Source organism: Alligator mississippiensis, chromosome 12, assembly GCF_030867095.1.
Source record: "Alligator mississippiensis isolate rAllMis1 chromosome 12, rAllMis1, whole genome shotgun sequence".
Taxonomy (NCBI): domain Eukaryota; kingdom Metazoa; phylum Chordata; order Crocodylia; family Alligatoridae; genus Alligator; species Alligator mississippiensis.
Window position 1 is genome coordinate 19,760,782 of NC_081835.1, and position 69,679 is coordinate 19,830,460.

Below are 69,679 nucleotides of genomic sequence, written 5' to 3' on the forward strand. Positions count from 1 at the left end.
TGCCATGGCAGCAGCTGAAGTGTGACTTGCCAGCTCACTGCAGAGGAGGCCATGAAGGGATGAGGACCACTACCCAGCAGGGTCTGGATGGCTGCTGTAGGAACGAAGGGCCCTGGCGATCTCTGCCAGACCCTGGAGCCCTCCCTGCCCATTCTCCTGGCTCCTAGTACTGACAACACCCCAGCATTTCCAGGTTCATGGTAGCGTCCTCTGAAGCTGCAGTGAGACCTGGGGAAAGGGAAGAACAATTTCAGAATCCCCACATTCTTCTGCAGGCGCCTCTGGTGTTACGATCCCACCAGCGGGTTCAGGAAGAGCAAGAGCTTTTGAGGCCAGGGAGCTGGTGAGAAGCTAAAGCAGAGAGGGGCCTCTCGCTCCCGCCCACCTCTTCCCTTACCAGCCCAGCTTCTGCTTCTGCTATCGGCAGGTTCCCCCTGGCTGCGGCCAGCTCGCTTCTGTGTTATCTGCCAAGCCCTAGATCCAGGTATGTCTCTAATTCCACAGAGTGACAGGGATGCCCTTTGTGGAAGGCGAGATGAGAGCAGGCGTGCGGCTGCACAGCCTCGGCCCAGGTGACAGGAGAAGCGAGCCCTGCGCTCTGTTGAAAAACAAGACGGAGGAGAGAGAGAGAAAAAAGTGACAGCACTGGAGGGAGCCCAGAGGGGGGGACAGAGAAGGCTTCCACACAAAGGGCCAGCCTGTCTTCACACCTGCTCGGACATGCGGGGAGCACGGAGGCTGATGGGGCGGGGGGAGCAGGCAATGACAGATAGAAGCAGAGGGAAATAATTCTCACTGAAAGAAGCATGTCATTGGAAGATACCTCAGCGAGACACTTCAAATAAAGGGAAGCAGCCGTGGTGACAGGATACATTCTTTGCCTCATACGCGCTGCAGGGCCATGAGTGCCAGAGACTTCGGGGGGAAGAAAGGCTACTTGAGTCGCATCAAAGACAACCACCACCGAAGCGCAATTGAAGCCTGCAACCGTAGCCAGCCTGAAAGCCGGCTTTGCGCAGGACGCTTTGTTCTCTGATCGGCCCCTCCGCTTTGTGAGCTCCCTTCCAGCATCAGCTGGGCGCGGTGTGTTGGGAGTTGTGGTGTCTTCTCAGAGGGAATCCAGTAGCAGGTGACATGAGCTCGGGGTGGAGAAGGGGGCTCTATTCTTAGGCCCCCTACTCCATAACAGACAGTCTGGCGTGGCTGCTTGGCCTGTCCCCTCATGCAAGTATGGGGTAAACCATTGCCTTTCACCCGCAACACCCCCTGGTTTCACGAGGGAGAAGTGGCTGTTGACACCCGCTGGCCCTATGTCACCTTTGGCATTGCTGGGTGTCACTCAGCTGAGCTCAGGTCTTACACAACAGCAGGTTTGCTAGCACAGCTGCTGTCAGCTTAATGCAGAGATGTAACAGAGGCTTCATCTAAGCTCCAGTAAAGAGCATCCCTCTTCCCATCTTCGTGGAAACTGAATTGCAACCCCCTGCCATTTGCCAGGGCTTTCAAGGAGATTAAAGGAGGCATGAGCCTGAGAACCATCTTGCTGTAACTCCCTCAGCTCCATGGGCTGGTTATCAGGGACCACTTGTGTTTCAGCAAGCCTTCCCCCACTGTCCTAAAGCCCATCAGCTCCCCTAACTCCATCCCTTCTGCCTGGCCTGTGGATGTTCTTGTATGAAACCCAGCATCCCAGACATTCATGTCTGTCCTTCATGTCCATGATGTGGCTTCCAAGATTGGCATTCTACAGAACCAGCAAGGGCTAAATACAGCCTGACAGCCAGACTCGCCCTGAAATTCAGAGGGGTTTTGAAGCATGTTGCTAATGAGGATGGGGGGTTCACATACTACCTGCTCTTCCCGGCTGCCTGACAAGTGAAATAATAGCTCAACATATTGTGCTGGACCAATGGCTTTCTTCCTGCAGCCCTGCTGATGGAACTGGTGGCATGTGAAGTATTTGACAAGCGTGATGCTGCAGCTTGGGTATCTTTTGTGGCATTTCTTGCTTGGTTTTCAGGAAGAAGAGAAGACTCTTGGTAGCCTCCCTATAACTGGCACCCTGACTCCCTCAAAATGCTTCACAGGACCCAGGGCATAGATTATGGCAATGCAGGGTGAAGCCTATACAGCACTAGGAAATGAGAACCTCTCAAGGGGGAATTGGGGAACATGTGGCATCATGACATCCCTGGGGAGCTTTCCAGTATCTTCTGGGGAATCCCAGACAGAAGTCCCAACCTTGTGTATGGTGAATGTTGCTCTTGGTATCTTACCGGGCTCACATCACAGACTTGTCCCTTCCTCAGGCCCATCTCATGTCCAAGCTTCACCTGTCTTGCACAGAGTTATTTCAGTTGTGGGGCTGTAGGTAAGAACAGCACATCACCCACATGTTCTCCTTAATGATGGGCTGTCCTTGGGGCCTCCCCAGCAAAACCTGCCTGAACCTTGGGGAGAAGTGTATGCTGAGCCGGACACCCACCTGCAATTTTGTAGCCTGACCTCTCTCTCGTTCTACTCCTAGTGAGACCCTTCTCCTGAATGCTGGTGTTTGCTTAGTACTTACAAAGAGAGGTTAGTCATCAAAGGCAAGAGGAACCTACAGGACCATGCAGTGCTCTGGGAGATGAAGCTGCTAATTTAGGGCACTATGTGTGAGTGTAGAAGCTTAACTTCAAAAACCTGTTTGTTGTAGCACCTGAGCCACAATATTTTTTCTTTCCAGATAACCACCAGCAGATTGGCTGAAGCCTTGTTTATGGTGGGAGAGAGTGGTATGCCTCACAGGAAGCATGTGAAGCATGGACAGTAGGACCAAACAAACCATTAAGTGAGTATTCAAATTCCCCCTTTAAAATCATTTGCTTTTAGCTTGAATCCCCACATTGAGAATCATAGAAAATTAGGCTTGGAAGGGACCTCAGGAGGTCATCTAGTTCAACCCCCCTGCTCAGATGTCCCACTGCCACTGTAAATAGGTTGAGAACCTACTTTGTCCAGCCTGACGTGTCTGTGTGACCATCACTAGTGTATCTCCTGGGTGAGGATGATGGGCAGAAAGCAGCCTGGGCAGCTGCATGCCTGTCCCTGGGCCTGGGAAAAAAAGGCAACACAGCTAATACATTAGCCAACTGTGCCCCCATGTGGCATACAGGAGTACAGGCACCAGGGCCTAAACATCCAAGTCCATCTCTATAGCCTTGTGAAAAATCCACTTCTGCCAGGTTGCCTGCAGTTAATCCTGTTCATTTGTATGTAAACTCTGTCTTTGTTGTTTCCCTTTCTCTGATCTCCTTTTGTCCTTAGGCTGTGAGCTCCTCAGGCCAGTGCCTGCTCATCATGGGCACTAACTTAAATATTTAATAACAGTCATTAATAATGTTGGCATCTGCCCAAGGAATCCTTGCCATTTTGCCCAATGCTACAGCAGCCTCTTTGTGAGTAATCCATGCAGGCATTCTGGTGTGGACTTTAATGTCTGTTACATCACACAGGAAGGGCTTGGTAAGTCCCAGCTCTTTCTGCCATATGGTGCAAGTTTCTCAAGCCTACTGCTAAGACTAGGTGTTCCGGCCCTAGAACACCATGCAAATTGACTTACAAACCACAACGCTTCTTTTCTCCAAATAATAACTTTGGAAAAGGAGAACTGTCTTCTCAGGGGTTTTTTAAGCCTTTCTGGGGTCATGTTTCCAGGCTCTTCTCTACAACACTGAGGGGTAGAAACCTCCCTAAACTCTAAAAGCTCTTCTTTGTTGGTGTGGCTCCTGGAGCCAGGTCTTTAAGAAAAACACCACATACCATCATGAGAGCTGACTCTTCTTTTGACAGTGCTTGTTTAATGGGAGCCTCACTGCATAGCAGGACAGAGGTCTTTGTTATTTGGGGGGGAAGCTATTGTCCCTCATTTCAGTCATTCCTAGGGATCCTTTTCCCCAGCTTTCTTTCCCCACCCCAGCCCCTTACCCCACCCAGCTGATTGACTTGGACTCTTTTTCCAGCGCTGGTCCTTAGTGGGCCACAGGACTGTTTGTTGAGCAAGTGAGAGGCTCAACCCTTCCTTGGGTTGTGCTCTATTCCTGTAGCACTCCTAACCTTCACTGGCCTGGGGACAGAGGAGGAGATGAAGTCTGAGCCCCTACATGTCTGTGCCTATAGCTCCAGCTCCTGGAGTGAGGGTGTTGCAGCAGAACCTCAACTTTGTATTGTTTTTTTTCTTTTTAGGTAGACTTGGGGCCTTCCTTGTTACAAAAAGCTTGGACAGGAACCCGGCGGCAGTGAGGCAGGGAGGTTTGCTTGAAAGAGCCTGAAACAGTAGATGAGAGAGACTCACCTGCCCCACTCAGCTCGATGGGGTGCTACCCTCAGACCTGCTGCTCTGGAGGCCTCATCAGCACTGCACAACAGAGGACACTGGGTATGGCAGGAAGAGAGCAGTGCCCACTGACCTGAGCAGGAGACTCCATCTGCTGGGGTGAGTACCACTCCCTGGGCTGGTGCTCCCAGGGAGGGAAGAAAGCCCCATGCCTCTTTGAGGGGATGAGCCCCCTTCAATCCCCACTCCAGGCTGGGAATGGAGAGGCAGGACCAGAGTGGGGTAATGGGGCCACAGAGGCCCCATGGCAGTGTACTTCATGCCTCCACTCTGGGTCTCAGCTGGCTGGGTTTCCCTTCATGCTACCTATGCAGCATTTCTACCTCCTGCCAACCTGTAAAAAACTCTCTCTCCCCCAGGACCTGGGTTTATTTCTGCACAGCCCTTCTAGGCCAGGGAGTAAGACAGTCATCTCAGAAGCCCAGACAGAGGTGGTCCACAAGGCTGCAGGGTGGTCTGGCCCAGAGGAGGAGGAAACCAGGAAAGCAAAGAGATGTTGTCACCTTTGTGCAGCCTTCCCAGTGTCTATAGGAGGGGAGAGGAGACACAGGGGTTTCAAAGCAAGGCTTTGTGATGCTCGGAGATGTTGGCCCTGCTCAGGCAGCCAGTGCATCCAAATTCTCTAAAACAAAGCATGTCGCTTTCTCTTCTCCCAGCTGGAAAGGGCTGGGCCCTGCCTATGTTTCCTGTTTGTGTTACACCCTGCAGACTCCCTGCCGAGCTTTCTCCTTTGGGGTGGGTGGGGGAGCAGAAACCTCCCAGGTCTCTCTGAAGTTGAAGGATTAGTAACTTCCCTATCTCTTCCACTGTGAGTCAGGGTGGCACCATGGGATCTCCCCATCCTTGCAGCCCTGTCCTGGACAAGCTTGCTGCAGGGCTGCCCTCTGCACTGGATGTGCTAGGTGGAGTCAATCTTTGCTTTCTCCAAGCCACTGTCTTCTCTCCCTATAGATCAGGGCTGGCTTTCTTTCTCATCTATGTCGCCTTCTGTCTGTGTTCCAAGGCAGCTTTCGTCTGGGCTCTGCTGAGGCTTTACCTAGGGATAAGAGGACCGGAGGAAAAAGACAGGGGAATAAGAGCTACCACATGCAGCAGCAATGGCATTGCCAGTTTCCTTGGGAGTCAGCACGTACTTCATCTGTGCGCCTGCAATGACACCTCATATCCCATGCCTGGCAGTCACACGTGGCACCAAAGTGATGCCAACAGTGGGGAAGGTATTTACTGTGTTATCCAACTGAGAAACTGTTCTGATTATGCAAGGCCTGTGTAGCACCAGGAGGACCTGAAAATCTCATCACAGAGTTTGTTCCTTGCAGATTTTCAGCCCAGAATGATGTGAAGTGCCTGAACCTTTTGGATCTAAACCATCCATCTCAGACCAGACTAGGTTTTTGCCTTTTCTGCTTTGCTGCCTCAGGGCTGGGCTCAAGTCCAGCTGGCAAGGCCTCTGCCTGCTGGCTGGGTTGTAAATTAGGCTGCCATGCTGGGTGCTGCCTTTGCTCAGAGGAAGTCTCTGTTGTGCATGAGAACCACTAGTACCTCTCTTAGAGTGAATGGGTGGTTGCTTATGGGGCAGCTTGACTACTTGCTCCATGGACCTGGTAATGGACACAAAATTTTTCACCTCTGATCCCAGGGTCTGATACTGTGAGCATTTCACCTGGGGAGTCTGCAGGGGAAGACCCACAGCCAGTGGGCTCTGCTGGACTCCTGAGGGCTTTGCATCATCCCTAGCGCTGTTGTAGGTGAACAGCTCCACTCAATAGTGACCAAAAGTCACTGTTGTCTGACAGCTCCGTGGTGGTATCAGAACATCCGGACATAACAGTGACAAGGTGAACAAGCATCCCATCCCACAGTAGTAAGCTGACAATCCCTAGAGTACTCCCCTGCCTCTCCACTGAACCCTATGAAAGAGGATGAATGGGCCCAAATGCAGGTCACACCCCCAGCCTCGGGGGGCCTGAGGCCACTTGTCTGCTGGCCCACTGGGGCTTCTTGTCTGGGTCTCCTGGGTCAGGGCAACATGTGCCCTCCTGAATACTGCCTATCCACTCACTCCTGCCTGGGCATATCAGGGACCAGCAAAAAGGCAGAGTAGGTAGCTCCAGAGGACCCCTTCCCCTCTTGCCCTGAATGCAGACAAGTCTTTGCCTAATTGTCTTGTTGGGTGCAAGCAGGTAGGCTTTATTTTGGAGGGAAACCATATAGATTTAGGTTCTCTGGGCTTCAGTTCCCCACCTATAAGATGGAGAGAGGAGCTCAGGGGGCTAGAGAGTGTTGTGAGAATAAGCACATGATGGTGTGCAAAGTGGTTGGCTACCAGAATAACAGGGGCCACACGTGTGTACCTGGCCGGCGTGACCAGAGCATTCCAGCAGCAGTCCATGATTGCTCCAACCTCTTACTCTGGCCCATGGTTCAGTGAACTTGGCTTCCATCAGACTGTGCAAAGTGAATTCCAAGGCTGGGGGAGGCCCTGCTGAGAGTGCCCTGCAGGTCCCCAGTCCTGAGAGTTTGTAGACGTGCTGTGGCCCATCTCCCTGGGGCTGCCAGATCTTTTAGATCCAACCTCACATTTATGTGAGAGGTCCTGACAGGTCTTGGCCATTCCTTGGCTTTCTGAGGAGAGCCAGGGTCACTTGCACAATTGCCACAGCTGAAGTGAATGACCACTCAGTTAATGGCTCAGAGCTGCAAGGGCCATGGTGAATGAGCTTCCTCATGCCAGGGCAAGCTGGCAACTGACTCCACACACAGTACAAGTCTGCCCTGATGCTGTTCCAGTGCCACCTGCTCTGGAAAAAGCCCACAAGTGCCCCTGATGGCACAGGGGCTTTGAGGTTGGGTTGGCACAGAGACATTAGAGTTGGGTTGGCACAAGAGCATTGGGGGTTGCAAGCTCTCTCTCTGAGCACAGAGTGGCATTCCCTGCTCTGGTTTCTCCTGGTGCCAAAGCGGGGCTGGAAGAGGGAGAAACTTCAGACTCAGAAGGGGAGCAGCCAGGTGTCATGTCTGCCTGATGCTCTAGGCACACACTGCGGCAGCTTTGCCACCTCATGGCTGGGCTTGAGTCCAGCTGGCGCGGCTTCTGCCTACTGGCGGGGCTGTAAATTAGGCTGCCACACTCAGGCTTGCCTTGACGTGGGAGGACAATAGAGGAAGTGCTGAGGGCTTTCCACTCAAGATACAAATCTCCCATTCGTGAGCCAAAAGGGAGACCCAGATTAGGAGGGTGTTTGCAGCCCGTGTCCTGAGGGAACCTGGCTACATTGGGGAGGGAGAGGCAGGCAGACAGAGACTGCATCTGAGGGAAGGGTGGCATTCACCCTTGTGTGGCCCTGCTAGGCCTGTGGCAGGGGTGGAGGAGATGCAGCTTACACTGCCCAGATCCAGGGCTGGTTTGGCCCCAGCCACAGGCTCAGGGAGACCCCAAAGCTGCTCTCTTTGTATGACCACTGAATAGTGAGGTTGTGTCTCCCCTAAGCCTGACCCATCTGAAACATCCACTGCACTGGAGGCTTTTGCAGGGGGCAGGGAGCTAGTACATATTGGTATCTCCAGGGCTGTGGGGGCTCACCACTTTGTGCTGCTGTGGCCTGTGTAGTCTTCTGAAGAGGAGATGGCATTGAGACCCCTCTCGGCTGGACTGAGCAGGGACTCTGGGGGTTCAGTCAGTGCCCTATGGGTGCCCAGGTCATTCAGATGTAACTTAGATACTTGCCAGTGTCTGCACATGGAGCTTCTGGTCACTAGACAGCACAGCAGGGGTGGGCTCTGACACATGGGTCTATGTCCCTGTGAAGCTCAGGCTTTCCTATGGGTCTTGCATCTCCTGTTGAAGTGCCAGCCTGGGCACTAACAAACTGTCCAGGGGTTGGGGTGGCAGAGAGTCCTTCAGAGCATAGTGGAGGGGGCCTGAGGGCTCTGTATTGCCCTGACCTGGAGCTCTTTTTTTTTTCACAAATATATATAATGCCAAATATATATTTGGGGGTCGGACTCGATGTTCTATTGAGGTCCCTTCTGACCCTAGCATCTATGAATCTATGAATAACTCCACTTCCAACACTCTGCCAAGTGGCCCCTGTGGCAGCTCAAAGCACGTGGCAGCTCGGCAGTTCAAAGCACACTAAAAACCCATTACACAGTTCGCATGTTCACTGAATCGCACACCCGCGCACCCATCTCCATACCTGTACCCCCCACCCACTGCCTTCTTCAGAGGGTCTACTCCTGAATAAGTCTATGCCAGACCCCTCTCCACCAGATGAGGTCTGCCTTTGCTTTCCCGTTGTCCTCTTCTATCTTCCTGTAGTACCAGTATGTTTCTCTTAGTCCCATTTTAATATCGTCCTCAACTGTGGGGTCTGAGTGTCTGTTTATAAGCAAGTTCCTGGCTTTCCACAGGGCAGACCTGAAGCAGGATATGGCCTGGTGCCCATAGAGAACCGCTTCCCTGCTCAGGTTTCTGAAACCTGTCACCACCAGGAGTGCACGGACTTTCTTCCACACCTCTCTGGCATATGGGCAGTCCCAGAAGAGGTGGTCCATTGTTTCTGCCTGCCAGTAGCAGGTCTGTCTTGGGCAGTTTGGACCTCTCTGCCCTGTGCTGTTTTTCCATGCCCGCATGGGGAGTGCCTGGTGGGCTGCCTGCCAGGTCAGGTCTATTTGCAGAGCAGTTGCTGCAGCAGTGGCAAGTGCACACAACCTCCAACGGGAGCCCATGGACCATGGATTCCCCATGGTTTTACAAGATCCTGAAGCACTTTCAAGAGAAATACAAATTGCATGGCACTACCCTAGCAACCCTGGTAAACCACCACAAGATATGGGAGGTGGTAAGGGCAAGAGACACCATGTCGTCCATAGACTTACTACCTGGCAACAGCTGCCAGGCCGTGTGGGAGCAAATCTTCTGCAAGGACCTACATAAGAAGCACAGAGCTCTGACCTGGAGCTCTTTGCAGGGAGGGTGGTGACAGACAGCTCCCGAGGCTCGCTGCGGATGTGACAGCAGGGGGATGAGGGCTCCCATTCCTGCCCCAAAGGTGAGCCAAACTGAGACAGGGAGGATATCAAAGCAGGGCTGCTTGGCCTGCCCTATGGGGATTAAGTGATTAAAGACCTTTCTTGTTGCTTCTCCAGGTTCCAGCAGAGGATGTTTGGCCGGATTAGCCTGGCAAAGCCTCCCCCCTTAATTTAGGAGAGACAGCGGCACCTCAGAGAGAAGACACCTCACAGATGAAAGACAGGACACATCCCAGGGGAAGGACTGTCTCTCCTCAACCTTGCTGCTACTTCCCAGTGCCTGCACACATGCCAGGAGCCCTGGATCCCCCACTACAGGTATTGCTGCTTTGCGAGTCAGCTCCCAGGCTTCAGTCAGAGCCAGGATCTGCTTCCCAAGATCTGTCCTTAGTTCCACACAGGTGACAGCTCTGTGAGCAGAGGCTGGATGAGCCCATGGCTGGCTGGTTGCAGACATGGCTGATAGTTACATAAGCAAGGCCCTGCCTTACTCAGCATGGTCTCTGCCCACATGTTCCACCCAGGAAGTAGGGAGGTTGACCCTGTGGCTAAAGCAATGACCTGGATTCAGTTTCTGGCTCTGCCACAGTTTCCTTGTGAGACCTCGGGCAAGTCACTTGACCTTTGTGTGACTCCTAACTCTGGCCCCACCAGTCTCTCTGGACTGTAAGAGGGAGCCTTGCACTACATCTGTACAGATCCCTGCACAAAGGAGTCCTGAGCCTCACTAGAGTGGAAACGTGGCCACTGTCCAGCCTAAGTCTACCCTAATGCACATAATCCGCTGACTCTGCAGTTTGGCACTAACAAGCTCCTATCCATGCTGGGGCAGACACAACTGCAGGGCTGGAAGGGAGAATCTGCTTTATTTCATCCACTGGGCCGCCAGCAGGGCTCCCGCTGTGGAGTCTTTCTCCCTAACCATGGCATTGTGAGCAGGGGGAGCCCAACTGGAGCGTCAGATCTGGAGGGAGGCTGGGGTTCTGCTTGTGATGCCCAAAGGGAAGCTGTAGGCAGAGCCTGTTTAGTCTGGCACAGTCCTTTGAGCAGACTGTGATGCCCTCCCCTCCTGTTTACTCCCCTCCTGCTCTTCCCTCCCCCCCCCCCCCCAAGTGACTCTGCTGCAATATAAATCAGGGCTTAGACCAGTGGCCATGGTGACCTCAAACAGCATAACTGCACCACAAGTGACTGCCAAGGCCATGTCCGAGCTATGTACAAATAACTAGGTGGTAGAGCTGCCCTAGAAAGAGTGTTTAGATCCCTCAACCATAATCCTTCCTTGGGTCAAGTTCAGCAGCTGTTTTCTTCCTCCAAACTCTTCCTTCCTCCCCAGTCTCCAACCTGTCCTGTTCTACTTGGCCACATGGAGAAGGAAACATGGCCACTGTGCAGCCTGAGGCACTCCCACACTTTCTCACTGCCTTTGGTGCCTGGCACCCAGGAGATGCTTCTAGCATCCCTGGCCTCATCCATGGGGCACTAGCGCAGTGTGCTTGGTTTCACCTTTCCTGGGGGACGCTTCCACCTCATTGTGCTGCTACCTACCCCAGCAGTCTCGGCCCTGTCAATGCATCTTCTTCCTGGGCTGCCAACATCACAGTCCCTGCACAGGCTTCACCAGGCTTGTCATGCTATAGAGGGTGAGTGGTTGCCAAGTTTGCAGGCGTAGTCAAGAGGATGCACATGCATAACAGGCCACTGGATGGTGCTCTCACCCCATGCACAACACCAGCTGCATGGACTATCTCTGGGCTGTAACTAAAGTACTGCAAAAGAGAGGTGGTTCCAGCCAGTACTGCCAATTGTGACAAGGCTACAGTGGCAGGTGTGGGGAGATGATCCCAGGTACAGAGTCAGCAATGCTGTAGTAACAGGCTGCTGAGGGTGCAAACATCTGGTGAGTCAGGATACTATAAAGGGAACCATTTCCCTAACTGGCTCAATTCCTTTCCCTGTCTATCAGGCAAGACTGCATGCAGCAAATAGCTTACAGGTGAGGGCTGGCTCACACACAAGCTTCACTGGGTTTAGTTAAATCATTTTAGTTAAACTTATGCAGATGTGGGGGAAAGAGAGGCTCTTTTATATCTGTTTGAAAGCAGTTGTCTCGAGTAAGTCTGTGTCTGTAAATTTAAGGAAGGACTCGAGTGTCATAAGCCTGGTTAAACCAATGGAAGAGCTTCCACATACAGCTGTAGAGGCTTAACTGCTTAGGTGCCAGTTACATGTGAAGTTGAACAAGTCCACTTGCATGGGTAGAACAGGCTTTGAAGGGTGTGTCTGCATGGTGACTGCAGTGCAGTGTAGGCATGCCTGAGCTGGCTTTGAACTAGCTAGCTTGGGTGCTGGTGGCTGGCTAGCCTTGGCAAGACAGAGCTGAGCATGAACTGCAAACTCCCCTAAGCAGCAGGGGAAATATGTGGCCAGTTAATCAACACTGAGCTCCAAAGCTGCAGCTAGATTGCTGCTGGTCTGAAGCCAGCTGGGGTATGTCCAAATGACACCACAGTCACTACCAGGATTTCAATGATGACCTGTCTGAGCTGGAGGATGGTGGCAGAGCTGGTCTCTCTGTGCCCAGGGGCCATGCAGCACACAAGCCACCTGGGATCCCATGTGTGGCAACTCAAGCTGAGGCCTGGAGTAGTTCAACATGCCTCACATCTGTCATTTCAGCCCTGGCAGCAGCCTCCCAGCAGGGCTAGGAGTCCTTCTGCAGGGGTCAGTTTGGTTGGGCAGGAGAGCTTGTTTGTTGGGCTCCAGTGAGGAGTTAGCATCCGTTAAGCACTAGTGCCCAGGCCCCAGCCCTCCCCACACGGTTGTGATGTGTTTGTGAAACACACTGCGCTTGCGGTTGACCAGAGCTCTGAAATAAGTGAGGCCGGAATTCATGCACTGTGCTGTATCCTGATGTGGTCAGGAGCCCAGGCCTGGCTGGGGGAGGGCGGGGGGCCAAGGGAGGCTGCTGGTGGCAGCAGAGGCTGTGAGGTGCCTGCCAGGAGCCTGTGCAGGGCCTTGCGATGTCACTGCCACCGGGCGTGCGGGGGCCCTCCAGGGTTCCGGAAAGCCTGACCCGACACGACCGGAACCACGATAAAAATGAACCTGACCAGGACACCAGAATGGGGGAGATTAATGTCTGAATTGTCAACAAGCCACTGGAAAAAAAAGGCACAAGAGGAAGCAAGGGGCTGGGAGAATCCAACAGATACCACCAGTGGGGGGGGGGGGGGGGATGGGGAGGAAAATGCTGCTTCTGCCCACATGTTCTGTGCTGCCTGGCCCTGCTGCTGCTTTACCTCTGCAGCACCCCATGGTCCCACTCAATAAGGCCCCAGGGAATCTGGACTTCCCAGAACAGGTAGCTGGGAGGTCCATGGTTCTCCCTAGTAGTGGTTGAGCTGTTAAACCCGCAGCATGCTTATAGGCTCGGCAGTGTTACGCTCACTAGCACCATGGCTAAAAGAGACTTGGGGATAATGATTGACCACAAGATGAACATGAGCCACCGATGCGATGTCGCAGCTGGTAAAGCAAACCAGACTCTGGCTTGCATCCACAGATGCTTCTCAAGTAAATCTCAGGATGTCATCCTCCTGCTGTACTCAGCCTTGGTGAGGAGGCAGCTGGAGTACTGCATCCAATTCTGGGCTCCACAATTCAAGAAGGATGTTGAGAAGCTTGAGAGTCCAGAGGACAGCCACGCACATGATCAGAGGGCAAGAGAATAGGCCTGATGAAGAGAGGCTGAGAGCCATGGGACTCTTCAGCCTGGAAAAGTGCAGGCTCAGGGGGGACCTGGTGGCTTCCTATAAGTACATCAGGGGTGTGCATCAGGATCTGGGGAAACATCTGTTCATCAGAGCACCCTGAGGGATAACAAGGACCAATGGTCATAAACTCCTCCAAGACCATTTTAGGCTGGACATAAGGAAAAATGTCTTTACTGTCTGAGCCCCGAAGGCCTAGAATAGACTCCCCCCAGAAGTGGTATAGACACCTACTCTGGGCTCATTCAAGAAACGTTTGGATGTTTATCTTGCTTGGGGTCCTTGACCCTAGCTGATTTCCTGCCCCTGGGGCAGGGGGCTGGACTTGATGATCTTCAAGGTCCCTTCCAGCCCTAATGTCTATGAATCTATGAACCACCTCCAGCATCCCTGGGCTGCTACTGCTGTTTATCCCTAAGGATCCAAGCATGCATGTTGGAAGTGCCCATCGCCTGCCATCTTGTGGCAGTGTGCCCTGAGGGGATCCCTGCTGATTCTCCAGAGTCCAAATCCAAACTTTCCAGGTGTCCTGAGAGCAGAGGCCCAGCCACATACCTTGCCCAGGCTCCAGCCACAGACCAAGAGCCCTAGCTGCCCAGGATTCATTTAGCACTGTCAGGATGAGAGATGCTACCAGCACCATGCGCTGCTATGATTGTTATCAGCCCCTCCTGCACCCTCCAACTGGACACATGTGCTGCCTTCTAGCTCTCCTATTCCCAGGGTGTTACTGCAGCTCCTTTCTGCTGCTTCTCAATCAGCCTCTGGACATGCAATTTTTAGAAGCACCCCTCAGCAGTTTCCCTTTGTCTGCTCTATGTTGACTCTGAAGTGGATCCACAGCAGCTGCTCCATCCCCAGCCTTCACTTCATGATGGTATCATTTCTCTCCTCCCTTCTCCCTAGGGAACTTATGCCTGGCTCCGTCTCAGTACTTTCTCTTCCCCCTTGACTGCACTTGGGAATGGACCTGAATCAGTCACCAGTGACCAGCAAACAGGGGTCCTTTCGCTGCTGCTAACCTGAACCTGTAGACAGGAGCAACCAGGGGCTTGCACCCAAGGCTTGCAGCAAACCCAATCAGCTCAGTGTGCCCTTGTCTCCCTGTAGGGTTGGCACAGCCGCAGCTGTGCTGGCTGCTGAATCTCAAGCACAGATGGGGCCTTTGGGATTGGCAAGATGAGAGTGGCTGGGTTCACTGGGGGGCAGCATGCACCTCCCTTCAGTTCCCCAATTCTCCCTTGCCAGGTGAGTAGTCACCATGTGTTTCACAGTTTCCTGCCAGCCCCTTTCCACCTGACTCTTTCTCCCCATTTGCCTCCTTCAGGGCTTGTTCCCACTCTCTCTGTGCTTCCCTCTGTAGATGTCTCCTGTGCACCCCTCATCTGCCCCATGTTGGCATGGTTTTGTTCCTGGAATCTCTGCTGAATGCTGGGCCTTGGGTACCTCTTCCTGCCTTGTGCATTTATTCATGCACTATATACTGCCTCCCTTTGACAGGTGTGGGGCATCTTCAGCTTCCCCTGCTTCCTGGCCTTTCCATTGGCCCAGATGAAGGTTGGTTCTTCATTCCTTTTTCCCTTTCAACTGCCTATGCCTCCCTTGTACCACACCCAGCCTCACCAGCTTCTGTCTGCCTTCTCCCTGAAGGGAGGAAAGGGAGGAGTTGTCTCCATCCCTCTTGCATGCACTGGGGAATGGAGTCAGCCTGCACTTCATCCACAAGCCCCAGACTTGGCTTATCCCAGCCTGAGGAAGAGCAAATGTAGCCACAACACCATCATGACTAATAACAGCACTGGGAAGGGTGTGACCCAGACTTGTTTGCCTCCTGCTCTGGGCAGCAATCTGGGCAGGGGCTGTGAGGGGCTGGTAGAGGTATCCCTGGTGTAGCTAATTCATCCTTTAATCAGCAACACCCAGTGCAGTCCTGAGGTTAGGCAGTGAGCTCCAAGATGCTGGTCCACGGGCACCAGCCAGTTCCACGTTCCACAGGCTGTCTTGGAGGGACATCTAGCGGTTGTCTTGTCTCACTGCATTTATCAGTATCCAAATTCCATACAACAGCAAAAGATTTCACTATGGTGACTGCTAAGGGAAGCAGGTATTTACTGTGGGGGAGTCTTTGCAGAGAACCTTCTTGTTGCCTTTCTCAAAATCCTAGGCCAACCATGCTTATGGTTTGTCACAGTTCTGGAGCATTGTTGCTGTTTGTGTGCCAGTAGCATCTGGTCAACCCAGCAGAGACAGAGGCATTGTGGCAAGGGCCATACACGCACACATAATACAAGTCCCTGCCCCAGCAAATTGGCCATCTTACTACGTGAGAAGGAGAGTGAGGGAAAGACGCAGTTGTTATCTCCCCCTGACAGGTGGGAACTTGACCCAAGTCAATCCTGGGCTTTTTCCATAAGGTCATCCTTCCTCTCACGTAGTAAAGAAGAGGGCTGTGCCCTTAGGGGTGTGATTTCTATGAACAAGGCAGCCCCCGAGAGGCTGCAGGTCAGGCTCTTAGTAATTTTATTGTTTTCTTCTCAAGAGCTGGGCAGGCTATGAAGCAAATGCATAACAGACATTTTGAGGAATCTGAATCCCTTTTCTATTCAACTGGCTTCATGACCTGGCTTGTTTGCTGTTCTACAAAGCTCCATCCCAGTTTGGGTCATTTTACCCAAAGTTTAGAAAATGGCTGGTCTTTTGGGAAATCAGTATGCCCTGAGGAGTGTTCCTCGCTTGCAAAGGAAGTGCCAGCCAGCCACCCAGGTACAGACAGACTTGTGCAGTTTGCAGGCAAGAAGCAATATCCTATTGCTGAGTTGGTGGGTTACATAATGTGAATAAAGAACCCTGAATAACCAGGTGCAGTCAGAAGAAAACTGCTTGAACAGTGCCTAGGTTTCAATCTCTGTGCATCTAGATGGAGAGCTCTTTGCACAAATTGTGTTTTGAATGCTAAGGAGTATTGAATACAAGTGTAAAAAGCAACATCCATTGTAGATAATTAGTAAAACAGAAAACAGGGCTAACTTCACTACACAAATTGTTTGCTACAAACAGCTTTTCTACCTTTTTTCTGTGAGCATTAGGTCTGTGCAAGCTCTTCCATGATTCAAGCCTGAGATGGTCTTATCTGATCTGAGGTTTGTTCCATATTCAGTAAGACTTATCTTCAAGGAACTCGGTGGCCTGGGTGCAGGGTATCTAAAAGATTGGTTAAATATCTCATCTGATGGCTGTGGTTGACACTTTGACCCATTAGAACAAGGAGCCTATAAAGCTGGTCTGTATAGCATGAGAGTTTCCCAAAGACCATGGAGTAAACTCCCATATGGAATTAAAGGCCATCACAACTTCACCTCCTTCCTCTTCAGAAGTAAGCTATGTTTCTGTGATCTTAGCTTCTCTGACGAACAATATTGTAATGTGTGTGTGTGTGCATGCACATGTATGTATTTGCCCCCTTCAGGAAAAAAGACGAGAGAGCAAACCCATGATAGATGTTAGTCATGCTGCTTAAGGCAGCGCTGGATACTCCAGTGATGAGGACAGCAAAAGAACCAATATAGAACAGAACAGAATGTTTCTTTTATATTTGCTAGCCACATCCTGAGTGTGACTTTTTTTCCCATCTGTTGGGAAGGGGGTAGGTATCTGTCACAGAGCGATGAAGAGGTTTGTGATCCAGCCATGTGCTGAAGGTTACTGTGGAGGGCAGAGTGGTTTTCACATCTGAGGGAATCCTCTTTGTCAACAGAGAAGCCCTGGAGCATTTGGATGCATTGTCAGTGGTCGCTAGTGGACAGGTCTTTACCCTGGGCTTTGCCTGTGGAGTAGAGGAGCCAGCAATGGTGGTGACATGGGCCATGGAGGAGGGTTTGCCTAGGACTTTGGGTGCAGTGAAACCATGTTGCCCATCTCTGACCTGGTTGACTTAAAACTAGAAGAACAATTTTAAAAGGACAGAGATGAGCAGAACTTAAAGGAGCAATCACCAACTGAACAGAAGCATCAATAGAGAGAGTTTCCTTCATGGAGGAGCCTCTTCCATGGGTAAACTGCTGTGTCAGGATGCTGTTCCCAATGCACAGCCTTGGTTTTCCCTCCCTTTGTTCCAATCATTGGTACTCACTACCTAATCCCTCTCCCTGCCTTCACCACATATAGGTGGGTTGATGGCCTGCCCCTGCACTGCTGTTTTGCCAAGCTCTGTGAGTCTGCTCATTCAGTCCTTTCTCACAGTTCACATCCTCCAAGCCTCATGCCTGCTTTCCTCTGCTACGAACCCCCTCGAGTTTGTTGTTCTATCTCTCAGGCATCACGGCGCTGTGTTGGATGCAGTACATCTGAGCTGTGCAGAGAGAGGGCCCCACAGCCAGCAGATTGACAAGATAAGAAATACAAGAGTCTCCTCACTGGTCAAGCCACAAGCTTGTCTTGGCTGAGAACCCTTTGCTGATCTGATCTGGGGCACGGAGGCCAACAGCGAGGGACAGAGAATCAACTGCACAGCATAGGATTGGTATTCACTCACTGGGGCATGGGACCTCCCCAGCCCTTGACTGTTCACTGTTTATCCAAAGCACCATCTCCCCTGGCCCGCTGCTGTATTAGAAGCCCAGGTGTCAGGGAAACAATGTGGGCTAATGGTGAGGAAGGCAGCGAGACGGTAATCACCATCCACCCTTGGCAGACCGTGAGGAAGGCAGCAGCTGTAAAGGGAGTACCCAGAGGGGTGGCTTTGACCCCCTCATTGTGATGCACTTACCTTCCCTGATTACCGTTGTGCTGTGGGAGAGGTCAGTTCATTACAACAGGGCTTTTGCAATGAAATGGGACCAAAGCTCTCCCTGCTCATGCTGCAGGGGGAACCTGAGCTTGAGCAGTGAGTGGGAGAGGGGCCAGGACAGTAATGCACAATGAGGTGTGAGGGAGTCATGTATTTCCCAGAGCACCTAGCTTTGGGCTCTCTGGCTTCTTCCAAGACAGTGACTCCAGTGTGCCCTGCCATGTGGAAAACCTGCCTGAGTTACCCCCTCAGACTGATCAAGAGCCACAGAATTCCCTCCACTTCCAAACCTAAAAAGATGCCTTGTCTTGTCACTCTACTCTGTGCTCTTGCCTCCATGTCTCAGGCCTGGGCTGGGTCCAAGACCACCCTGGAAACACATTCTCTACCCCAGAGGGAACTGGAGATGGACTGGTGGGAGAAGAGTCAGGGTACAGATTTGAGTCTTGCGCAAGAATTTGGGTCTCTTGCAGCAATAGCAAGGCAGTGCCATGGGATGCAGCTTGGTTAAAGGTGCTTCTTTCCAGGAGAGACAGTGAAAAGCAAGGTCTGCAGCCACCTATGGAGCAGGATGATCAGACAGGGGGTGGCTTGATGCCTTGACCAGCATTTCCTCTCAGAAAAGAGGCAGTGATGTTCCTGGCTGTATGCGAGTCTGTGCTATGTGTAGAATGACCCTGGCAAGGGTCTCTGTGGTTGCAGGTCTGCGGCCATCTACCTTGCTTCTGCTTTAGAAAGCCTTGGGATCCTTTGCGGTTTAAAGAGGCTACAGGAGTGCAAATGCTGCTTTGGGATCGTTCCCATGTCGGGAGCCTTTTCCTTGTTCCATTTCCATCTCTTTGTCATGCGGGTCTGTTGCATGGGGGATTCAGAGCCATCTTACGTGGCTCTGAGGGAAGAGCTCTACAAACATCCCACAAGTTGCAGCCGCCTTGGTGGAACAGCAGCATCCCTCAGGGGTCAGCTGCCTGGGGAATGAGTAGAGGCACATGGTCACTCATGGAAATGACACGATGAGTTTCCTCCAAGCCCCTCCTCAGCCATCCTTTCTCCAAGGCCGCTGGCGTCATCCCAGCTGGCCTGGTCTGTGATTCTAGTCAAGGTCTGGAACATCACAAAACATGGATGACGTTTTGCCCAAACTCAAGTCCCCTTTGTGCTGGCAGATTCCTGGGCATGTCATAGAAGGGATGCTATCCCTACTCAGAGCATCACACAAGCCTTTGGGTTACCTCTGTGTGTCATGAGGTGTGCAGGTCCCCATAGACAAATGCCACCAGTATCTTCTTCAATGGCCTGGGCTGAAAGGCCCAGTGCCACCAGGGCTCCTGATGCCCCAAGCAAGGCAGGCTACATGCCTGCCTGTCTGCAGGGACAGTGGCAGAAGCCCAGGGAGCCCTCAGAGTTTCTAGGAAGTTTCCTGTCTGACGCTCTAGCAGATGCCCTGGGTCTTCAACCGCTGCCAGTCCTGGGCTTCCGGTAGGGGCTCCAGCCCGGAGCCCCCCTCCGCTATCAGCTCACCAGATGCTTTTTTCAGGATACTGTGGTAAAACTGTGCAGGGCATGAGCTGCAATTTGGGGTTTTCTCTGGTGTCAGCCTTGAAGACAAATTGGATGAGGAAAAAAAAAATGATGCCCCTGTCACTGGTCATTAGTCACTCTTGTTTTTCTCCTGTGTGTGCCGAGATGAAGCGGTGGGTCCCCCAAGCGACCCTGCATGGGTGGGCAGTGGGGCTGGGGCACTGGGGGGACTTGGTCAACAGTTACCTGGGCCAGAGGGGAGCAGAAGTTTCCCAGTCTCCTGCAGTCTTCAGCTTCTTGATTGTGTCGCCCCCCAGTGGTGCACTGCGCCTTCCGGCTGCTGCCTCGGGCTCCTTTCCCAGCCACATGGGGAAGCCTGCATGAGCCCAGGCTTTAGCACAGGAGGCCATGGGATGGGCTACATCGTGACTCCAAGTTTAATGGGTGATGCACCCCGTGACCTCCTCTGGAGCCATTCCCTTGGGCTTGCCAGGATCTGGACAGGAATTCATGCCTCGCTCAGTGTTCATGGCTCCTTTCTACCAAGGGTTCTGCTGTGATTGAGTAGATGCTGTTAAGCAATAGCATCATGCAGGCCTGTTGCATCTTCCATGGGGAAGGACCTCAAAGTATGTTGCAAGCTCAGAGGGTGGCAGTCATGGGGCCCTGGCCTGCACAGCAGCCTCACTGGGATGGAGCACAGCTACACAGTGGTGGGAGGCGAGAAGCGAGGCAGAACTCTGAACGCTTACATTGTGGAGAGGCTGATTAGGGTAGCAGACTGAAGTTGTCTTGCCCAGCACATGCCCAGAAGGTGCTGTGGGGCTGGCCATGCTGAACCAGCCTGGAGCACAAGAAATGCGTGATTTTTCAGGACCCCTTGCAAGCTCACAGCTCACCAGCTGCCTCTTTCTCCTCCCTCCACTTTGGAATTGGGCCTGAGGTGACCATCAAAGTCACTTCTCCCTCTGACCTGGGGAAGTAGCCTGGTGGCAAGAGGTGGGGACTTGCCCCAGATGTCAGACACCCCTCACTGTCTAAACCTCAAATGGGACCAAGAGTAAGAGGCAGAAGAGAGGGCCCAGACCTAGGAAAGGAGCTTAGTGCTGAGCTTTGGCTCCAGGTTTGGCTGACACTAGCATGTGTTCCCTGGTTACTGCCTTGTTCTCCAGGAGGCTCCCCTCTCAGCCCCTCTGTTCCCTCTGCAAGATGAGAGAGGAACCAGCTTGCTGATGTGAGTGTTTGCCATGAACAGAATGGGGCCTCTTGAACAGTGCCCATGCCTTGGCCTGAATTGCTTGGCGTAGGCACTGGTCTCTGCTCAGGTACCGCCTTGCAGGTCACACAGGATGCATAGCAGGAATGAGAGACCTCAGCCTTGTAGCCTCCCCAGGGATCTGTGCAGCAAATGCAGATTTGTACTTTAGTCAGCAAGTGCATCTCTCAAAAGCACTCGCTTGGAGGGGGAAGTGGTAGATGGGAGGGGGTACTGACAGGACTTCCCAGAATCCACGCTCCATGCTACCTCTCCCAGCCGGGTGCCTTGAATTGGGAGCATAGCAGATCTCACAGGCAGAACAGGCACAGCCTGAATCAACCAGTAACTGGGAGACTACTGAGGAGCCTGCAAGGTGGGCTGCGAGAGCAACCTGAGCCAGTAGGTGGTGGTCTGAGCCAGCCACAGGGCACCACGGAGCTCTGCCATCTTGCAGAGATGGGGTTCTCATAATTTGTGGGCACATCTCACAAGAACAGCCATAATCCTTCTGTTGTCCTGATGATGTTCCCACTGTAGGGGTTCAAGGAGTGCGCCCACCTAAGGAGCCCTGCTTTGCTGTTCCAGCTGGAAGATTGTGTTCTTCCTTTCCATCCAAAACTATTGTCCTGCATTCTTGCATGTTGTGAAATGGCTGCTGGGTTTCACCCAGAGATGGGTGCATCCAGAAGGGAAGTGAGTGACTCTGTGCCCACAAGGGATGTTCTGGACACTGCCTGTGCACGTGTGATGTCTGATGGGACTTAAAGTGAGACCATCCCAGCAACTGCAGCGGGACCTTCTTCAAGAGATTCTGCTCCCCCATCTGCTAGCAGGGAGCTGGCTAGTGCCAGCTGGGCGTGGGAGAGTCATCAGCGCTGTTGATTTGGCAACGGGAGCTTTTCTCTGTGTTACCACCTAGTCTGTGTTTGCTTGTAGAGCACTAGCACTTCTGGCCAACAGCTTCCTTAACTAGCATTGCTAACATTTGCCTCCATGCTGCACCTGGCTCAGGTGACCCAAGAAAGGATGCTTTTCCCAGGGTGTTTTCCAAAGTGGTGGCTTTGTGAGCCACTAGATGGTGCTGTGCAACTGTTCTTCATGAGTCCTAGCTCAGCTCGGTGGTTGCAGCTGCCTCATCTCAAACTGCAGGTTGGGAGGTTGCCGGGAGGGGGGGGCTGCTGCCTGCCCCTTACATACAGGCTAAGCCACCCTTCATAGGAGAGCTTTATGCCCCTTGTTCCTTTACCAGGGCTGGCTGCTTTATAGCAATAGAGGAAGTGATCCTTGTAGCTACCTAGATATTATAGGAAATCATGGTTAAAAAAAAAACATTGTTAAGGTTGTAAATTTTGGATGCCTCATGCACCATACCTCCTGATGTCAGGTACATACGTGACAGCTTAGCCTTTCTGTAAATTAGACCCTCGGGTGGCAAAACACCTAGAAAGCAAAGAACATAAAATTAGCAGCCACCTTTTGCAAAGCTTGGGTTCAGTGACTTGCCCAGCTCCACACAGGAAGTCTGTGGCAGAGACAGAGAGAGAAGCCAGTCCTCCCAGGCTGCTTTCACCATAAGACTGTTTTTTTTCTTCCCACTGTCGTCCATCTCATTCATTCACTCCCTAGTTTCTGCACCAGACAAGACAGGGGCCCTACAAGCAAAATCCTCCTGTGCCACACCCAGCCTGGATTCATCCCCTAGCACGGCGGTCATGTGCACTGAATGAGGCATAGGAAGAAAGTGTGCATGCTCATCTAAGTAAAGACTATCACACCACGTTACCATGGACAACTGTGGGTCTGGCAGTCACTCTGTTGCTTGCCTAGATAATGTTGTTTTGACACAATGGGTGGAAGTGCCCACACACAACACCCATGTGGCATCAGAAAGGTTACGTGCTGCTCTGGCATGGATTTAAAAATAAAATCAGGGCTAAACTACTACCCTGACTTTCTCAAGAAACAGTAGTTAAAACAAGCTGTTGTATTCTAGCTGTTCAAGCTACACAGTCTGCAAACACTCTGCGCGTGGGTGTCTATTGATATGCTTCCTGTTGCCATAGTACCTGAGAGCCCATTCCCAGTTTTGTGTAACTCATGTAGTGTTCCCTAGGTGCACAGGTTTGTACATGCATGTGTCATGGTCTCACCCTAAAAAAGCACACCAGAGCTGCCTCTGCCCCATGCCCCAGGCCAGATCCAGCCTGCAAAATAGCCGCCGGCCCAGGGTATTGGGGGGGGGGGGGGGGGGGGGGGGGGGGGAGTTTGACGCCTTTGCTCCAAGGGATTTCACCTCGTGAAGTGAGAAGGAGTTGGGCACTCCAGTACCTTGGAGGATCTGGGCCTTGAGTACTGCTGCGGCTGGGGGGGTGCCCTGTGAGGACCGAGCAGATCACGGCTTTTGAGACTTGCCTCAGTGGTTGTCTACGCACTTTGCTCTGGGCCAGCCTGCCTTGCTTTTTTGCTGTGAGGCTCCACAGACAGAATTTCTTGGCCTTGCCTCGTCTTTTGAAGGTTCTGGTCAAAAGAGTGGTATCACAGCCAGCCTCTTTCACCGCAAGGGATTAGGAATAAGCAAAAACTTGTCCCACTCACTTCCATGGGGTGGAGGGGGGTTGGAAACAGTCATATGGTTGAGTAAGTTTTTGATGATTGCTTGCAGTGAGCTCCTCTGAGGCCAAGCCCTTTGGGAGGCAGGGAGAGAAGCCTGGGAGTGACCAGGGCCTGGAGTTACCCTACCATAATTTATTCCTGGGCAGGTTACTTCCCCACCCACCTTCCCATCTCTGCAAGGGGCTTCCTGGTCAGCCTCTTGTTGCCTGTCTCACCAGAGCCACTCTGCTTGTGTTCCACATTTTAGAAATAACCAATGGTTTAAAAAACCCAGGTCAGAGAACTCTGCCTCCTTCCCCACTTCCTCCTCCTCTCTCACCTCCCAGCCACACCCCAGCTGCCCCCACCCCAGTCAGGCCTAGCCAGAGGGCACAACAGAAGTGTAAAGGGCCAAAACCTCCCAGGCACTGTACACACCATCTCTTGCCTGAGCGAGGGCTCTCAAGTGGGAGACTGCCTGGGGGCAAAGGGTCCAGGCTTGCACTGATCTCCATCAGGAACAGCGAGATGAAAGGGGCCTTGGAGAGATGCTGGGAGTGGCTACATCTTGCCCACCTGCCCTGACTCTCCAGAGGGGCTTTCCCAGCTTCGAAAAAGTAGCAGAGGACCAACTATGAAAGCCTCAGACCCTGTCCAAACTAAAGGTGACAAAGTCACTTTGTGTCTGGCCTAAAACACATGACTGGGAGTCTGGGCCCCAGTGCTCATGAGTGATGGGAGCCGGAGCTGTGCCGAGACAGGATCAGGGAGGTAGCAGGAGCTTGGCTATCCGGCTATAAGTCTACATCCCCCATGGCGCTGACATGGCCCTGCCTAGGTATGCCAGGCGCCCTGGCAGGACATCAGAGCCCATATGCCTGCCTCAGATACAGCAAGTGCATCAGTTGGGTCTTTCTCCCACCAGCTGCCAAACATGATTCCTTTGTTGTTGCCTCATTTGTTGGCCCCTCAGGCCTGCCTCCACTGCCAGGCTGAGACCAAGCTAGAGAGAGCCCCATGCCCCAGAGAGTTTGCAGTCTCTGCAGCTCTGCATGGACCAGTAGGTCACCTGAGACCAGAGGCTGAGATTGGGGTGGGGCGTATGATTGGTGAGATAAAGGTAAAGTTTGGGCTGGAGAGCAGCAGTTGTGGCCATCGTGAAATGGCAGCTGGCTGGGGAATGGGAGTCATGTTCCCCAGGGCTAGGAGCATTGCCTGGGTCATCTCTTGTGGTGGGCCCTGCTCCCTATGGGGTGGGCACTGCCATGTGCCAGGGATCAGCATTCATGGAGCAGGGGAGAACAGAGCTCCTTGTTCCCTGCAGCTGCTCTCACAGTTGGGTGGTTTCCTTCCTTGTTCGGGACTGTGGAGGCAAATAACAGCCCCTTCAAGCGGAGTCCTTTCAGCTGCAAGGGCTGCACAAGAGAGACACTCATTCCAGGTCCGTAAGGCTCGGCTTTAATTGCCCATACGATGCTAATCTGCTGGAGGGGCTCAAGCGCTCCTTTATCTGAACCTCCCCCACCCCTCCCCTTCCCCTCTGCTGCTGTGATTCCCCTGGTGGAAATCTCCAACTCCTCTCAGCCCCTTCATGCAGTTTGCTTTGAGCCAGCCTGTAAGAGGAGTTCCCAGCCCCTCACAGCCCCTCTGCAGAGAAGCTGAGACAGAGGGACCCTGTTGTGAGTCCTGGCCCTCACCTGCAGGTTGTGTGTGGCTGGAGGCAGTAGCAGGATGGAAGTCTCTTTCCCCTTTAGCTGGTGTCTGTGCCTTGGCTGCCTCCTTCTGCTGTGGCTGAAGCCAGGGAAACCAAGCTCAGACAGTCCAGAGTGCAGCCCAAGGAAAGACCCTTTGTGCTGGGAGTCTCTAGTGGCAATGCCCCCTTCCCAGCCAGAACCTGGCTGTGACAGGCTGGGAGGATGCAGGCTCCACTTCCTTGCTCCTGAGGAGCTGCCAGCCCTGGAAGAGGTGAGGGATGTCCCAGAGGAGCAGCAGATGGAGTTCAGGCAGATCCTGAAACAAGCCGGAGAGGGTCACAGCAAGCCAAGCCCTTCCCGGGCCAGGAACCTGCTTGACCGTCTCCAAACAGTGGAAGCCAGCGTGGCGGCCGTGGCATCCAGGCTGCAGAGGCTGCAGGAAGAGAACAAGCTCAACCTGAGCCGTGTGGAGGAGAGACTTGACTCCCTGGTGGTCCTGCTGATGGGAATCCTGTCTGGCTGCAAGCTGTCCTGCGATGATTCTGTCCTGAAAACATCCATCCTGGGTGAGTGCACTGGAGCTCTACTTCTGGGTCTACCAAGCCTCATTGTGCTGGCTTTTGGCCAAGACCAACCCAAGACTGGCTCAGATCCAAGTCCCCCTTTTCCCAAACCCATCAGGGATGGGATGAAAGCAAGAGCGAGGTAATTGATTCTAGGTTTGGCTCCTCTCTTCTCAAAGGATTTCCACCCAGGAATGTTCCCTGCAGCTGAACAGGGTAACTATGAACCAGTCCCCCATTTCAGCCCTCCCAAGCAGTTGGTCTGGTGATGAGTGGGCTTCATGGCACTCCAGGGCAGAATTCAGCTGTCAAGAGGTGCTTTAAGGAAGGAGATGTGCAAGGGCCAAGGAAGGCAAGGGAGGATGTGGCTAGGGCCAAAGGGAGCGGGAAGACTGACACCAAACCCAGGTGTGCCTGTAACATCCTGGGCCCAGTGCATTGCTCTAGCAGGATGTTTAGATTTCATGTCATGCAGCTGTAGCAAACACTTCCTCAAGGGTTTTTAATGCAACTGAGTTGTGCAGGGATCATCCAGGCACTGGACAGGCTGTGAGGTGGGCCTGGAGTGGGGCTATCTTTATCCATCTCCCATTTCCCCTTACGGTTTTCTCTCCTTGGGGACATTCTCTGTCCAGGTTTTCTTTCCCGAGAGCACAAACATTGTGCTGAGCCTAGTCACAAAGGGTCACACATCAGCAACAAGACACCGACATCTGCCTTCATTGTGGAGATCTTGCACCACTGGGCATTGGTCTCTTTGCACACAAGGGCACTCATGGTACAGGCAAAGACCACTGTGGGGAGCATTTCCCCCCAGACACAGCCCCTCTTGAAAAAGCTCTGTGTCAGGGATAGCTCACTGTGATCGTTCACACTCCAGAAGCCTGCACAGCCTGGCTGGGCATCTGGCCGGGTGCTGCCAGTCTGTGCTTCTAAGGACAGTCCCTTCAATCCAGACATCACACGGTACCTCCTGGACTGCAAGGGCCCTGCTCCCCAGAGACATGCACTCTCTTTGAGAAACCTGAGCTGACCTGTCCAGCCCACATCCATCCCCAGCCAGTACTTGTTCAGTGCAGGAGGTGCAGTCAGGACCCACTCAGCATCTGCAAACCCTGCCCGACCCCAGTGGTATTGGCCAAACAGCTCCACTGTCCTGCTCTCCTTATCTCTCCTCGTCTGTTACCTGGCTTTCTCCTTGATTTTTCCCTTCTTTCCCCTTCCCCTCCCCTCTTTTTTTTTCCTCTTAACATTTTCCACCCCTCTCCCCTTTGATATCCAGACACCCCATCCATTCCTGTCCTGGCAGGAATTCCAGGCAGTCGGATGCCATCACAAAGAGAAAAGTCTGGGCTGTGTTGTCTGACACTTATAGCTACCAGGTTTTCTTGTGCGGTGAAGGGAACAGTTCTCTCTCTTGAAGCCCTGGCACAATCCCCATGCTGTTCTGCCCTTCCTCCTCTCGGCCCTCCAGACAGGGCCTCCCTCAGTAGACATCCTTGCTTTTTATTAGCCTGGAGCTAAGGAGAAAGGAGAGCGCTGGAAGCAGAGGAGAGGGTGAGGGGAGAGGATGCCATGGGCAGTGATCCAGCTGCCCCTGAGGAAGCAGACCTGTACTTCAGGGAGAGCTCTGGGCAAATCCTGACAAGTTCAGAAATCCCCTAGATTAGAGGCTAGTTTGTGTCTCTTGGCAGGCAGGTCTCAGGAAATACATGGGCAAACACTACCAGAGCTTGTCTGAAGGACATTCTCCAGAGGCTCAAAATGCAGCAAAGAGGCAGTTTAAGGGCCTCCAGGAAGGATTCGGAGGCTGCAATGGTTCACCAGGGAGGAAAAATTAAAAGAGCCATGGCTGAGTGACAGGCAGGGCGTGGGGGCCATAACCAGCTATTGAATTTTGAAAGGGTGAAATGTTTGGGATGAAGAGGACTTGCTTGAGCCCCAAGGCTGTGAGTAGATAGGATGAAATGCAAAAAGGAGAATACTGGGACAGTGACACCAGGAGGAAACCTGCTGAGCTAGGGACAGTCTCCCCAGGTTGATGCTGGAAGCTCCCTTTGCTGGAGACTTTAAAGCAAAAAAGTGTGTGGCCCTGGCTGTGAGTCACCATGAGTCATTTCTCCACCTCCCTGTGGCTTTCACAGGAATGTGTCTCCTCCCTTCAGATGCTGATTTGGAGTCTGGGGCTCTGTGTGCTTGACGCAGACACTTCCTTGCTCATTGTTTAAATGCCATTAATCCCTCACATGGCTTTGCCCCCATGCAGTGCCTGCTGCTGTGATGCACAATTAAGATGCACAAGGAGATATGGTGAAGTGCTGAAAGACCCTGGGTTGCTCACAGGACCGACTCCCTCCCAGAGAGGCAGAAGCAGCCCCCTTCAGACTGCGGGAGAGCCCTAGGCACCAGATCACCACTGCCAGCTGTGCCTTTTCATGAAAGACAAGGCCTTGCTTTTTCCCTTGCTTTGCTCTTTATCCGTGGCCAGTCCTTGGGCACAGTGCTAGTCGCCTGCTTTTGGTCTTGGAAAGGAGGACTCTCACAAGGCATGTATCCCACCTCATGTTCTCAAAAGGGTTCCCCACTCTCTGGCTTTGCCCGAGCCAGGAGGGCATCTTCTTTGGACAGGAGGTCTCATAGCAAAAGATGCTGAACTGGGAGGCTGAGGGACTGTATCAGGTTGAAAGGAGCTGAATGGTATACGGATCAGGGGAGGAACTTGAGAGATTTTTTTCAGTTCTAGCTCCTAGGCCTAAATAGGCTGGTAATGGAGTGGGGAACTCATTTGTGTGGTGTTTAATGGCTAAAGCCAAAAGTCCTCTCTTCAGGAGAGCTAAGTACGATAAGGAGGATGGGGCAGCTTCAAACCCAGGCCTCTGTGTTCAGCAGGAAGGAGCTTGCAGTACACTTGTAGCCAGACTTTGAATGGATCTCCTGAGCCACCCAGTTCCCTTGGAGAACAATGCAGCATCTGGCCTTAACTACCCCTGCATCCTGTCTGCACACCTCAGAGCCAGGTCTGAAAGCCTGACTGCTCCATTCAAGTGCCTGCCAGGGAGATGGATGCTCTTAAAGCTGGCCCTGGAGGGTCTCAGCCTAGAAAATGGCCAGGAGTCCATATCCCAGCCCCTTCATCATGCTTGGCCACGGCTGGCAGGCTCCAGGCTGGCATAGGTCAGAGACCGACTCTATTCTGCCCTGCAAGAGTCCAGTTACCTAACGTCTGAACTCTGAAGCAAATGGTTATGAATTTTTTAACGGGAAACAGTGATAGCTGCCTGCTGGAATGATTCAGCAGAGGTAAATGCAGCCCCCTGTGCTAGCAGATGTGGGGAAAAATGGTGTCACAAGCCATCTGTGTCTCAAAAGGTGACAACAGGGCCCTCCTGGCCCACACTGCCCTCAAACTCATGCCCTCAGTTGCAGCCTTTTGTCCTGTCCTGCTGACTGCTGAGGGATTTCTCCCATGCTCGATGGCATCTTTGTTTCAGAAAGCAGACGCCTCAAGACACTGGAGACAAAGGAAGAGGCGCATTTGGTGCTGAAGGGGATGGGGCAGGTGGGAGCACAAGGTAAGGAATTGTATACAGCAAACTCCACTGGGAGCTTGCTGGCCTAAACTCTGCACCTTGCATTGATTTTACGACGCCCTCTGCCCTGACTGTGGTGGAGCACTGCTATTCACTGCTAATGATCAGCTGCCTTGTTCCACACCAGAGGTGTGATGAGGAAAACCATTCCGAAGTACATGGCCTCTTGTGATAAAGTGTATCATATTAATTAGCATTATAAAAAATGTTCTCCCCACTAGACAGGCAGGGACATGGCCATGTGAGACTGTTTCAGCACCCCGTGGCTGAATGGGAAGACTCAACATGACATAGAGACATTAGTCTGGGCACAGAAGCCAACCTCCTTCCTCTGCACACCCAGTCCAGCCAGGGTGGGGGTAAATGTGTAGTGGTCCCAGGCTATAAATTCAGTCTGTACGTTAAAGGAGCTTTGGGAAACCCCTCCCCCAACCCCATTTCTCCACAGTACAACAGCAGTGCGGTCCCACTGTCTGATTCTGTGAAGGAGCAGGCAGAGGCTGCAACAGCGGGGTGCACTGTGCCTCTGAATCGAGGGGCATCAGCAAGGCCGTGGGAGGTCTGAGGCCTAGGACACCTCAGATCTGCTGGGGTGAGGAAGGGTCAGAGCAGCATTTGCAGTCCGAGGGCTTGGGGGGTGAGGAGAGCGGGTGGGAGAGACAGTAGTGATGCTTTGCAGTGAAGTGGATGAATGCAAATGCTGCTTCCTTTGCAGATTTAGGAAAAGAGCACAAAGCTGAGAAGACACCAGCCTCTCTGGGTAAATACAGAGTAATCCACTTTCCTTCACCCTTCTTGTGCTGTGTGGCGAGGCAGCCCCATCCTCTTGCCTTTTGAGCCCTGCTCTGCCCAGCCTCTGGGCCTCACAGGCCTGTCAGGTCTGAGAGAGGTTTTTTAAAAACATAAATACATGATGTATCCCAGGACAAATTAGCCAAAACTAATTCCAAATCCAAGAGTCCAGAACCATAAGTGGCCCTACTATTGGCAAACATCCTCTGCCCCCATCTGGAGCTTCAGATGTTCCCAAAACCTTTGGCGAGCATCCTACTTGCAGGCCCAAGCCTGGAGGCTTGGGGTTTGGATGCTCTTGACTTTCGTTTGCCCTTAGCCATAAGGCCATCGGAGCAAGCTAGGGAGGAGACTCCTATTTCTATAAAGTGGGCTTAAAGCCACTACATCTCAGTGGGTAGTGAACCATGCCAGAAAAGCAGTTCTCCCTGGGTGCACTTTAGGAAAACTGCCTTCATGGACACAAATACATGGTATTTTCCCTGACAGGTTAAGAACAAGGACTATGCATGATCTTAGCCTACAGAAGGCCAAGAGAGCTTAAATTCAGAAACTAGCAGCAATGACTTCAGTGTGAATAAGGCAGGAGTCAGGCCTAGTGACCAGAGCATAGAGCTGCCACCAGGCTCTCCTGGGTTTCTGCTTCAGCTCTGACCTTGTTTCCATTTCCATGCTCTGCACCTCACCATCCCACTTCCCCAGCATGGGCAAAAAGATGCCCTCCTGCCTCTTGGTGGGGCTGAGAGGGCAAGCAAAACTCTCAGGGCCTGATCAGCCCCCTTTGAAGAGCCCTCAGGGGAGGAAATCTTCCTCAGGGTGCTGCTGTAGGGCTGCTGGCATGGGCATCTGTTCCAAGCCCTGCAGCACAGGCAGGACAGTGCCCCATGCCAGTTCTGAGCCCCAGTGCCCACATCTGCTCCCATTGAACCATGCTCTAGGCCTCTCCCTGCTGTGGCTATTCAAGTGCAGAAAGGCCCTTTAGGAAATCTAATGCAGCCAGTACCTGCTGGCTTGTGGGTGATTGCTCTTTGTGTTGGCTGGTCCTAGTGGAAGCCTCCAAGAAACCAGACCAGAGCTTCCCTCGGGACTGTGCTGAGATCTACAAGCAGGGCATCCATGAGAACGGTATCTACACCATCCAGCCCATCCCGCTCCGGCAGCCTTTTGAGGTATGGGGGTGGTCCTCATGGCATTCTTGCATCAGTGGGTGCAGGCAGCGGCAAAGCAGTTACAGTGCCTTGCTGGCATCCAGAGGAGTGATTGGGAGCCTTGGTCCATGCTTGCACCAAAGACTGTGCCCTCCCTGACTTGGCTGGACCTGGTCACTTGGGCACAGGAGCCATGGGTAAGATGCTGGCCGTATCCCTCCCTCATGTGGGTAAGTCACAGGAGTTGGTAAGTCTCAGCCATGCTAGGGCACTGGGCTTGGGCAGATGTTTGACTTTTTTCTGTCAACACACCTAGGTCAAGCAAAGTGCCCCCACAGCTCCAGGCCACAGGGTCCAGCACGCACCTCCAGAGTGGGACAGCTGTGCTCACAGCCCTCCCTGCTTCACTGGGTTGCTTGCTCCAGCTGCAGCCCTAAAGCACATCACTTCAGCTCTGTCTCAATGGCATTTTCTGACTGGCTGTGTGAAGCTGGGTCGCAGCAACGGGGGCTGTGCTGTGGTACCTTGCAGCTCTGCTGTTGCAAAGCTATGCTCCCTGGGCTGGGAACATGGAGGCTGCCCTAGGCACGAGGTTCCTACGGGAGGGCACTGGCTGGGTGTGTGGATCACGGTCTGTGGAGGGAGTGAAAGCTCTCACAGAGCACTACTCACAGAAGACAGCTGCCTCCAGCCCTCTGTAGACCAAAATGGGCAGAGCCCGTGTCCCTGAGGCCAAGGGAAGGATGTCAGGTTCCCGACACTGCTGAACCTGCCTCTCCACTCCCTGCAGGCATACTGTGACATGGTGACAGATGGGGGCGGCTGGACCGTGTTCCAGCGCCGGCAGGACGGCTCCCTAGATTTCAATCGCACCTGGCAGGAGTACTGCCTGGGCTTCGGCAGCCTGCAGGGCGAACACTGGCTGGGCAATGAGCAGCTGCATGGCCTGACGCACCTGGGCCAGCACACCCTGCGTGTGGAGCTGGAGGACTGGTATGGTGTCCAGCGTCACGCCATCTACCTCAAGTTCAAGATAGCCAGTGAGGCCAACAAATATCGCCTGACAGCCCGGGAGTATCAGGGCAATGCTGGCAATGCCCTGAGCTACAGCCACCACTACAACCATGACCACAAGTGCTTCACCACCTGGGACAGTGACAATGACAACTACCCCATGGGCAATTGCGGTGCCTACTACGGGGCCGGCTGGTGGTTCGACTCCTGCTTGGCGGCGAACCTGAATGGCAAGTACCACCGGGGCCAGTACAGTGGGGTGACCAGCGGCATCTATTGGGGCACGTGGTACATCCTGACTGACAAGAAGACTAATCAGAAGTATTCATTCAAGAAGGCAGAGATGAAAACCAGGCCAGGTGGCTTCTAGATGGAGCCCATGGTGGGAGCATGGCCGGGACTGGGGCCCTGATGCATAGACATCAGTCTGGCCACAGGGATGCACTTACCCATGCATGGGCTTGCTGGACACTGCTCTCATGGGAAAGTGTGTGAATGCCTTCACTCAAGTCCTTTCCACCCATGGCTTGGAGAATGCAGTGCTGGGACTGAGCCCCAGAGCAAGGGAAGAAAAGGCTTCTCTACCTGGGACAGATAAGGATACAGGATAAACCACCCTTCCCAGGGCTGGCTTCCCATCCTCTTGTCCCAATCAGCATTCCCCTCCTCTTCCCCAGCATTCCCCTCTGGCAGCAGCTGGCCCTTTAAATTAGGCAGGGATGCACAGCGGTAGCCCTAAGGGGACCATTTGGTAATGGGCTGCTGCTAGCTGCATGGCATTGTCTCCTTCCCTGGCTGACACGGTCCAAGCTCCTGGTACGTTTCCTTACCTCTTCTTCCCTTTGCTGGCCTGTTTTCACAAGTGTCTTGGGTTGGAGACAGGAGTCTGAGCTGTGCAGTGCTGGGGAGCTGGCTTGGCAGGAGAGTTTTGTAGCCATGGACTGCTTGGCTCCAAAGAGGAGCAGGCTGGGCCTTAGCTGAAGGGACAATGAGCCTTGAGTATTGCTTGGCTTGTTGCTTGCCTTGGTGAGTCTTGAATTTGGGGAGTCCAGCTATCCCTACCTGGTGCCTGGATAAAACACCCAGAGAGCTGCTACATTTGGGGATGAGGCCCCATGTGCGTCAATAGTCTATTTTGTACGTGAATTAAAACTTAGTTTATTAATAGCAGCATTTGCCTGTGCACTGAGTCAGCCTGATTCCTGCACAGGCAGGATGGGGAAAGGGCAGCAGTGCCTTGGAGCTTCCTGTCTGCTTTGAGGGGATGTTAGGAGCCCAGACACTTATTCGAGCCAAGGTTTCTTTGTCTAATTGTCCAAAAATTCCTTCTCCCTCTTACTGTCCTGTCCTCCACCCCAGAGGTAGCTGTGCTTTTGAGTGGGGAAAACACAGTGTTGTGACTGGCTGACTTTACACCAGGAGGGGAAACTGGAGGACAAAAGTGATTCTGGATCTGGGGAACACCAGGAAGACAAGGCTCTTGCTGCAGCAGCTGCTTTGATTTCTATCCTGTGGAAGTGGGACAGCTCTCCCCAGGCTGGCAGCTCCCTCCCCCTCCTCTACCCTGTAATCAGGCTGATAGGTTGCTTTTGCAAGGCTCCTGGGCTGTCTGCATCCCCTCTGCTATTTATAGCTGCTTCCTTGCAGCCAAGACCTCCATTAATGAGCAGGATCTGAGGGCTTCCTAGCAGCCCCAGGCACTAAGCAGAGGCACTGATTAAACAGCAGCCCTTCAGCTGGGGAGGGAGACGCACAGAAGATGCTTGTCCCTGCTGCAAGGCTTTGATTTTTCAGACTCAGAGGGCTCTGCTGTGCTGAGCAGGACCCCAGACAGCTGAGGAGGCAAGTCAAGGGCAAAGCTGGGGGTGGGGGCGACCTCTCCACCCTGGGGTACAGATGGGGCATGTCTCTGGGGAATGGCATTGCTTACTCTTTCCCCGTCCCAGAACTAGGGAGAATTCAGATCCTATGGACTGGCATCAGGCTCTTCTCAGGACAGGCCTCATAATGCCCCTCACTTTGCACACCAGAACCCAATTCTGCCCTGCCAGCTTATAAACCCTGTGGTCTGGGGCTGTGGGCACAGAACCCAGCATGGGCTACTTTTTAGGCTGTCTCCCTCAGTCTGACATAGTGCTTGCCATGGCTCCTGGCAGCACGGCAATACCAGGCCAATGCATGGAGTGGATGGAGCAAGCCCCATGCCCACCTCCCAGTACCCAAAACCCACTTAAGGCAGGTTGCTCTTTGCTGGAGAGTATGTCAGGGGTCAAACTGACGCTTAATCTTAGCCAAAAGGGTGCAAAGTTGGTCACAGCATCTGAACAGTTGTACCCAGGGCCAGGAGCTCAGTGTAGGGAAAAGCCAGCCTGCTCCCCCAGCATGGGTGTTAGCAGATGTAAGAAGGAAGCTGGTTCTTGCAAGATGAGGTTGATGTGGTCTAATGACCTGTGCCCGGGCCTGGAGGCCAGAGCTGTAACAGCAGGTGGTTTGGCCTGTGAGGAGGAGAAGGACTATTCCAGCCAACCCCAAGATGCTGCCCATTCACAGCCTGCCCCCAGACAGCCAGGGAGCTGGGGGGCAACTAGGGGCAGGCTCTCCAGTGCTTGGAGGCAAAGTACAAGTGATTGGCTAGTGCACTCTGCACAGAGCCAAGAGGTTTTCTGCAGCCCAGAGACCACTGCTCCCCTCTGTTGGGGCTGAGGCTCAAGCTGTGGGAGAAGAGTTCAGGGTCCAAAGGGGCTGTGGGCCAGGACAAGGGTGGTTTGCTTTTGCTGCTTCTAGGCAGTGGTGGCAGCTTCTAAGTCAGGGCAATGTTGGGGAAGGGAGGGCCAGGTCTGGTCTCCAGCTGGTGGGGTGGGTTGCTGAATGAATGGCCTTGTCAGCAAGGGCTCTACAGCCAACCCCCAATGCACACACCTTGCAATGAGGGTAACCAGTATGGGGCATTTCTTAGCACTTTGAGAGGCCAGCTCAATGCAGGATATCAAACCCCTCCAGGCACTGACAGGGCAGAGAAGCCATCAGCATGAGGGGATCACAGCCCCATGGCTCACCTGCCTTCAGGACCGCTATGAGGCAGAGGTGCTGACATTTCAAAGTGGGCAAGTGGCTGCACAGAAATGGGCAATCTCTCTGCCCCTGGCAGAGTTAGCAGGGAGATCCCTCAGGGAGGGGAAGTGGCAAAGCAAAGATCAAGCAACAGCGGAGTCAGGAGTAAGGGAAAGGAGGAAGAGCACTGAGGCCCTGAGAACAAAAAGGAGAGGATAGGAAAGGGCACAAAGATGCAGCCCTATCCAGCCTCTTGGCTCCTGCTCTGTGCCTGAGCCTGGGATGGGCTGCAGGTGAAGCTGTCACTGATGGTCCGCAGAGCACCTCCAGTGCCAGGCAGCTGCCCTCTCCCCACTCCACAGCCTCAGCTGCAGAGAGGAGGGGAGAGTAATGCTTTTACTGTGTAAATATTAAGCCTTCGCCTTTGCAAACTCCTTCTGTCCCAGGATCTTAAAGGGCCTAAAAAATCCATAAGCCACACTATATGTCTGAGATGGCTAAGAACTACCTAGAGCGCCTGCAGCCACTTCTAGTGGGGGACGTGATTGCTATTTAACAACATACTGCAACAACTGAGGACCAAAAGTGTAGAAAAATCTCATACAAGTGGAGCAGCTGGAGCACTGTATGGAGGCAGGCTGGGCTAGGCTGGCACCTGTTTCATAGTTTCATAATTGGTAGGGTCATACTGAGCAGGGCCTTTGTTCTTTATAGTCTATCTAAAAGGCAGCCTCCACTCAGGGGGAGAACAAAAATCCAGCTGACTCGCCATTACCCTTACCTGCACAGTTCGCCTAAGTCTCTTAGGTACCAACCCCCGCTTCAGCTACCCATTGATTGCCCACATTGTCAGCAAGTCCTTTAAAAACCTATTTCAGGACAAACAGCTATTAAATCTCCGGATACCTTTAAAAAACTCACACTAGAAAGTCTGGGTTTGGGTTTCCCCTTCTGCCACTCACTCCCCAACCCCAGCCCGGCTGCGGGTAGAAGTCCTGGGGAATGACAGCCTTTTGAGCCAGTGACTGACAATGGTACATGAGAGCTGCTGCTCTCTGTCTCCTTAAGGAGCAAAGGTAGTGAGCAAGAATGACAGCAGAAACAAAGGTATCCAGCCCTCAAACAAAAGACAGGTGTGGGAGGACAAGGGGCTGAGGTGCAGGGCCCTGGGGGAGGATGAGTTGTGGAGGGACCCTGAGCCATGGAGGGAACAGGAGCACCCATAGGGTCCATTTTGCTCTCTGAAGGCAGCCAGGCAGAGTTCCCACCCTTCCAGATTTCCATGACATACACGACAGCAAAGAATTGCACAGCTCCGTAGCCTGTGTTGTCCGGAAACAGCCCTGTGTGTGCATAGGGCATATGGACATCACAACTGCCATTTACTGGGTCTGACCCTAGCCCTGTCTTAACCAGTCTCCTGTTTCATACAGGGGCAGCGAGTGGATGCTGAAAGGGAGAATGAACTGGGGGTGACCAGGGTTCTTTCCCCTGATCCTCTCTCACTTGCAGCTGGCATTTAAGGTCCAGGAAGTTTTGATCCAGAGGCTGTACCTCTCACTCCCATGCTCAATAGCTATTGATGCCTAGGGTTGCCAACTCTGAATCTATCCTGGGAGGTTTCCAGAACACCAGCATGCCCGTGACATACAATATGAATATGCCGCGTGCTAGCATATATCAATTACAGATTACGGTGTGGGCAGACAAGGTTCCTTGGGTGAATTTGATATCTTTTATTAGGCCAACCCAAATGGTTGGAGAATAGTTATTAAGCAAGCTTTTGGGTTCAAAAACCCTTCGTCAGGCTAAGGACGCTGCAGCAGTTGCTGCGTGCTCTTCCTGGATGGAATGAAAAGTAAAGAAGCCAGGGGCTGGGCTGGGGAGTCAGTTGCCAGGCAGATTGTAATGTATCAAAAATCCAATGTCTATGTTTAGTCCATGATCTCTAGTATCCAGGAGGTTGATGAAATGGAGCTCATAGGCTCGTCTCTGGGAAGTGTTGTGTAAGTTTCCCTTGAGGATCAGGACTGAGAGATTGGAGAGAGAGTGGCCCCCCTGTGAGAAATGTGCCCCCACCAGTAACTGGGTGTTTCTGTCTTCGATGGATTTCCGGTGTGCGTTCATTCTGGTGTGCAGTTGTTGTCTGGTCTCTCCTACATATTTTCCATCAGGGCATTTGGTGCATTGGATGAGGTATATCACATTTCTGGAGGTGCAGCTGTAAGATCCAGGGATGCCGATGGCTCTGTTGTGGGGTGTAGTAATAGTGGGGGTGGTGGAGATGTGTTGGCAGGTTTTGCATTTCTTGTCATGGCACGGTCTGGATCCTTTTGGTGTGTTCTGGGCTTGAGGAAGTTTGCTTCTGGTGATGAGGTTGGCGAGGTTCGGTGCTTGTCTGAAGGCTAGGATGGGTGGCTCTGGGAAGATCTTTTTAAGAATAGGGTCTTTTTCTAATATGGGTTCCAATTTTTTGAGGATTTTCCGTACAGGTTCAAGGGATGGGTGATAGGTCATAACCAGCGGTGTGCGATTTGTGGGTTTTTCTTCTGTACTGCAGCAGTTCTTCACGTGGTATCCAGGTGGCTCTTTCAAACGTGCGATCTACCTCTCTGGAGGAGTGTCCTTGCTGGGTGAAAGCCTTTTTAAGATTGGTGAGGTGGCAATCCCGGGTGTTCTCTTCAGTACAGATGCGGTAGTATCTGAGGGCTTGGCTGTACATACAGCTTTTTTGGTGTGTTTCGGGTGATTGCTGGTTCTGTGCAGATACGTATGTTGGTCTGTGGGTTTCTTGTATACTGTGGTCTGTATTTTACCCTTCTGGATACTGATCCTTGTGTCTAAAAAGGGGACGTTGGTGTTGGAGTATTCTAAAGAAAGTCGGATGGAGGGATGGTGACTGTTGAATTTCTGGTGGAACTCAATTAGAGATTCCAGGTTCTCACTCCAAATGATGATGTCATGGATATATCGTAAGTACAGCAAGGGTTTGATGGTGCAGTTCTTGAGGAAGTCTTCTTCCAGGTGGCTCATAAAAAGGTTGGCATACTGGGGGGCCATTTTAGTGCCCATAGCTGTTCCCATCATCTGGAGGAAGTGTTGATTATTAAAAGTGAAATTGTTGTGTGTGAGGATGAAGTGTATAAGCTCAGTGATATCTTTGGGTCTGTATTCTGGGTTGTAATCTTGTTCCTGTAAATATGTAAGGCAGGCATGGATGCCATCCTGTTGTGGGATGTTGGTGCATAGGCTGGTAACGTCCATTGTGGCTAGGAGTGTGTTGCTGGGAAGGTGGTCTATGTTTTTAAGTTTCCGTAGCAAGTCTGTGGTGTCTTGGACAAAACTTGCTCTGTGGGTGACAAGCGTTTTTAGGATGGATTCAACAAAACCTGATATTTCCTCAGTTAGGGTCCCATGGTTGGATATGATAGGTCTGCCAGGGTTCCCTTGTTTGTGGATTTAAGGGAGCATGTAAAAAGTCCCCGGGTTAGGTAGCGGGGGGATCAAGGTCTGTAGTTTTTCTTGTAGTCTTGATGGAAATGATTTGATGGTATTGTTGAGTTTTTTGGTGAAAAGGGGAGTAGGATCTTCTTGTAGTTCTTTGTAGTAGGTGGTGTCAGAGCTGTCTGTTGGCTTCCTTTATGTAATCCTCACCGTTTAGGATGACTATGGCTCCTCCTTTATCTGCTGGTTTTATTACTATTTGGTGGTTAGATCTTAGAGATTCTATGGCCTTTTTCTCTGGTAGAGAGAGGTTGTGGTGCTGGTGGTGTTGCTGATCATTTCATTGTTCATTCTTTCCCTGAAGTAGTCAATGTAGCAGTCAAGGTTAGGGTTTCGTCCACTGCGAGGTGTCGAGTCTGATTTTTTGGGGGTTTTTTTGGCATTGATCTTTTCTTGAATGTTGTCAGAGGATGAGTTGTTGTTGGGAGTGGGTTCAGTTTGGTCGTGGAAATATTCTTTGAGGCGCAGGCGTCGGAAGAATTCTTCTAGTTCTCCGCATTGAAGTATTTTATTAGGGTATTTTTCTGGACAGAAATTTAGGCCTTTAGAAAGGACAGATTTTTCAGTTTTGGTAAGTGTGTGTGTGGAGAGATTGATAATATTTGTGGGTTGGTTGCTGCTTGCAGTTTCATCAAGTCTGAGGTTGGAAGGTCGTAAGGTGTTGGTGTTGTTCCTCTGATGGTTGTTTTGTGGCTGGGGAGCTTGTTCTTGGAGTAATTTGTTCCATTTCTTCTTTTTATGTAGGATGAATGCTGTAGAAAGTTTTTCGTAGTCTTTTTGTATCCGCTGTATATTGTCAGGGAACATGCATGGATTTCTGTCTTTTAAGTTGTTGTAGTGTATGATTACGGTGTGTACACTTTGTGTCAGGAAGGCAAATGAACATTTCATAGACATTAAGGCTGGAAGGGACCTCATAAGATCATCGGGTCCAGCCCCCAAATTTTTTTCTTATTACTATTACATTTTAAAAACCTGCTGGACTACGGTATAAATCGGATTCAACATGTAATATTTATTTTAATGAATGCCCTATCACTTATCTCCTAGGTGACTCTCAGTAGTTTCCTAGAGACATGTATCTAATTCCTGGAGACTCCAGGGCAATCCTGAAGGGTTAGCAACGCTACTGATCCTTTCCTCCAAGAACGTATCCAATCCCCTTTTGAATCTGGCTAAACTATCAGCGTCCATCGCACTGGGTGACAATGAGTCCCACACTTTAACAACGCGCTGGGTGAAAAAACTTCCGTTTTTTTACGCTTATGGCCTACTCATTTCATTTTGTGACCCTTGCCTTGTATGGCAAGAGACAGTAAACAATAAATCCCTATTGACTTTCTCTTCGCCATTTAGTATTTTGTAAACCCCACAAGACTCTTTTCGAAGCTAACTAGGCCTAGTCTCCTTTAGTCTCTCCTTATCTGGGGCAGGGGCGCTGGGCTGCTTTTGCTGTATGGTGCCGCCAACGCCGCTCGCAGTGAAGGGGGTGGTTGTGCCTGCTGTTGGTGTGTTGGTTGGAGCAGACTACAGTGCACGTGAACTGGGTGCTGTGCAGGAGCAGGCCCTGGCGCAGGGGAATGCCAGGCGTGGGTTAGTGCTAGCACAGAGGGGCCCCACTTGCAGGGGCTGTTGTGGGTCTTTACAGGAACAGTCGGGCACTGCTCGCCTGTCCGTGTTGAAGCTGCTTGAAGGAATGCATGTGCCTGCTGGGGCTGGAGAACAGATGTGCCTTTAGCCTCTCTGCAGAGCCAGCAGCTGGGTGGGGAGAGCAGGGGCTTTGCTTCCTGTCCCAAAGCGCAAGGATGTCACAGCACCTGACACCTGCCAGGAGCCCAGGGCCCCTGTGCATCCATAGGGCCAGCTGTCACTGCACCACCCAGTCTAGGGAGGAGTCAGGAAGGCAAAACCACTCTGCTCTGTGGCCTCAGGCAAGTGTGGCGGGAGCTCAAAGCGCAGCGAGTGGGAACAGGTGGCGATGGGACTCGAACCTGGCGCACAAGGGAGGCCTCTTGTCATTCACCCCTTTTCAGCCACGCTGCTTCCGCTCGCTCCGCACCGCTGCTGCCGCGCATGCGCCGCGAACACCGAAGGGCGCTCCGCTATGGCAGCAGCGCCCCCTGGCGGACAAGCCGGGAAGGGCGGATCGCCTCCAGCGCGGAAAGCAGCGAGGCTTGGTCCGTCCCTGCACTCCCGCCCCCGGGGAGCCGCGCCCTCAGCACAATCGGTCCGGGGCCGCACACACAAGGGCTCCTGATGCTGCAGCAGGAATAAGGGCCGGTAGAGCAAACAGGGGCAGGTGCCTCCCAGCCCCCGAGGAGGAGCAGAAAGGAAGGTGGGAGAATAAAGCAATACCTGGAGTACCCAGAGAAGATCCCCACTCCTAGCACATGGTGATGGCCCTGGCCCTTTGCCCAGCTGGCCTTAGCCCTCAGGCTCCTTCTTTTTCAGCATGGCCCAGCTCCTACCTATGGTGAATCAGGTCCACACTGCACGTGGGTGGGAGCAGAAGAGAAAATCCCCGAGGGATCCAGCACTCGAGGACAGCACCCAGGCAAGAGGCCAAGGCTTCTAGAGACTGGCTTCAGGAACAAACGGAACTAATGTGCCCTCTCCCAGCTTTATTTCAACCCGGTCTCTCCTCCACAACTCATTTAAAAAAAAGAAAACGCAGCACAGGCTTGCATGCAGCTGGTTTGGCCACCCCGTGGTTCTTTTTAAACAGGCTCAAAACACTGCTGCCTGAAAAACAATGCTTTTGTGACAAAAGTCACAGTATAACCCCCCTCTTCCTTTATTTCCTTATCCCCAAAATATAAAAGTATAACTTCAAGGGGGAGCAATTTTTGTAAAGCCTTTGGAAAACAAAATGGCCTTTATTCTTTCTAGACCTGTTTCTGCATGCAGAAGGTCAGGCTCATTATGTAAGGACAGCCAGGGCTTCTGCTCACAGCAAAATACAGAGTTGGAGACTTGTTTTAAACTAGTTTAGTCTTTCATGTATGGAACCCCGTTGCATTGAATTACGAGGTGCCGTACAATGGTCCCTGACATGGCAGTAGCTATGGAGACAGGTTCTAAAAACAAAAGGTCTAAGGTTTAAAAAAAAAAAAAAAAAAAAATTATTTGCAGGCAACATTTTCCACTTCGCATTTTCCCCCTTCCCCATTTTTCTGGCTGAAGAGCAGGACAGGTTTGGCTCAGTGTGTCCTCTCCCAGGCCTTTTAATCTCACTTCGTTTTTCTCCCCCTTCCTCTAACTGCTCGCGTTCTGAAGTTATAGTGCATCAAGGATGTTGTCAATTTTGGTGACCAGCTCCTGGCGCTTGTTGGAATGCAGCTTCTCATTCTCAATGTACGTGTCCTTCTTGAGCTTGCCCGCCACCAGTCGCTCTGCCTCCACAGATGACTTCAGGACCAGCTCCTTGACCTGACTGTCAAGCTTCTGGATCTCGCTTACCTTGTGGGATATCAGAACAAAGGGATGTTAAAAGAGGACTGAACCTAAATGTAGCCCTGTCCTAAACAGAACAGCTTGTACAAGGGAAGGCCCAACACAGGAGACAGTTATTCTGGGTGAAATGGCTATTCTTCAAGTCACATGGTGTTGAAGGGCCTTCCCTGTGTAGCAGACAAAAACAAGTGAACTAAATGAACAGATCTGTTGAGGGCTGCAAGATTAGGCAGCACAGCCAATGAACAAAACAGGTTTGAACAGAGCTGCAAGGAACATATGTTAATAGCAATGAGAGAGGAGTAACTTTGAAAAGCAAGATGTTGTTTCAATGATACATTAGAGCCTTTCAAATCTTGGTGATAACCAAGTCAAATTTAACGCAGGCCAAAAGATGTTTCTTGTGGCTATTTAATGGCTTGGTCTGAGACTCACCAGGTCAGTGGGATTGGTGGGCACAGTTTAAAGCTCTAGTCTGACTGCTGATCAGCAGTACAAACAATACCAGACTCGGTCACAAGGCCAAGGGCTGAATGGGCCCTGGAGACTAAACTTAGCTCTTCCCATTTGAAAAAAGCAGCTGCTGCAGATCACGCATGAGTCAGGATGGTGCACGAGTATGTGGATACGTGCCCTGGCTGCCCTGTCCTCATAAAGGAATGGTAGAGAAATTTAGCTGCCCAGGCCAGCAAACCAGTAAAAATCTATTACTGCTAAATTTACACATGCAGAAAAAGATACAATGAATGGGTGAGACTTAATTCTCCCAATGTAAATTTTAGTTTTAAAGTAAGGCGATAAAATAAGGCAACTCCCCCTTCCCCCCAGCATCCTAAAAACATTCAACCCAGGAAGGGAAGGAATTAGCTGACCCCCTGTAGGAGCTGTTTGCTTGCCATCTTCATGCAGCCCTGTAGGATAATACAGTAACTCCATAGGCTGGGGTTGGCAACAAAGCCATAAGAGCATGGTGCCCTGTTCCTAGAGAGGGGAAAACTGCCAGGGAAAGAGCCCTAGCAAGGAATAAGAAGCCCAGCTGGGGGGGTTGCCAGGGCAACCAGGTCAGCTGACTGAAAGGGCCAGGGCCTAGCTCCTATATAAAACACAGACAGGCGGCCAGAGGTAGTTCCCTGCCAGCAGCCAGAGAGGCAGGAGCTCCCTAAGCCAGGATGCGGGAAGAAGCCTGACCATAGGTACAGCTTATGGCAGCTCTCAGAGGCTTAAGCAATGTTGTTATAGCCAGGCGGCTTATAGTTATGTTACAGCCCAGGGGCTTGTGTTTTGTTGCTGGTTAAACCGGTGGTTTGGGAGAGGCTATTAGGGGTTGGAGGAGGCCTCATAGGGGACTCACAGCAGAGTGTGAGGACCCGAGCACCAGTGAGGGCGCAGCATACCAGGGTGCATAGACCCCAGCCCCAGAGAGGGGCGTCTGAGAAGCCCCAGGGTGGGCATGGCAAGCCCAGAGAGGGGGCACTATTGAGAAGCCCTAGTGTGGGTGTGGCGAACCCTGGAAAAAGGGGCCACATTATTGAGGAGTCCCAGTGTGGGCACAGAGAGCCCCAGGAGAGGGCCACATTATTGAGAAGCCCCAGTGTGGGGTGTGGATGACCCCAGAGCAGGGGCTGCATTATAGATGAGGCCCGGAGAAGAGGGCACAGGGTGAGAGAGGGCCGGGGAAAGCCCTAGCACCGGAGGGAGCATGTATCCAAGGAAGCAGGACCCAGAGAGCCCAAGAAGGGCCAGATGGAATAGCTGTTGTCTCAGCTCTATCACTATCAGGAAGGTGTGGACTGCGGTGTAGGGGAGGAAACGGAGCCGCAGATAGCGCCCCCTGGCAGCGGGGCAGTATAAGGGCAGCCTCCTGCTAATTAACATCAATCAATTAATTAACAGCAAGGCATGGCAGGCAAGAAGGCGGGCAGTTGCCCCAAGAACAGGTGTGCGGGCTCCACTTTAGCCCGGACCAGAGCAGCTACCTCTTACAGGCCCCAAAGGCATGTCATTGTGTTACTGACTTGGCTAGTAGCACAGTATGTAACACGCTGGCATGTCTCATCTGCCCAAACATCATAGCTAGGAACTTAATGGCAAGCTGAAAACGACTGCTTGTTACAAGAGCATTAATGTGTGCCCAAGCACTGGGCTCAGGAGATGTTCCAGAGACAGCGAGTGCGAATGTGCCAGGTACCTGTTCACCTCCACATATTTGAGGACTATACAAGTAGAAAAAAATAACTGCTTTTCAAGAGAGAACATAAGGTGCAGCAGCTAAGCCAAGAGTGTGAGGACATCTCAGATAGTATACAAAGCCCCTAAGAGCACAGATTAGACAGGCAAAAGCTCTTACTTTATCACATAGGTCAGAGCCTTCAGTCTTTAGCTTGGACTGCAGAGAGGCTATTTCACTGGTTAGGACCTTGTGCTCAGTCTCCAAAGTTTTCTTGCCACTGTTCAGAGTGGAGATGTCTCGTGACTGCTTGTACTTGTTCACTGCTTCATCAAAATGGCGGTAGAGACCCAACCTTTTGTTCACCAGTGTGAGAACTTGCTCTGTAATGCAAGCAACCTTCATCCTGGCTTCAGCAGCTGGGTCCTGCAAGGGGCAGGAAGGAAAACAAGACAAGCATTTACAAGGAGCCTGGAAACAGCCAATTCCTTTCATGCTACCCTTGCCAGATAGCACTAGAGTAGCAAATAGGTTTAAAATGCTCCAAAGGATGGTTAAAAATTTAAATTGGCACATTTTCAACAGGCTTATAACACAGCAAACTGCAAAAGCTGGCTTTTGCAATCAAATAGGAGAAACCCCTTTCCTCTAGCACCTTATCCCCAAAAGTGTTAGAAGTATAAATGTAATAGGAAGTGAAGAGCATGAGTATCTAATCACCCAGCCTACCTCATAGGTAAATAAAAACAAGGGGAAATGGGGAGTCCTAAGCAGACTGATTCAGGTAGGCTTGTTTCTCTACGCCAGACTCTTTTACTTGGAAACTGAAGTATGGAAGACCCCTCACGCAGCTAGACAAACTCAAAAGGACTTTACATATTCAACAACTATGGGAACAAGGGGCCACTGATGGACAGAAATATCCTGTTGGAAAGAACATTCAGCCAGTGGAATTTTTCTCATAGATACTTTTCCAACTATCTTCCCCCACAATGACTGCAGCCTACTGTACAGCACCTTGGTGATGGAGAAGTCCAGTCTCACATAGATGATCACAGTGAAGAACAGGATGTAAAAGGCTCCTACCACCAAGAGGGGCTCCTGCAGCATGAGGATCTTGTTGAAGGTGTAATGCACCTAAAGAACAGTGTAGAGAATAAAGCAGTGACTGACCTTGCTAAGGGAGAAGCCTCAGGCACAGAAAGGTTCCTAAAACCCAAGTGCAGCAACATGGAAGTGGAACATATCCAGCTCAGCTATTACTACTGGTCAGGAACATGGCTTGAGGGAATGCCATAGTATGCATGTCACTCCACAAGTACTCTTAAAGCTGCAAGCTGAACACTACTGTGACTCCCCAGGTAAGCATGAAGGAGACAGATGAAATCAATTTTACCTCCCTGTATAAAAGGCCAAGCCTACCACAACATCCTGGATGTGCTGCTCCACCATGTTGTTCTTGTGCGCCACAATGACAGGGCGGCCAAACGTGTCCAGGTAGGTGTAGTGGAGCTCATCAGCAGCTCGGTTGATCTCATAGGGACTGTCCACATGGATGTTCCTACGAGTAAAACCAGACCCTTTCATGTGAGCCCAAACTGGCTGAGATGGCACAAGCTAAGATTCAGCTGACCAGCCACATCCACAAGCAATTACAGTTAGAGACTGAAAATGCAGCCAGTTAAGAAGTGTTTTATAAGTTGGAGGCTGCATTCCAAAGTTCCTTCCACACTCATATTAGCAGTTGTGTTCTGTAGTCCTCAGACCATAACTGCAAGCAGGAGACTTGGCCATCAGCTTAAAGGTGCAGCAGCTCCAGCAGTAACAATCCAGAAGCAGTAGCACTTACTTGGCACCTTCTGGCAGGATGATCTTCACAGTCAGAGAGTCTGTTACTTGCTCATCAAACACATGGTCAACAAACCTCATCTTCAGGGCATATTGATCACCTGAGAGAAGACACAGGGTAAAGATAAGACTCCCTGGAAGAACAAGAAGAATCCCAGTGTCCTTCCATTTCAACACTAGAAGCAGCAGGGTCAAAGACGGGTTGGGTGCATCCATCCACAGAGGGCTACTTCATTCCACTGAAAATGTTGAGTGAAAACGTTGAGTTTTAACCAGAAGCCAAGGGCTTCTAGAGGAGTCTTTGCAGCCCATGTGTACAATACAGGAGTACTAACTAACAACACACACAAGGAAGTTCCCCTATATAGTGTAGTCATCGCAGAGGGCCACCTAGTCCCTTGCTACCCACCGAGGTTGTAGAGGTATTCATAGCTGGGCAGGTTGTAGCCAATGATATAATGGGTCTTCCAACCCCCAAAAAGTGGGAACCGGGGGCGGATCTCCATCTCCACAGAGTCATCCAGGATGAGCAAGTGGCTGGTAGAGATGTTTCCAATTTCGTCTCGATAATACACATCCTGAGCCGCCGCAGGAAGAATAGTCTGCAGGGGAGAGAGAAGCAGCACTCAGTGCCCTGGCTGAAGACAGAGGACTACCTTTAGTACAGACAAAGCAGTGGAGGACAACGCTTGGCTAAACATCAGACAAGAGGCGTCTCCTCACTCGTGTTCTTTTGCACAAAGCCATGTGACTGCTCAGCTGCATCAAGGACTAAGTGAAGAGATCAGCAGCAGTGACTGCCAATATAAACATTAGCAATGGACAAGGAAGCTCTATAGCAGGGGTGGGCAAAATGCAGCCCATGGGCCGGATGTGACCCTCCTGACATTTTATCTGACCCACGAGGCCCCTAAAAATTTAGAAAATTTATATTAATCTGCCTCTGGCTGCCTGACATGCAGCCCTTGATGGCTTGCCAAAACTCAGTAAGCGGCCCTCCACCCAAAATAACTGCCCACCCCTGCTCTATAGAATAACTCAGCCTATGGCTCCATAGTCAAAATAGGGCTGATCCCTACAGAACATTAGTGGTGTTTTGCCCAGTCCTGTGGTAAAATCCCAAGCAACATGGGTCCCACTGTTTATCCCAAATTCATTCCTGGCTGGCTGATCCTGGAGGCCCAGCCTAATTCCTCTCTCTTAATGGTCAAAAGTTGCCTTGTTACAGTGGATCCGGTCAATCCCAAACTGGCATCAGTGTGCTAGGCATAGACAGGCAAAACCCAAATGATTTTGCTGAATGCTGAAGTGGGGAAGCAATGCATGGAGCCCACTGCGCCCAATTAACAAAGCCACAGCATTGACCACCTCTGTAATTGTTCACTGGTCAGAGAATGAGTTGATAGTAGCCACTGCCACCTCTCATCACAGCACTGGCAGGTGGTGGTACAGGTGAAGAAGGAATGAAGAAGCAAAGAACCCTTGCCACTGACAGGCTGGAGTGGGGGATAACTCAGGAGCTCCTGGCAAGAAGAACAGGTAAAAGGTTGCAGAAAGGCACTGAAAGAGAAGGAGGCTGGCACATAGGGAGCTTGTACAGACAACTGATGGGTGTTTGTAATGAGCTCAACCTACAGATGGAACAAAAGGTAAGATAGTCCAGTGAGATCTATCCCATGTTCTTCCCTCTCTGGTCATTATTGCCTGCAAATATAGGAAGCTTTCTGCATTCCCCCCCATAATCATTTGTGCAATGTTGCAGAACAACAGAAGCAAGGGCATGGTCAATGCAGTAATAAGACAGACAGCCCCCAATACAAACCTTAAAAGATTTGACAGAAGAGATTCCACTGTCTGGCTGTCGCTGGTAGTCATATCTGGAGAAAGGCCCCTTGAGCACAGCTCCTGTGTGCTTCAAGTCAACCGTTTCTTCTACAGCAATGTTCCCCCAATGTGACACTTCTATGACCCGTGTCATGCTGGTGATGGTTAGGAAGGGGCTGTTATTTTCATAGTGGACCTTCAGGGTGTCCTAACAAGGAGAGAAAAGGTTATATGAACCCAGAGTAGAAAGTATCTGAATCCTAGCCTGAAAAAAAAAAATTCCTGCCCAGCCCAATTCTAGATTGAGGCATTTAGCTTGGTGAAATTAGTCACAAGGGGCATTGAGGGATAACTTTTTGATGGTTACAGGAACTAGTTACCCAATACAGGGCCTACACTGCACTTCTGTGTACAGCTCAAAGCTCAGTTGGAGCTCTGCTCTGAAGCTCAGCAGATATCAATCAAAGCACTTTAGCACAAGAATGAAATGAAAGTGCAGAATGCATCTGCTTAGGTTTCATGAGAATACACGGCAAATTAACAAGGACAGATTCATGAAGCTCCACAGGTACTAAGATTTCATGTGCTGGGACGGGCAATATTCACCTGCAGCTAGGAGTTCAGGTGCCTAGCTGAATCTTGTCTTGGTGCCAAATTTAACTGGGAAACTTGCAACAAGAATGCTGATGCTGGCTATTAAAGAAAATCCATAAGGAGCAGATCTGTAGGTTAAGAAAATGTCTCCTCTCCGGACTGTCCCACAAACTTCCTTGACAGAGAGGGATTCAGAGAAGCAAGTGTTTGCACCTCAGCATCTCATTGCCAGCATCTCTTCTTGATTTCCAGAATGGACTGAGTGTTGCTGAACTGACAGCCCCAGCTGGAAAGCTCCTCTCTATACCTGGAGCAGGTAAAAAAGGCAGAAGTTCAAGCTTGCCACAAACATCCAGGACTGGGAAAGACCCTTCCCTATGGGATCCCTACTGGCAGTGTCTACAGAGAGGCCAAATCCAGAAGCAATTAATCCCAGTGCAGTGGCTTTGTCCTACAGGCATTTGCCCATTAGGAACTGAACTTAAAAAGGCCAAACTCAGTTTGCTTAGAGTCCTAGTGGAGATATAACCTTGTTCAGACTGGAATCTATGAAAGAAACAAAAGCCTCCATGCCCCCGCCTCAGTTCCCAGGGCTGTAATTCACATTTACAAGGTGGATTCTTCAGGGGAACAATAGGTCCCAATCTACTTTCAGGAGCCTGTAGCAGGTAAGATTTCACTTGCCAGAAGTGCTTACCTGGCTGTAAGGTGGGATGTCCTTGAAAGGCCCATACTCTAACATATCCTCAGACCGGGAGGGATTACCCAGCTTGGTATAACTCTCTATGTTCCTAGAGGCCAGCTTCACACGCATAGTCTGGGTCTTGGTTGGGTACGGCGAATAGAAATAGTGATTCCCTTCAAAGACCACAAACTGCTTCTCAGCCTGCGTGATGTGCGTGGGGTAGGGCTGCAGGACGTGTGTGAACACCATTTCAACAGACACCCGGATCTTGGCCCCTGGTGCCAGAGGAGATGGCAACTTCACGGTGAAGAACTTTCCACTGGAAAGAAGTAGAGCAGGGAAAATGTGAATGTCAGGATATCTACCTGCCTGAGGCTCCTCCACAAGCTACTGGAACACATGCTGCGGAGGGACTTTGGAAGCATTCCACTTGCTCTCAAAGGGGCCCTGCTACAGGCTGGGGAGTTTGGTGAGTCTTACATGGTGAACTTCAAAGCAGAACTCTCCTGATAGCTTGCTAGTTTGCTCCTCACCATACACTTACTCCACTGGATTGAGGAAGTTTACATCTAACTGGTGATAAGGTAAACCCAGGAGGTTTTCCTGAGTGAGTCAGAACCAGGCTCCTTCTGGGCTAACGGCTACAGGATCATTTGATACTGCAGAATTTGCCATGGTGGTTTCCTCCACATTACCACCAAAACTAGTAGCTGTGCACGCAGTGCTCAGCACAATCCCTCTAGACCCCTCCCAGGGGCCTGAATATTTCTTCCACATATGTCTCTAATTAAAGGAATGAGAACGCATCACTGAAGTGGTGTGACAGGAGAGCTCTGGAGGAAGCTGAGACCCAAGGGACATCCCTACAGACTGCAGGACAGTAGAGGCCAGGTGAAGCTCCTGAGCCTGATTTGCTAAATACTGCACAGCTGTACACCTAATTGCAGCCTTTATAAAGACCGAGCAGGCTGTAGGAGGTAAGGCTATTAGAGGGGCCTCTTTCCTATACTGCCTGGGAATCTAGCTGTGTGCTATCTGGTTTAGGTTTGTATATGCTTTGATTCACTACAGTACTCAGCAGAGAGAGCGCACCACAGGGGGCACTGCAAAAGTAAAGGACACCAGTGTCAACAAGACTAGTACTGGGGCTACCTTAGGAGCTGTGAAAGAGTTGCTGATATAGCAGAATCAGCAGGAAGGTCTACTTCCCTGCAAAAGGTGACCATCTGGAATGGGTGAGTTATGGGTACGTGTCCCAAACAGAAATGTTTTATCATTGGAGGGCGAGGCTCACCTTTTACCTTTCACTTTAGTCTCCCGCACTTCCAGAGTGTTCTCTTCTTCCTCCTCACCTTTTACCTGTCCCAAAACAAAAGCTTCATCAACATGACACCAATAAGGCTTTGCATTACTAGGGTTAATGCTACATAATTCCTGCCCAGCACCTACTGGAGAACACACAGTGTAAGTACTAGATGAAAGAGAATTCTCCTTCATTAAAATTCCTGTAGCTGTTAGCTGCACATTGATTAATATTAACTGATACTGAGGTTAGCTTTGTGCTCTATATCCAAGAACACAGAGGCTTCTCCTGAAGCTTCTGCTGGTGTTTTATATTGGCTCTTAAGCTATTAAAGAGGCAGCACACTGTGGGAGTATGGGTCTTGGCTAGTGGCTGACCTTCCTTCTCCTGCAGGTCCTTCTATGTAGCTACTTCTACTGCTGTTCTGTGATGGTGGCCATGCAGGGATAAGGCAGTTTGGCACAACACTATCTCATTCTGACATCAGCAAGATGCCTCTGTAGAGACAGTCCCAGTCTTCTCACACAAGTGTCATGGACTGATCTAGGATTTTGAAATGTGGGGAGGGAGGGTTGCAGATGCTATGGTACATCATCATCTATAACACAAAACACATTTTTCTCCAGCTAAAAAGAAACTAGAAGCTTTACTAATGTGCTAGGGGCTTAGGGCTATGTTAATCCATTGAAGATAAAAGCAGAAACATATGTAACTTTTTACTGGAACGTGCTTTCATATGCTGCTCTACATAATGTATTAGTATAGCAAAACAAACTAGGCCAAAAATAATCCAGAGATTAGTTCTTCAATCCTGTTGTCGTGAAAATTTAAGTGTCCATCTTTTTCAGGTAAATAAAACAAAATCTAGCCTTCTGGAGCATCTTGACAGTGCATTTAGTGCTTCATTGAAAGGTATTTCCACACCTGGGTTAACCTTTTTAGCCAGTTTAATAAGTCTGCAGGACTGTGAAGCAGGACCTACACTGGGAGGAGCAGCCCTCGGGCAGCCGAACAGCAGAATGGCTGACTCAATCAATGGAAGACCTCACCATCAGAAAAGGAGACAGGGCCCCTCACACCTGTGGGGTGCGGCACTGAGAAGGAATTGGACATACCAGAGGCTCTCAACTTTCTTGCCCAGTGGGGCAGATGGGCAATGCCTGTCTGTCCACAGGTCAGATCAAGCTGCTGGTCTTGGTATTGGGTCTGGGGGCACAGCCAGTCCCCAACCTGCCGGGGGGGGGGGGGGGGGGGGGGGGGCTGTGACCTGCCTCCGACCCCGGGGGGGGAGTTTGGCAGTAAGGGGAGAGTGGTGGTATGAGTAGCCAGTGCTCCCCCACCACCAAACTTCCCCACCTGTGGGGGATGCCACGGCTCTGCAGGTTGCATCTGCTCCATGGGCCGGAGGCTGAGCGCCCTGGGGTGGATTACAAGGAGCCACAGAGGAAGCAGCACCTCGGTGCTGCGTGGCTACAAACGCTGCACGTGCGCGCGCAGCCCTGGCCTGGACCAGGAATCAAAGGCGGGGGGGAGGGAAACGCTCCGCCGTCGCATGCGCCCTGCGTGGCACCCCTGGCTTCCCAGGCGCATGCGCCCTGCGTGGCACCCCGGCAGGGTCTGGCGGTCCGGCCCCGCCCCCCCCCCGAGCGCTGACGTGTCCCTGGGGCCGGGCCCCCCCGACCACGCCGCGGCGGCCCCTCACCTGCACGCCCAGGTAGGCGAGGCGCGGCTCGAGGCCGGGCTCCAGCGCCAGCAGGAAGGCGCCCGCGGACCCCGCGCTGCCCGCCGGGTTGGCCAGGTTCAGCTCGGCCGACACCTTGGCCAGGTGCGTGCTGAGGTCCACGGTGCGCTTCGCCTCCTCCAGCACCAGGTCCGGGGCCGCCAGGGCACAGCCCAGGCAGAGCAACAGGCGCCACGCGAGCCCCGCCATCGCCGCCACCTCCTGCGCCGCCGCCGCTGCCGCCGGGGAGGGCACAAGATGGCGGCGCCCAGGCCGAGGGAGGGACAAGATGGCGGCGCCCACTGGGGGCGGGGCACAAGATGGCGGCGCCCGGGACCGCAAGGACCCCGTCACCATGGCAACCGGGAGGGCCGCTCAGTTGCCGGGGAGGTGGGGCCCTAAATTGACAACCACCCCCCCGAGTTGTGACTCATAATCACCAACTGTTTCAAGGGTTTCTGTGTGTGATGTCTTTTATCTGACCAGCTCTATAGTTGGGATAGAGTTAGACAAGCTTTCCAGCGCAAGCCGTCCTTCATCAGGTCACTAAAGACACTGTCCCAAAATAAATCCTTGCCTCTCCCTTAGTTTTACTGGAAGGTGCTTTCATTTGCTATACCAATACATTATGTAGAACAGCACATCAAACAAATAAGTCCTTGCCTATCCCCTAACACCTGCACCACTAGGCCTCCCCCAGCACCATCGCTCTTAGCGCTGCCAACCATTTAAGGTCCTGTTGTAAAATCTTCAGAGTCCACAGCATTGGGCTAAGCGCTCAGTGAAAAGCTAAAGCAGAGCAGGCTTGCATGCATAGACTGTCCTAGGATGGGAGAAAAGACCATGCAAGAGCCGTAGTCAGGTCAGGTCAGGTCAGGTCTTGGGTGGAAACCATCCATGTAGATTAGACCCAAAAGCAGCCCTGAATCGGTGTTGTGGTCCCTAGCTAAAGGGAGAGATGAACCATTGCATTTTGCAGATGCCTGGGTGGGCGATGTTACACTTTATAGTTGCTGTGGAGAGAGGGTGCTGGTGTCTGAAGAGACGGACCCGGGTGCGCTGTTGTGCGGGTGCCGGGGAGGGTGGTGCAGTGGTTCTTGCTGTAGGACTCCTGTTGGGTGTTGGTGGTCGGGACCAGACAAAGCGGTGACGGTGCTCTTTTAATTCTCTCTTCCATCCTGAATTTGTGAGCTCTTCTTTTCTGATAGTTTGTCTTGTCTGACTGCCACTTGTTACTCTTCTTTTCCTAGATTTAAAAAAAAAGTTTAATTAAACTGAACCAAAATCTAAAAAGTTCGTTAAGAAAATCAAAATTGTCAAGTGTCAATGCTAAAGTAAAATGTTAGCAACTCAATAGCAAAAAGGGGCCAGAGCCAGAAACCCAAAACAACTAAGACAAAGTAACTAGAACTGAATTAACCCAGGCAAACAGAAGTTCTTGTAGAAGCTTTATTGGCTGAACAGATGATTGTGCGTTGAGATAATTGTCATTCTGCACTAAATACCTAAAATAGATAATATCAAGACACAGATTATATATCATGTTTGCAGGACTGGAGCTGAAGACTGACAGCTCCTCAGTGCAGGTATCAGTTTTCTCTGATTGTTCAATGGAGCGTGATAAGGAGCGGGGCTTCTGTGCTATTGCAGTACAAGTGAAAAATAACTTTGCAGAACTAGGCAGAGCCTGCCAAATGTGAAAATTAGTAGGGTCAGAGCACAGGAGCAAACATCCATGGCTACTGGATGGTAAAAACCATGGACTGAAACACAAACATTTTTTAAATGATTCATCAGAATTGACCCACTTCCTCTGCTAGCTTCTATATTCCACAAGTAATTACGACCCTGTTCTTTTGAATGGTCTTATTCTTTTACTTAATTAGGTTATCTCTGTTTCACATGACCTTTACTTGGTTTGTAGCTATTTTGGATAACTTCTTTTGTCTCCACAGGTTTACTGGCCTCTTTCCCTTCTGTAAATGATTATTTTCATTTGCATGAGAGTTAAACAAAGATCACTGTTTTACCTGGTATTTATCTTAAGCCATCTGCTTCTTTCCTAGATCTGAAGGGCATTTTGTGCCTGAAAACTTATCTAGCATCTGTCCCAACCGTAGAGCTGGTTCAGTAAAAGATATTACAGAATAAGTTGTCTCAGAAATGTGGTAAGGACCTTAGCTAAAGATGGTCCCAGATGGGAAACTTTGGCTCCAAGTCCAAATTTCCTAGTAGCTGGGGGAGATCAGATCAGATCAGATCCAGGTGAGGCCTCTGGTACCAACACTTTAGAATGACATAAATGCCTCCTTTATTTCTTCTCTATCCCTTTGATCCCTGGACTGGGTGGTGGAGACTTCTCACCAGACAAGCCGCTTCAATGTTTGTAATTTATTTTGATTAAACAAGTGCTAGTATAAGCCTGACAGCTTGGAAAGTAGAATGCACTTAGCACCATAAAAGTATAGGAGGGAGCAGTTTCACTCGCCCAATCCTGCCTGTGTGTCTCAAGCAGTGGCTGCATTTTGGTGATATTTTCAGGCAACGTACTAGCAACCAAAAAATGATATGGCCTGGAGAGATCCCAGGGGCAGCAGTCATGTTCTCTTTCCCCCAAGCTGTGGGGAGCAGATGGGGTAAGAAAATGCACGAGGTTCCTTTGGCTGGCTCAGGCTTGGGTCCCATTGTCTCCTGAGGAGGAACTTAGTAAATGGGAACACAGTTCCTGTTCTGACAAAGACTGCCTAGATTAGGAAGATGGGAATGTGATGTGTGGGGCCTAAAACAAAAGGGATTGGCTTAATTTAAGTCTGTCAGCCTTGCCAAGGTCCCTCACGGATGTGGCTGATCTGTAGGGCTGTGCGAGGCTTCGGATCCAGAGAAGCTTCGGAGGCTTCGGGGTCCGAAGCAACACATTCAGGTTGAAGCACTGGCCTCATTTGGCTTCCCGAAGCGTTTCGGAGCTTCCGAAGATCTTTGGAGCCACCTTGATCTCCGAGGTGGCTCCAAAGCTTCGGAGCTGCTTTAGCCGGATCGAGGCGGAAACCCAGTCCGGAGATCTGGATCGGATCGCGGCCATCCAAAGTGGCCGGATCCGAAGCTGGATCAGATAGCTGCCGACTCCCACAGGCCTACTGATCTGTGCCTGTGCTGTTGGCGTGCAGCAGTTTGTTCTCCTGGGAAAGATCGCTCTTTGTGCCAGTGCCACTTCCATTGCCCATAGCCCCAGTCTGCCTTTTCCTCCATCTCAGATGAGATAAATCAGCCCCAGACTGGCTTTATAGACTCTTTATACACCCAGCTTTATACACCTGACTCTACCACGCAGGAGCAATTTATCCCTCTAGCAAACAGCCCTCAGTGCTAGACAAAACAAATGAGCATCTATATTTACATTGGAGATATTGTCACACACAATGCCCTGGCTTTGAGCTTTGCATCCAGAGCCAAAGTCTGCCCTTCCTTTCCCAGATCTAAACTCTCCTGAATTTAGGAGTTCCAAATCTGAACTACCTAAAGCCTCATGTATTCAGACCATTTTTGTATAATCGTATAATAATTCCGGCTGAATGAGATCAGAATCCAGAGTTTGGATCCATCATGGACTTAAATAGCAAAGTGACACTGAACCCATGCAATACTAGCACTGCCTCTGAAGCTTTGACTCTATCCCATGGTCCCAAGTCTTCTTTATTGCACCACTGTTGTCTTTTTGGAGCTTGCATCAAGAATGAAGTTGGCCCTGTAGGCCCAATTCACTTGTGTCCTGCACTTGTACAGTCATTAAACACGTGGATTCAGGTATGGCATTGCCTTTGCCCAAGTGTCAATTAATGTGTGTGATGCAGGGCATCAAAGAATGGAGCCCTGGAAGTTTACTTCTGCTTTGTGTGTAGTTTTACAAGGCAGCACTAGCACAGGGAGAGGCTGATTTTAAATATATATTTAAAATCAGCTCCTTGCTGGAACACGCCTCCAGGACTGCAGAATTCTCAGCTTTTCTCTCCTTATCTCCACCTTTGTCTTTCCCTCCCTGTGGGAGTCAGTTTAAAATTTTTTGAGATGAATATTTATGTAATAAGGCTGCGAAGGAGAAAAAAGAAGCCAGAAGGAGCCATAGCAGATGTGCTGAGAAAGCATGGAGTGGGAGGTAGGTTGCTCGTTAAAGCACTTGAAAAATCAGATGGCTGGTGACAACTCATTACATATCACCAGTTCTTTTTCTTCAAGTTATAGTGCATTTATAAAGGGGTTTGGGCTTTATTTTGGTGGGGATGTAGGGCCCAAGCTTATTCCTAAGAGAATCAGTGGAGATGAGGAAGCCCTGGGAGGATGTCGTTTGTATTTGCCACATTGTATTTGCCACACTCCCATTTTATTTGCAAGCTATACATAAACAGCTGTGTTCAGGAATCACCAGGGAACTGTTCTGAAGCCTGTCTAAGAAGGAGCCTTTGGCAAGCTGACACAACTAACATACAGCCAGAAAAGCTGTGAAGCTTGGTGAATTGTTTCCGAACCCCCGTGTTAGAGTCAGAAGAACAAGGGGTCTCCCCCAGTTTGAAAGGTATAAGAGTATCATCATCACCTTAGAGTATCTGACCAACCTTCCTTTGGTCCACATGCACATGCCTAGTGGCAAGGCATCACATTTCTTGAGATGCTGGCTACTAGGCAGTAGGCTTCTGGCTCCCTCTTATCTCCTCGGCCATGTGAGCAGCTGGGCTCACTCTAGCTTTCCCACCTGGCAGAGGAAATACCATGACCATGAAGGTGACAGGGGGAAGTACTCTGACCAGGTAGGTCACTTAAAAATGGCTTTGTGTAGTGGAGGGTGCACCCTTATCTACTTGAGAGCAGGACTCCCTATGAGAACCTCATCGTTAGCATCCCACTGGTCAGCTTCCAGTGGAAGGATCTCAGCTACACACGGACTTCATGGAAATGGGGGATTCCGCCCTAGCTTGCTCCTGTGGCCATATGGCTGAGGGCAAGCGAAACGGAGGCATCTGAACCCCAAGCCTCCGGGCTTCGGCCTTCACATAGATTTCAGACATTAGAGGATGGAAGGGACCTTGCGAGATCATCGAGTCCAGCCCCCATGACCTAGGCAGGAAGTCTGCTGGGGTCAAATAGGCCATAGGATGCCTGTCAAAGGATTTGGAAGTATCTGAAGCTCCACGCTGAAAAGTCTCGGGTGGAGGGTACTTGCTGATAGTAGGGCCACATAAAGTTTTTTAATGATTCAAAGGATTCAGAACTGATCTGGATAATTTGACCTGGACATGAAAATTTGTTCTTAAAAAAACAAACAAAACCCTGTCCAAAATTGAAGTCAGGATTTTTTAAGCTCACTTGGTTCAAAGAAGGAGCTGGATTTGTGCATAAACAAAGTGGCTTATAAAAAGCCTTCTGTCCCAAATCCCCAACACAGACATTACAGTGATGCTAATATCCTGCCCTTCTGGTACTTTCAAGCCAAATCACTCAAACCAGTCCGCAGTAACTAAGCCTGATAATGCCAGCTGCGAGATCCAAGAGGCAGAGACCCCGTTGAAATGAAAGCAACTTGAGTTAGAGGGTCTGTATGGCTATTAACCAACTATGTGAATCTAGGACCAGAAGTGAAGACCAATTCTGTATCTAGAGGAAACTGCAAGGGAAATTTTGGTCAGCTGAAAGTAACATCCTGAGATGGAATCTGATTAACCTACAGAATAATAATACAGTTAGCCCTTAGCTTTGCTCTCTGGATTGCTAATATTTATAGTGTCACATAAAGGAGGTGTTCTGAGGTGGGAATGTTCCTGCATTTTACAGAATGTGGTTTAAAAGAAGTGAAACAACTTGCTTCATGTCATACTAAAACTGAATGACAGCCAAAAGTAAGCGCTGTAAGTTTGTCTCCCATGCTTATGTGACTAGATAAGAATATCCAGAGTTATATAACAGAGGTATGTAGCTTTGTTAGTCTGAAGTCAGGTAGAAGTTAGGACACCTTATGGGCTAATTAGTTCAGAGAGGCATGAATTTTCATAGGCAACAGCCTACTTTGTCAGATACTAACTGACAAGCAAGCATCTGATGATAACATCTGACTGGTGGCAGCATCTAACAATGGAGACTGTTGCCTATGAAAGCTCACCTGTCTCTGAACCAGTTAGCTTTTAAGCTGCTATCCTGCCCTGCTTTCCATCAGAGTTAAATTAACGTTAAGGGAGTGCTGGAAGGAAGGTCAAACCTCACTCAAGTGTTTGTAGGGGGAGATGGGGGAGGCCAAAGCGGGGTGGCTTCAGGCAAACTTACCAAGTTTTGGATAAGGCTTTTGTGGGTGGTGCATTACCCAACATCTGCATTCTGTCGGGTTTCTCCCACTTTCCATTGGAGCATTAGGTACACTTTATATTGGTGAGATGAATGAGCTAACCAGATCTTTGGTCTGACTCATGTAGGTTCTGGGTACCTGTGATCACTTAGTTCTCTAGAGCTAATGTTCTAGACCAGCTAAAAGTGATCCAAGCTTTTCAGTGAATATCACTGTGACGTGATACTTTGAAAGGTCAAAAATTGGTACAGACTTTATGTGATGTAATCCTCACAGCATCCCTGTAAAAGAGAGAAGGGTTAGTGAATAAGAGGTCAGGCTTCCTTGTCAGCAGCACAGTGTACTTTAGCACCATGCGGTGGTACCTATTCTTTACAGAAATGGAAGAGTGCTACTTGCCACGTCCCAGATACCGCTTCACAATGCTCCTTGTCTGCCTGTGGAGATCTTCCATCCAAGTCATACAATGTCTTAGATCAAGAAAAGTGATTAATTATCTCTGGGTGCTATGTGACAGATGCTGTAATATCCTGAGACAAAAATGACTGATGGATTTGGCACCACCCAGGGCCTCATGTTTTACTTCTGAAAAAGACTGTCCTGCTGGTGTTGAAACTGGATTAATACATCCAAACTATTAAATTACTGGAAAGTTTCTGTGCCTCCAGAAGCACTCTGCACTTTACTGTTTTAGGCCAGCTGCCTCAAAAATATAAGGTCTCTGATCTTCAAGAGCTGCTGCTCCTGCTGTTTTTGTGGGAATGTGGAATTTCTTTTGCTTAAAGAGATTCAAGCATAGATCATGGAAGGGTGTTTAAAGTCAGTAGTTTAATACAGAGACCAAATTGACCCCCTTGACTACAGCAGTTATATCAGGAACACATATGATCCGTTGCACAAGGTTGTGCTCTTTGGGGAGGCTAGGTAACCAGGGCATGCTAGGAAGTAGTGTGGTATGATGCATCTTTGGTGTTAAACACTACAAATAAGGCTGGACCCAGTCCCAGTTCAATAAGTCAGTGGAAGTTTTGCTATTCAGAAGGCAGGGTAGATATACAGCTTTATAGACTAACACGTCTACACCAGATGCTTGCTTTGCAGTAGCCCAATAACACTGCGCAGTAGTGCGCCAGTCAAAAACGATGCTAATATGCTACTGCACAGTGTTATTAGGCTACTTTGCAGGAAACATAAAAAAAACCCAACCCATGTGCTGATGCTACTTCACAGTAGCATATGTTACTGGATGTTGAATTAGTACTTGGTTAAACAAGCACAAAAATGTCATGCACAATAAGTAGGGCATGAATGTGTAGATGTGTCCACTAAGGTACATATAGACATCACAAGCTTTTGCTTGCGGGAGCTTAACATTGAAATGTATTTAACTTCATGATCTTGGCAAGCACGCCTGTCTTAGAGTTAATAGCGTGAGCGCAGCTTCCGACCTGAGTAGAGCATGGCTATTTGATGCCGCGCAGACAATCCGATCCAATCCAATCCCCCCCGGCAGCCCTTTGTGCCTGTCAGGAGCGGTTAGACAAAGCACCTCCGTGCTTTAATCTGTGTCGGGGCTTCGGAGGTTTTGAAATATCCACCAATGAGCGCGTAGGTAAGATTTGGTCAACCAATGGCAAAGTTTAGTCGGTAACTCAGTGAAACTGCGCAGGAAGATGAGGCTCTGGAAGCGCTGCGGCAGCCTCCGCCGCGAGCTGCAGTGTCTGCGCGGCGCGGGCTTGCGGCCAGTCAGCGCCGCGCGCTGCGGAGCCGCGGCCAATCGCTGCGCCCGGGGGTTTTGGACTCGGTGAGTCCGGTTGTCCGGAGGATCCCGCGGGCCGGGCCGGGCCGGGCCGGGGGCGGCTGCTCAGCGCCTCCTGCGCGGGCCGGAGCTTTGCTTCTGCATCCTCGGCGTGGCAGCCCGCGCTGCGGGAGGGACCTCGTCGACCGCGGGTGTAGATGCCTGAAGAAAAATAAATAAATACTTGAGGCTGATTCAAGTCTCTGCCGCCGAGAGTCCCCGGCCAGCCCTGTGGTTTTAAAGGCACGTTCTCCCTGGGTGTTTAAAAGCGGTGCTTTACTTCCTGTGTTCCCAGAGCCAAGGTCAGGCAAGCAAGGGACGAGACGGGGCTGTCCCGAGCTGCCGGCGCAGCGGATTGTGCGCGCGGGGCCGAGATAAGGCCGAGGCTGCCCGGCAGGGAGCGATCCCAGGGCACAGCTGCGACAGGGCGGGGGCAGCGCCTCTGTCTGCGTGTGGTTGTGGGGTCGGGGTTGTCGATGGGGGTGCGAGGTGCGTGTCTCCGCAAGCTTGCGAAGAACAATTTTTCCAACTGTCTAGTTGGTCTAATAAAAAATACTGCATTTACTCAAAGATCCGTGTGTGTATTTCTGTGCAAGGGGGTTGGTTTCAGGGTTTGTGGGTGGTGACGGTTTAAAACCCCTGTTGGTGCCCGGCCCAGGGGCACTGTGGGCAGCGCCACTCGGGTGACTGCGGTCTTTTGCAGCAGGGCTATGGCAGGACTTCGTCCGCGGGGTGAAGGACAGGGCAGAGGGACCTGGCAGGAGAGAAAAGGAGCTCCCCTCTCTCTCCCTGCCTGGGTGCAAACCTGCCACCGCCGCCCCTGGCTGCAGAGCCCGGCTGTACTGCGGTTATGGGGACCAAGTGGCCAGGCAGCAGCTCTGCAGAAAAGGACCTGGGGGTTACAGTGGACAATAAGCTGATTAGCTTACAGGTGTAGATCACTTCAGTGTAAACAGGGTGCACATCGAGGGCTAGAACTGATTTACAACCCATTTTCAGTGCAATATCCCAAGAAATGATCTGGGAACTTTGGACCTCCTCATATTGAGCACCTGACACTTCACCTATATGATGAAGTGCCGGGTGCTCGATATGAGGAGGTCCAAAGTTCCCAGATCATTTCTTGGGATCTTGCACTGAAAATGGGTTGTAAATACCAGTCCTAGCCAAGTGTGCCCTTGTTGCCAAGAAGGCTAACAGCATGCTGGGCTGCATTAGTAGGCGCGTTGCCAGCAAATCAAGGGAAGCAATCATTCCTCACTGTTCAGGCCTGGTGAGGCCACATCTGGAGTCCTGTGTCCAGTTTTGGGCCCTGCACTTTAGAAAGGATTTGGACAAATTGAAGAGAGCCCAGCAGAGGGCAGCAAAAATGGCTGGGGGGCTGGAGCACATCACTTCTGAGGAGAAGGGGAAGGAATTGGGTTTTAGTCTGGAGAAGAGAAGACTGAAGGTGGGTTTAACAGCAGCCTTCAACTACCTGAAAGGGGGTTTCGAAGAGGATGGATCTGGACTGTTCTCAGTGGTGGTGCCGATGACAGAACAAGGAGCAATGGTCTCAAGTTGCATCAAGGGAAGTTTAGGTTAGATATTAGGACAAACTTTTTCACTAGGAGGGTAGTAAAGTGCTGGTACAGGCTACCCAGAAAGGTGGTGGAATCTCCCTGCTTAGAAGTTTTTAAAATGGGTAGATAAAGCCTTGGCTGAGATAATATTGGTGGGGATGGTCTTGCTTACAGTAGTGGGTTGTACTAGATGACCCCCTGAGGTCACTTCCAACCCTCATTTTCTGTGATTCTATGTTGCCCAATGTCTCAGATGGTTTTGGGGCACAGTCGCTATATCTGAATTCCCCTGCTGTGCTGGACTCTTTTTTTTTCAGCCAGAGAGAACAATTCATCTTTCATGGTGATAGTTGTGAAAGGGAAAGAAATGGCTTGTTTAATTACCTTGGAAGGAAGCACAGGTCAGAAAAGAGCACAGCAAACCCTGTGCTATAAATGCTTCATTCTCGGCAATAGCCCTCAGCAGAAATTATACTTCATCAGAATGGTTGCAGGGGTGCCCCAGCTGTGCTGTTGCAAAACCTGCTGTGGGCTGGGAGAAAGGAAAGTTGTGGGTTTCTGTCCAGCATCAAAGATAACTGACTGACTTGGAGTCTCACTGAGGAAACTCATGTTTGTATGGCCTTCAGGGTGAGATAATTGTGAGCATCATGCCAGGTTATTAAAAAAAACCTGTTATTCATGATTTGGACTCTGCAGCTGATGGGTGTGATTGAATGGTACCATTCAAAGTGCAAGGATTCTTTCTCTGCAGAAAAGGGAGCCTTAGCCTTTCCTAGCCTTCCCCAGCTGAGCCTGGCTGTTCACTAGGAGGCCCCTCTGTGCTTCTAGTAGGCTAGTCCACCCGGATCTACAGCAATGTCCCTTTCAGGGGGTGAGAAGAGGGAGGTCTGCCCAGGGCAAATGAAATGTCTGGTGAGGGTTCAGAAATTATCAAGGCAGTTTTGCATGTGAACCAAATGGGAGAACATTAATCTGTGTGTGGTAAGCCATCCATCAGCGATGTTTCTCACACACAGCATATTGTAAACCACTTCCTGACAGGAAAAGCTGCTGGTCATCTGGGACAATCCAAACTCAGTGCCGGGAAAGGTCATTCCTTTCTTCTCCTTGCAGGCACAAAGATCTTTCTGGTCAACCTGACTATGCTATTGCCAACTGATAAGGTATCTGAGCTTTGTTTTGCCCTTCTCTGAAACTGTGTCTGGTGACAGGTTTTGCATTTGAAGAAGGATGCTGAGATGCTGGGGGGAGCGCAGTGGCAGGTGATGAAGATAAAGGGGTTGTAGTGCAGGTGGTATGAAGGACGGAGAAAAAGAGAGGAAGGAGGGCTGCCATAAAGAAGGAAAGCAACACTTCCTCCTCCCTGTAGAGGACAGAACAGGTTGAAATTGCGGCAAAACAGATTTAGATCAAAGCTGAAAAAAAGTTTCCTGCTGTCGGGCTGTAGGACAATGGAACAAACTGCTGGGGAAGCTGTGAACTTTCCTTCCCCAACAGATTTTAAGAAGAGTCTTGAAAGGGTGGTTTAGGAATGTTACATCCTGCCTCTGTTCAGGGAGTTGAAGTAAATAACTCTTAAGGTCCCTTCCAGCCTCTGATTCTGTAAGCAGCCAGGGGGTTTTACAAAGTGCAAATGTTGTTCACATTCCACAATGAGCCATGTAAGTAGAGAACAAATACACGGAGAATGAGTCAGATCCTGGCCCTGAAAAGCTTAGAGTCTAGCTGTGTGAGTGGGTATAAGACACTTCAAGGTAATATAGTTAGGTTGCACATAGTGGGAAATAGAACAGCGCATCAGGAAAGACATTAGCTGAAGCAATTTGACAGAAGGGAGGACTCCAGAGCGCTTGGTTCAGAGGCATGCTCCATAATCTGAGGTCATATATCTGCATCTTGGGCTAAGGTGGGGTGGATGTTGTGTTTTTGAGAGCTGAGTTGCTCTTGCAGTGGCAATAGGATGTCACCAGGAAGGAAAAGTGAGGAAAATACTCGAAGGCAGAGGTGCGAAAGGTATGGCTCACAGGCTGGATCTGCCCTATGGAGCCATGTAGTCTTTCTTGCCCATGGCGTCTTCAGGAGGGCTGGGCAAGTTTGGGTCAGGGCCTGCTGATGAAATCAGGGTACAAAGGGGATGCATGTTGGTGCCAGGGGAAGGAGAGACAGTGGTGCCAACTCCTGTGGCTGCTGCCATTGCCACATCTAGATCCAGCCTGTGAGGAGCCCCATGGTTTGGATCTGGCCTGGGGGCAAGGGAAGTTTGATACCCTTCTCCAAAGGAATACCTGCTCACCCATCCACAATGAGAGAAAAAGGACACATCGCTTTTACCCTACACACTAGTCCTGTCAGTGATCTGGAACCATCAGTGCATTTTAAAATATACTATCTGAAGCTTTGAAGTTCACGTTTCCCAGTTACTTTTTAAAATAAGCCAGTGTGCTTTGAAGCAAGTTGCTTTGGCTTCATAGATCAGCGTTTTGCAAGCAGTGAGTCATCATCCCCTGGGGGTCAGAAGCAATTGGTGGGATGAGAGGCCTTGAAATTACAAGCCAAAGCAAAGGAAAAATTGCTCGCCTCCTCCCCACACACCCTTCCTCTTCAAAGAAAAGGGTCCTTCCTCAGCCTCTCAAAGCACACACACACAGAAATTAGGCACCTTTATAAGTGTTGCTATTGATACACAATTTACTTTTCCTTTTATAGTTAGCATAAGGAGATTGCAAAAAATGTTAAGCTCAACTAAGGGATTGCTACCCTGAAAAGGTTGAGAAACAGTGGGGCAGAGCACTAGCAAATAGATCTGAGGCAGGTATGTGTAACCATGCTGTGGGTCATTGCAGCCTCTCCATACTGAAGGGCAGCTGGAGTTGGCAGGAAAGGCTGAATTGCACTTTCAAGTATTTCTGGGCTGTTCCCCTGATGGTATCTAAAGGCAGAGTTTGGCTGAATATAATTCTAGACTGTGACCAACAGCCCAGGGCAAGTGGATCTATCTGTCCCTGTTGATGGTTAGTATTGAGCGCGTGTATGGCTCACCCCTCTCTCTGGTGGTGCTCAGTCTTTGAAAGGATGCCTTCCTGTGCCCAGCACATGCTCTCACACTACCCCACAAAGCCATTATCAGCGGAATAGAGTAGGCAACACAACACAGGGCTCCCGTCACACGGCACAGGACAGCCGTCACATGAAGCCTTCTAGATGCATTAGCAGCATGACACAATTCACCTGTCCCAGGAACATTCCAGCGGCCACAGTCCCATGACTAATCTGCCTGTCACACTGTTTTGAGTATAATCGCAGCCTGACATAAGACAGCCATCATCACACGTGGCATTCCAGTGCCAGTGCTCATCACCCACTCTATTGCCCAGTATGTGCCCTCTGCCCATATTACCTTGAACTGTCCAGCGCCTACTCGCTCTGCTGGACTCTTGAGTTTCTTGGGTCCAGGATGTGACACATCTCTGTGTATTTGTCCTGTACTTACATGGACCCTGCCACTGGAGAATTTGAACATTTGCACCTCTAAAGCACCCTGGATGCTCATAGTGCTATGTAACTAATAACACACAATCCTGCATAAGGTACCTGCTACTGTATCAGATGCTGCCTCTAAAAGAAGGCTTTGCACCTGTTTATAACAGCCTCAACTACTTCTTTATTGCAGCCATGTTTCTTAATACTATCTTTTCTAATCCATTGTGTCATGTCAAGTCCCTCCCTCTTTGCTTCTCTGTATGTATTTCCAACACTAACGAACAGTTTAAAACAGAATATAAAGTTGTGGCTTAGGAACACCTGGGATCTAATTCTGACTCTGCTACTGACTCACTCTATGGCCTCAGGCAAGTTACTTTACCTCTCGGCATCTCCACTTACATATTTATAACGTGAGTAAAATGACCTGTAATAACTCAGACCAGCTCCTACACAGCTGTAAAGATTAATTACCAGTAGCTAATACTGGGCATTAGGTTTAAACGGAGGGTGTGCTCTTTCCCCTTCCTTTGTTACGTTAGTAGAAGCTCTGAAGCAAAACAGGTGAACACTGCAAAAAGCATTGCAGGGGGAAATATAAACAGCAGTTCCATAAAGTACAGAAGGCAGCCTCTTCAAGCTGGATTCACAAGGACTGAGGCACCTACTGATACTTTAGGCATCCCAAATTGACATGTACCTAACCCTAGAGGTGCCTACATTCCCTAGGCACTTAGGTTCCCTCCAGAAAAGTCTCCAGGTACCTAGATTTCTCCCACTAAGCATCTGCAATCCTCTGTCTTTACAGTACTAAGGTGGCTGGCAGCTTTGTCCCACCTAAGCCCCAATAGGATTTTCACAACAGATATTTCCCCACCTGTCTTACCAAGTGGGGCCTGATCTGGCAGGTGCCTGCCTTGGCCCACCCAAAAGATAACTGGGGGTGTTGAGGCCCAAACCTCTCGTACTCTAACCAGCAGGTTAAGTACTCCTCTGGGATGAGGGACACTCTAGTTCTGATCCAGTGAGGCAGAGAAGAGAGCTGAAGTCTTCATCTCAGATAAGTGCTCTTATCAGTGGCCTAGAGACAATAAAGGGGGAGTGGCACCATTGCCTTCTCCATATTTTTGCAAAAGAGGAGTGATCAGACTCAGGCACCTACCTACAGAAGCTGGTTCCCAGATGTGAATTTTGGAGGGAGGTGCCTCATCCAAACTGGATTTAGGCGCAGAACACTCTGTGCTGACTTCCCTGGATCCTGCTGTTTGGCATCTAAGTCTTCCCATGCATTATGAGCTGGGTTTGTGACTTCCACTGAGCAGCAGGAAATCTGAAAGTGAGGTTTGAACCCAAGGCCCTACTGTGAATAGTGCCATCAGCTGTTAAATGATGTATCGCAGTGATGGCAAGTATACTAGGGAAGCTAGTGGTGCCTCTTTGTACAGAAATGTTTCAAATCTCATATTGAACTGGCTCTTGGATAACCAGATGACCAACCATTTATATTTGCCTCAGGGAAATTTAGGGTTGATGGTTAAGATCTTAAAATAACCAGGAGCCTGAATTTAACCATATTTGGTTCCTGAGTCAGTGGCACAATTTTAAAACACTGAGCACCCAATGGTACCCATTCCTTTTTTAATCTTCTAATCCAGAGACATAGATCAAAGATCTGACAGGGGAAATGCTTATAACTGCTTTCTTTCAGTATTTGGTGTCTGGCACTCAAGCACTGTATACTGAATGGGTGTTTCTATGCGAACGTTTAATCCATAGTTCATGCTGGAGTTAGCTGCTCCCGGATGCAGTGTGTACATGTGCACATGATACCACAGCACTCTGAGCTGGGGTAGAGCAGCCCCAGGTTGGCAGGAGACCCAGGGGGCCAGCCCCAGGCTCCAGGTGACAGAGTTGGGCAGTGGAGGGGATGGCTAGGGCACAAGGGTGCTACAGTGCAGAGCTAACCAGCAGACAGCCTGCCCAGGGTAGCACACTCATGCGCCAGCCAGCCCTGGTTGCCATGTACACGTGCGTTGTAGTGGTGTAAATTACTGTTCTGTAGGATAGTACTTGTCCCAGACAGTACTATCCTATGGAGGAGTTAATTAATTTACTGCACCCTAATAGGGGTGCACGTGTAGACAGTGATGCTTTACTGTGGAACTAATTAGTCAACTCCATACTAAAGTGCACATATAGATGCATCTAATGGGAATGATTATCAGCAGCAGCACCCAGGATTCAACAGTTACAACAAACAAGCGTAAAACATTTATCTAGAATGGAGACGTGCCTGACGTGTACAGATTATGTGGTTTATCAGTGAAATGATCCATAATATCATAGGCAGATGCCAGATCCTCTCCAGCAGAGAGCAGACTGAATACAACACCATGGCTAATGATGGTACAACAGCATGTTTGGCTTGCCATGGAAAGCAGATTGATGCCTATCCCTTGGTATAAACATAGGCAGCCACTAGTGCTAGGAGATGGTGAAACCAAAATTTATTGGGAAAGAATAACCATACCATGGCATACCATTGCAGACAACCAACCATGGCCATACATAAGGAAGCCATGACAGCACTAGTCATCAGTGTTGCTGGCCTGCTACTTGACAATATGTAGTGTTCCACTGGAAAAAAGCTGAAAAAGTATCACAGCCTGGTCTCAGAATGAAGGCAACCTGGCACCTTAAGAAGGTGAGCATAACACCAGTAGTGCTGTCTCTGTAAGGAATTATATTAGAGTTGACTGTGAAGGCCATAATAACTCTGAAAATTGAACAAGCTATTACACTCATTCCAAATGCTACACTCCTATCAAGGATTACCTGAAAGGTTGTGGTAGTGTTAAAGTGTTGTAGCCATAATAGTCCAGGAATTATGCGAGGCAAGGATTTCTTAGGATGATATCTTTTATTGGCTCAACTACATAGTTGAGATAAAGTTAGACAAACTTTCAGATGCTTTCTTCAGGGCCTGAAGCATGCTTGTATTTGAAAGTTTGTCTAACTTTATCCCAGTTATGCAGTTGCTCCAATAAAAGATAGCACCCTAAAAAATCCTTGCTTCTTTGAAAAATTATTACCCTGTTATCAAGTAGATAGAGATAGGCCATTTATGGCTTGCAGACTGGCAAGAGTCATGAACTTGGCTTTATGGGTCCTTCAGAGGCATGTATTGGAGGAAAGTGATGGAGGCACTTACTGAGATATATGATAATATGCTAATCTCTCAGATACCTTGGTCTATGTTAGACCCACGTTAACAAGAGTGATCTCCCCTTTCTGTCTCAAATATTTTGGAGGAATGATGATGATGTTCCCTTGAGTTTTCTATGTGGGATATGTTTTTGGCCTTAGGCTTCAGTGCTTCTTAGGAGGAGGTAATGTGTTGCCATATGACGGAAATTCAGTCATCCCAGAAGTCAAGTTTACTTCTCATAAGTGCTCGTTGTTTTGATACTTCTTCAGAAAAGAAACTTAAATTCCGAATGTTCAGTGCTCCTGTTTTCATTCCTTTGGAGTAGATATGATTCAGAGGAGCCATCACTGTGGCAGACATTTCATACACTATAAGAAAATGTGAAGGGTTAGGGTGTAAGAAAATGCTGAGTGAATGAAGGGTCTGAGGCAAGAATATGATACGTGTGTGGTTAGATAGCTGTGAACAAGTCAAGAGAATGGCAATTAACAATGAGGTATATTGGTAACAGATCATATTATGCAAACCACAAAGAACACAGTGAAAAATAAAGGAAGTATAAAGCAAAAACAGATTCTGGGGCATATAGCATATTGTTGTTGTTTTCACAGCATGGTCTTTTACAGACAAACAGAGAAGACAGGAGATAAGTATGATTCCTAAAGCACACCCTCAGACAGTGATTCTAAACCAGGGTGTCGCATTATGCTGGGGTGCCATAAGATGCTTTCTAGGGTGCCACAGGGTGCCACACAATGTTAGCACTGTCAAGTGTGGAAACACCTACATGATTCACAAGATCCACCCAGAGATTTCAAATAGGAATCCATAGTGTCAAAAACATTCTGCCCTGGTAGGGTCTTTCTAAGTTCTTTGCAACAGAAGAATGACTCTTATTATTTTACCATAGTCAAAAAAACGAGTCAGGTCAAAGAGCTGGCATTTTCTGATGGTGCCTTGAGTCTAATCACATTGAGACTCACTAGGAGGTGCTGTGAGTTCTCAGCGCTC

At 50.4% G+C, this 69,679-nt stretch overlaps 2 protein-coding genes, 1 long non-coding RNA gene and 1 pseudogene across 4 annotated transcripts; 2 read left to right on the forward strand and 2 right to left on the reverse strand.

The window, feature by feature from the left end:
* Nucleotides 1–851: 851 nt before the first annotated feature.
* On the forward strand, nt 852–22,692 carry LOC132244494 (uncharacterized). Of its 2 annotated transcripts, XR_009455965.1 has the most exons (5): nt 852–2,833; nt 3,310–3,507; nt 4,228–4,477; nt 9,530–9,730; nt 17,498–22,692. It is a non-coding gene; the product is annotated as an uncharacterized LOC132244494 (long non-coding RNA). The 2 variants fall into 2 exon arrangements; XR_009455966.1 differs by lacking the exon at nt 3,310–3,507.
* A 2,230-nt stretch (nt 22,693–24,922) lies between these two features.
* Nucleotides 24,923–33,984, forward strand: LOC102559380 (fibrinogen-like protein 1). Its single transcript, XM_019499554.2, has 5 exons — nt 24,923–25,602; nt 29,091–29,171; nt 29,905–29,949; nt 31,029–31,150; nt 31,920–33,984. Exons 1-5 carry the CDS (start codon nt 25,074–25,076, stop codon nt 32,511–32,513), a joined length of 1,371 nt encoding a protein of 456 aa, XP_019355099.2. The 5' UTR covers nt 24,923–25,073; the 3' UTR covers nt 32,514–33,984.
* Nucleotides 33,985–34,275: 291 nt separating this feature from the next.
* On the reverse strand, nt 34,276–34,454 carry LOC132244566 (U2 spliceosomal RNA; annotated as a pseudogene).
* A 6,845-nt stretch (nt 34,455–41,299) lies between these two features.
* RPN1 (ribophorin I) lies at nt 41,300–52,655 on the reverse strand. The gene is made up of 10 exons (XM_006260132.4): nt 52,275–52,655; nt 50,564–50,628; nt 49,282–49,588; nt 47,989–48,198; nt 46,576–46,768; nt 46,168–46,267; nt 45,741–45,879; nt 45,336–45,455; nt 44,499–44,744; nt 41,300–42,157 (listed from the first exon to the last, which is right to left on the reverse strand). Exons 1-10 carry the CDS (start codon nt 52,647–52,649, stop codon nt 41,975–41,977), a joined length of 1,938 nt encoding a protein of 645 aa, XP_006260194.3. The 5' UTR covers nt 52,650–52,655; the 3' UTR covers nt 41,300–41,974.
* Nucleotides 52,656–69,679: the final 17,024 nt, after the last annotated feature.

What these genes read in the sequence shown, in the direction of transcription:
- LOC102559380 (XM_019499554.2), top strand. Translation starts at nt 25,074, where the DNA reads ATGGAAGTCTCTTTCCCCTTTAGCTGGTGTCTGTGCCTTGGCTGCCTC. An exon ending in GGGGCAGGTGGGAGCACAAG is followed by an intron (nt 29,172 to 29,904) that starts GTAAGGAATTGT and finishes CTTCCTTTGCAG; the next exon opens with ATTTAGGAAAAGAGCACAAA. An exon ending in CGCTCCGGCAGCCTTTTGAG is followed by an intron (nt 31,151 to 31,919) that starts GTATGGGGGTGG and finishes CACTCCCTGCAG; the next exon opens with GCATACTGTGACATGGTGAC.
- RPN1 (XM_006260132.4), bottom strand. Translation starts at nt 52,649, where the DNA reads ATGGTGACGGGGTCCTTGCGGTCCCGGGCGCCGCCATCTTGTGCCCCG. An exon ending in TGAATACCTCTACAACCTCG is followed by an intron (nt 46,268 to 46,575) that starts GTGGGTAGCAAG and finishes GTCTTCTCTCAG; the next exon opens with GTGATCAATATGCCCTGAAG. An exon ending in TGGACTTCTCCATCACCAAG is followed by an intron (nt 44,745 to 45,335) that starts GTGCTGTACAGT and finishes TGCCCCTTGCAG; the next exon opens with GACCCAGCTGCTGAAGCCAG.